At 41.1% G+C, this 72089-nt stretch overlaps 2 protein-coding genes across 6 annotated transcripts in view; both read left to right on the forward strand.

The window, feature by feature from the left end:
- Nucleotides 1-7821: 7821 nt before the first annotated feature.
- On the forward strand, nt 7822-50366 carry LOC114665711 (uncharacterized). 3 transcript variants are annotated; one of them, XM_051919224.1, is made up of 4 exons: nt 7822-8030; nt 12146-12766; nt 16348-16420; nt 50257-50366. In XM_051919224.1, the coding sequence occupies exons 1-4, from the start codon at nt 7877-7879 to the stop codon at nt 50324-50326; spliced, it is 918 nt and encodes a 305-aa protein (XP_051775184.1). In that variant the 5' UTR covers nt 7822-7876; the 3' UTR covers nt 50327-50366. The 3 variants fall into 3 exon arrangements, with proteins under 3 accessions (XP_051775184.1, XP_051775183.1, XP_028676167.2); XM_051919223.1 differs by lacking the exon at nt 16348-16420 and adding an exon at nt 48059-48131; XM_028820334.2 differs by lacking the exon at nt 50257-50366 and adding an exon at nt 21911-22122.
- A 13822-nt stretch (nt 50367-64188) lies between these two features.
- soul4 (heme-binding protein soul4) overlaps nt 64189-72089 on the forward strand; it is a 26483-nt gene continuing 18582 nt past the window's right edge. Inside the window, exons 1-2 of one of the 3 annotated variants that reach the window (XM_028820246.2) lie at nt 64189-64343; nt 72040-72089. The exon at nt 72040-72089 is cut by the window's right edge and continues 137 nt beyond it. In XM_028820246.2, the coding sequence (XP_028676079.1) occupies nt 72076-72089 (14 nt within the window). In that variant the 5' untranslated portion in view covers nt 64189-64343; nt 72040-72075. The remainder of the gene's footprint in view (nt 64344-72039) is intronic. The other 2 variants (XM_028820245.2, XM_028820247.2) reach the window with 2 other exon arrangements.

Raw genomic sequence — 72089 nt, forward strand, 5'->3', positions numbered from 1 at the left:
TCGAAGTCAAACTCGGCGAAGTCGGGCTCTCACAACCACACAGACAGTAGGCATTGCTTTGAGGTTTCTTGCAAGCGGCACTTTTTTATATACTGTAGGCGATGCGGAACATCTACCGAAAAGTGCAGTTTGCCAGGCAATTCGTAAAGTCTGTTTGGCTCTGAAACATTTCCTTCAGGTTTTCATTGTGTTTCCTGGACACCTGCATGTGCAGACAATAAAAGAGGCGTTTCATGCCATTGCAGGTAGGTAATACACAGGCTAAAACACCCACAGTTCCATAAAGAATCCCGCAATCAGCCTAACATTCTCATTACCAGGATTTCCAAATGTGATTGGGGCACATGGGACTGATCAGAGTGGAGTTTGATCAAACATTATTTGGAAAATGTACCTCTCCTCCTGATGAATAATCAGACACAGTGTCTTCATCAAATATTTGACCTTCGTTAATATCTCGTTGGTCAGACACAGGTTCAAGGGATATGACATTCCCTGCAACTGACCCAACAAAAAAGAGGGCTATATGGAACATACCTATAGCACACATGGAGGACAAATATGCAATGACCATCCTTTGCCTGAAATGAAGTGACCACTGCTTCCTGCCACTGGTTCTGAGGAGGAGCTTCCCCCTGGAATGCCCTCAGAAACAGGGCGATGGGCATTTTGCTGGAGAGCCAACTCTTCTGCAGGGGTTAGGTCTGGACCGCGTGGACCTCCACCTGTTTTTTGCTTGTCTACCTCCTTATTAGCTTTAAAATTAATGTTTTTTATATTATATATGAATCTTTATGTCAACAATTCTTTAAATAGTTATATACCAATATTTACCAGTTTGAAGTATATTCTTGTACTTCACTTTAACCTGTTCCCATGTTCTCCTTGTGCTCACGTTTGATCTGGAATTATGACATATTAAATAATAATTAATCTGACACATAGGAAATGAAACGCTGCATTCACTAAGTACAATGTACACTTTTTAGCGTTTAATTTTTTCGGCCACTTTTTGCCAGCCGTCTTTTCTGGTCTGGGCTGCTTTTGCAGTGTTACCCCTTGTGTATATTAAATCTTGAAATTCTTCGTGTCCTTCGAATAAAAGGTCTTGCGCCGCGTGTGTGAAAAAAAATGCGCCCGTTCTTTCGTCATTTTGTTGCAGCCTATCAAAGACTTGCTGATCATGTTTTCTAGACTCAATACATATGGGCTTTTCACTCAGCGCGGGCGCGCGCATTCATCTCGTATGATTAGATCCAGCTCGACTAATCTAATACACAGCTGCGTTTGAAAAACCGACTTATCTGGATGAGTTTCACTGGCATTAACTCATTCAGGATGAGGCACCTGATCTCGGATGGTTTAAGCGACGTACGAAAAATACCCCCCTGGTTAAGCTTCAGCAGGAGTTTAGCAGTAAACAGGAGCCCCGCATGACTAAGAAGTCTCTCACGGGCGGCAGTGTGTGGTCATGTGACTGCATGGCTACGTCTGATTGGTGAAACGGAGTCGTGTGATTACTGTTGCTATGTCTGATTGGTGAAACAGTCATGCAGTAGATCCACTGGCGGCTTCACTCTGGCAAAAAATATAGCGTATCTGTAATCAGAATATACGTTTAATGTCACTGTGCTCTGTACAAAAATTATTTTATAAATCCACACAAATTTACAGGCCAGGCCAAAGTTAGCACACAGGGGCTCTCAGAATTTAGAACTGCTAGGCAAGCATTTGAAGAGAGAAAGGTACAACTACGAAAATGGGCATTGTACTATTTCTGTATGTTAGAGATGAAATGGAATCCTCTCCTTCCCTTGTTTGGAACCTAAGTGAGGGCCTGCATGTGGAGAAACCAGTAAAAGACTTGGACAGCAGCCAAACACCTCGAAGCCAACAGACGGACAGACAGGTGATAATGTCATCCGTCCTGGAAATCCTTCCATCGCAGCGATGAAAAATGGCAGACTGTATACACTGAGATCCCACCTGGGTCATAGTCTTGCTATGGCTTCCTTCGTTTGTAATGCCACGTAAATCGTCATTAAAGAAAGCTGTTATTTTCTCTCATCTGATTCCTTACCACCATATCATTATGGGAGAGGTATCGTCTTTTAACATCATATCTGTATAGTTTTGGGTTACTTAAAATGCCATAATTAAAAAGAACTTATTCCAACTAGGGAGCTAGCAACCCCTACTGGAAACCAAATCTAATGTGTAAATGGGGAAAAAAAAGTAACGATTTGAGTGTTGCCCAATGTAGCGGAGTAAGAGTAGCGTTTCTTCTTCACAAGTGTGCTCAAGTAAAAGTAAAAAGTATGCTGCAGTAAAACTACTTTTAGAAGTACAATTTTTTTAAAAAGCTACTCGAGTAAATGTAACTCGTTACTACCCACCTCCACCTACCAGTGCCATTATTTAACGACATCTGCCATAAGCAGTGGGGTGGCTCACTTACGCAAACACCAGCCTGCCACTTCACCATCTTGTAGCTAAGTGCCAGTCACACTACCTGACGTTTCCAGTGATTTTGTAGTCGTAACGCACGCCCGTGACGCCGGTCGTGTAGTCTGACATCCCCTGTGGCTCACCTGGACACCAGCGGTGGGCTTATCTATGTGTACGAGCGTTGACATTTAATGAGCACTCAGCTGGAAGTACAAATCATATAATGTGTCTACGAGGAATTAGAAATGTGAACAGAAGAGAGGCTCGACTGTCTGATATCTCGTGTTTTGTGTACCACGACAGAATGAAAAGCAGAGATTGCAGCTGAACTCACCTCACCTGTAAAGCCTTCATAATGGAGTTGACTCCGCCACACAGTACGTTATTGGCTCTCACAAAAAGCAGGGAGCTTACGATGCTTTGGAAATATGAAACTGTGCTGGAAAGTCATTGCAGAGCCTTACAATTTGACATTCCCTGCTCTTCTCGTCGTGTAATCTGACATGAGATCAGCAGCTGCCATCATCAGGTTTGACATCCCCTTGGACTGTGACTTCAGCTTTACGGTGATATTGGCACTCAATAAGACTGCAGTCTCGGTGGTCTGCCATCTAAAGGCTGAGTGTCCTGAGGTGTACGATATTCCATGAATTTAAATGCGGGCTGGTGGAGTTTACTGGGGTGGCCTCCCTGGGTATCAAATGCTGTGCAACATGGCACTCTGCCCCCTAGTGGTAATCCAGATATATCAGTTACTGTCATCCCGTCCCATCCAGCATAGCCTCCTGCTTTAATGTCCTCTTTACCACATCTGGGAAAAGTGTTTTTTAGTGTGGAAGGACGAGTGGCTCATAACATCTTGGGGTTAACGCCAGGAATCTTAACTATTAAAGAAGTTAGCGAGCAGCAGCTGATCAAAGAGACTGTTAAAAAACAAGGACAGTTGAAGGAAGATAAAGTTAAGGTGAGTACAATAGGAGTGTGTGTGTGTGATCAGGGACAAGAAAGTGGCCTGCTTGTCCTGCCCGTCACACAGCTACACCCACCAAACAGCCAGCTGCTGTAAAAAAAATATGGGGGTCTGACAATGTTTAACACTCCCAACATAGCATGGGGATTCTGTAACTCTACTAAAGTGCTGTCCCTGGTGCTGATCAGGCTTGAATTAGAGCAGTGAGGGATTCAAAAATTGTAGAGGGAGAAGTGCTGCTCAGGTTAAATAGGCTGAAATCCAACAAATCTCCAGGACCAGATAATATTGACCCTCAAGTTCTTCAGGAGGTTAGCGAATACAGATATAAACCTTTGACACACATTTTTAGAAAGTCACTGCGCACTGGGGACATTTTGAGGGACTGGAAAATGGCAAACATCATCCCATTATATAAAGAGGGTGGCCAGGCAGATCCGAGCAACTGTTGGTCAGAAAGCTTGACGTGTATCAGAGGAAAATTAATGGGAGGAATTATTAAGAAAAAGATTGAGCAGCACATGGCGAGAACAGTCAGCATGGGTTCAGAAGAGGGAATACGTATATATATATATAGAGGCACCCTCCAAACCCCACCTTAGTAATGCACCCTTCTTACACCCACCTACCCCGCTTCCTTATTTGCTATATATTGTCTTTGAATCCCATTTGTCTTTATCATTTTTCTCTGATGATAATACCTCACAGAGGAGGACAGCTGCTGTACGGGCTTTTAAATGATCGACACGCAGTGCGATATGCAGAACACACAGCTCATTAGCAGCCAGCAGACAGACAGCAGCTGATCCATCCTTAGCATGCGTTCAGCACCCGCCCCCCCCCCCCCCCCCCACCTTCACAACGCAAGCGGCAGAGACGTGAAGTGGCTAGCGTGAAGCACGCCCCTGTGGGTGGGGATTGTGGGGTGGGCGAGCGAAGCGAGTAGGGGGCACAGCCCCCTAGTATATATGTATATATATATATATATATATATATATACTGTATATATACGGGCAGGCGCTGCACGCTAGCCACTTCACGGCTCTGCCCCTCACGTATGGGTAATCGGATGTACAATTTAAACAGATTGTTATTTTCATGGGAATTGTTACATATGCATAACAAAACTATTTTACATTAGAGCAATTAATTAACCATAGTAAAAAAATAGTAAAACATAATAAATTGAAAAAAAATTATGTTTCATATTGCGTTAGAGGTATTCGTTGCGTTATACGTTTTCGTTCTGTTTGGCATTGAAATTAACACACAAACTTTTTAAACTTACACTTTTACTGTAAAACTTCAGTAGAAACAATTTTTTGAATTAACTGTTCGTCAGTATGGCATTGAATTTTCATTCCATGTTTGGACTTACATCGTGACAACACAACGTATAACTGCCAGTGAGTGGATTTTGTTTCTTTCTCTCTAATAAATAAACCAACTTTTTAGAATGTTTGTCCCTGTGATTTGTTAATTGTCATAGCAAAAGCTATTGTAACAGGAAACTGTACAAGTTTTAATATGAATTACATATCAAGATCTGGCGGCACGGTGGCGCAGTGGTAGCGCTGCTGCCTCACAGTTAGGAGACCTGGGTTCGCTTCCCGGGTCCTCCCTGCGTGGAGTTTGCATGTTCTCCCCGTGTCTGCGTGGGTTTCCTCCGGGCGCTCCGGTTTCCTCCCACAGTCCAAAGACATGCAGGTTAGGTGGATTGGCGATTCTAAATTGGCCCTAGTGTGTGCTTGGTGTGTGGGTGTGTTTGTGTGTGTCCTGCGGTGGGTTGGCACCCTGCCCGGGATTGGTTCCTGCCTTGTGCCCTGTGTTGGCTGGGATTGGCTCCAGCAGACTCCCGTGACCCTGTGTTCGGATTCAGCGGATTGGACAATGGATGGATGGATATCAAGATCTCCATTGATGTCTAATGTTATCCCCTGAAGATGTACTACATGACCTTTCTTGTCACCTGTTAAAATTTTACACGTCAGAATTGTTTGACCAATTTTGAATACAACTAATCTTATCCTATTGCATAGCCCAGGGGTAGGCAATGTCGGTCCTGGTGAGCCGCAGTGGCTACAGGTTTTCATTCCAACCCAATTGCTTAATTAGAAACCAATCATTGCCAATCTCAGACCTTATTTAATTTTGTGGCTTGTTAGTCTGTGCAATGTAAGGCTCTTATATCGTAGATTTTTTTCCTTTCCAAAGATATCATCCAAATGATTTGAAGCCTAAAACAGATCATTTTCAGTCTGTCACATTTTTCTATTAAGTGTTTTATTAAATCAAACAGTGCATGATGAACACACACAGATGTAATTGGAAAAAAGCTAGCTGGAGAACTGCTGGCTGCTTTGTCTTTTACATCTTATTGCTAATAAGGAGCAATTAAAACACTGAATGCAGCAGTTTAAGATTGAAATAAGCAATTAAGGTTGGAGAACCTTAACAAGCGAGACCACTAAAATGAAGCATCAAAATGTCACTTAAGCAATATGTGCTTCATCAGCAATAATTGAGTTCTCGTTAAGGAACTGGGTTGGAACAAAAACCTGCACATACTGCGGCTCTCCAGGACCGACATTGCCCACCCCTGGCATAGCCCATCACTCAGACATAAATTACGCAATAACATTACGATACGTCCTTCTTTCAACAGTAATTCAGCCAGTGGAAGACTGGACGTTGTTAACGGTTGTAGATATTCCACAGGATATTGTAAGTTGATGTTTTCATCTTCCGCACCATCACCACCAACTGTTTCAGCTGTCTATAGATACGCATTTAACCAATTTGCCGTGTAACCGATCGACAATTTTCAAATTAATCCGTTTGACTTCATTGTTTCTAGGTGCTAGGATGAAGACAACACCTGTGCCGTATAGCTTAATTATAAAAATACAATAATATACCATAGGACAAAAGGCTTCTATAGATAGACAGAACTTTATTCTTTGAGTCTGATTATGCAGGAGCTTAGTGCAAAAAGTCTTTTACAAGGATAAAGAGAAAAAGAAAATGAGAATTGGCCGATCTAGTAACATGAAATCGATGATCAGTATCGGCCTTTAAAAACCTGACTGGAGGATCCTCAGAGGGCAGATACTTTTTGCAGTTTATTTCTTGCCAGTTTCCCTCACTTTCTATTCCTTCACAGTCAATTATGAACTACAACATACCCAGGTTTTAATCCAAGCTGTAGTTCATATGCATAGGGAACCACAGACAGATTGATCAGTTTGCATACTTTGGTAACGACCTGAGTACAAACCCTCAACAATGCTTCATCTTCTGATCCCTTTCATAAAATCTTCAATGTCTCAGTCATAGTCAATACAAAATCTAGTTTGTAAAACAGAAACCCCAGGGAATACATAAATTCCACAGATTTTAGCTCCTGAATCAAAACTTTCACTGAATTTTAGATGATGTTTGAGTTCAGACGGACATCCACTTTAAATTATACATTTTAAAGATTAAGAAAAATGGGGCACAAGCCGTGTATACAGAACTAGTCCTATACATAGCAAGCATAGAAAGACAACAGCTTTAAGTCGTACGCCATTAACAATCAGCAGAATCTTGATGGTGCTCCATATGAGCAGGTCTTAATCCTTCTCTGAAAGACTTGTCTAGCTCTGGCCCTGGACGATGACCTCTCTGAAACTTACACCTAAGAGGACCCTAGTAAAACCAACATGGCCTCAGGAGTGCAAGATGTAGCACATTTCAGGGTATGCGTTTCAGATTGTTTCTTACCGTGAATGAACAAAAGCTGAAACACATGCGTCAAACCATGAGAAGGTGATACAGCATATAAGTCCAAAGTAAAAATCTCAGTAAAGGCCAGTGGTCCAGAGAAGAATGGGCATTGATAATTAGCAAGTTCATTTTTCAGAGAAGTGAATGGCACTGCAAAAATGTTTTATGTTCAAAATAACAGCGTGAGGTGAGGCCATTGAAACTCGGCCCCTGCAATTATAGAAGTGCACCACCTCCGAGGCTATTAATAGCAAGGTCGATACTTCCATCATTACAAAAAAGATCATTTTACTTGTGAGAAATGCTGTTTGACACGCTTGCTTTTTTATTGCTTCAAAGAAAAAATAAATTGTGATATTAGATTTCTTATTGTTCTTGAGTTTTAGCCCTATGTCCGCGTTATTGTTTGAGTTTTAACCACATATGTTTGTTCTGCTGATAGAACATACTCTTTTATTGGTAAATGAAAGAGTGCAGGCTTTCTTTTTTATAAAAGAATCAAAAACCCCCAGTGGTAATCATTGAGCAGGAGAAATTCACAAGACTCAGCATGTGCGTCAAAGACCAGCAGATAAAGAGGCCCAGAGAAATAATGGAAATGAAAGGAACAGTCATTGTTCTTTGGGTTATAAATAAACGACTGCCGAGCCTGAGATCCTCAGACTTGCCGACGAGCCTTCAGACTCCACAATGAAGACTTACCTTTCTGCTGCACTGCTCCTGGCGGCCATGTTCCTGCTTGACACGGCTGACAGCCGAGTCCTGTCCAAGTGCGACATGGCATCCCAGCTGAATGCTGCACTCAAGGACCTCCCGCAGTTCACTCCGCAGATCCTGGCTAAGAGTAAGTGAGTGCGCCGTTTAGTTTCTGTTTCCTCAGGGCCTTGAAGGGATAAACTGGACCACAGTTAGACACTTCAACACAATAAGAACATAAGAAGTTTGACAAATGAGAGGAGACCACTCACTCCATCAGGCTCCTTTGTTTATCTAATAGCTAATGCTTACCAATACCTCATCCAGATTCTTCTGAAAGGTTGCCCGAGTTTCTGCTTCGACTCCACGTCTCTGTAGATTGTTCCAGATTCCAATGACTCTTTGAGTTATCAAGTGCTTCCTGGCTTCAGTCCTAAATGCACTTCTGTTATAATATGTTTTATTATTAAGTTTAGTGTCACTGTTCTCTGTGCCCACTGTTATGGACTCATCCATACAGGCAGACCAAGTATGGCACACAGGGGCACAGCATCTTCATTTAGAATTGCCAAGCCAAGCACAGGACTAGAGAGCCAAAGACAACTGGAGAATTGAATAGTCAGCCTAAAGACAGGCTAGTATATTTCTGTCTTCTGTCAGCACACTTTCCTTGTTGGGAGAATGAGAACTGTAAGTAGGCATTGTGCTATTCCTGTATGTTTGAAGGTGGGGTTTGAGTCCTGTCCTGACCTTGTTTGGATCTAGAGAAGGATCCTGCACATGGAGCAACCAGAATATAAGGATGGACCTACGGCCAACACTTTGAAGCTGCCGGGCGGAAGATTCTGTCTTCCATCCGGCGAAAATCCTTTCAGCGTGGCAAACAATAGATGGCACACTGCGTTGATCAAGACACCCACATGCTTGAGAGTCTGTCATAAGCTTCCCGTTTGTGATATCCGCGTGAAACCGTCAGTAAAGAGCTAGATTATCCTTTATGCTTCTCGTGTAATCTTGTAACCGTCATATTGCATGAGGGATGGGGATAATACCTTTTTTATTTATAATTATTTAAATTCAGGTTAATTAAAATGCCGCAATTCAAAAGAACACATTTCCAGAGAGCTAATGCCTCTTAAGGAAACAACTTCCCCTTATTTTTTCACTTTGTCCTCAGGTATGTGATTTACTATTTAGGTAAAAGAATTGAACTAGCTCGTTTATATTGATGCCTTTGAGGATTTTGAAGGTCTGGATTAGGTCCCCATGCAGTCTGCTCTTCGAGACTAAACACATTTAATTCTCAGAGTCTGTCACAGTGCCACATGTCCTTCAGTCCTGGGGTGAACTGGATTGCTCTCCTCTGCACAGCTTCAAGTGCTGCTATGTCTTTCTTGCACTGTGGTAACCAGAACTGCTTGCATACAATACTCCAGATGTGGTCTGACAAGCGTGACGTGTAGACTGAGCACAGTGTCCTTTAATTTTTAATTAACCATTTTAACAATATAACCTAACATTTTATTTGTCTTTTAATCATTTCTATGCATTGCTTTGATGATGAAACGCTGTGTCAATGTAAACCCCTAAATCCTCTTAAAAGTTTGCTATCTCTATAACAGTGTCACATAGGGTACAAACAGCGAGTAGAATTGTGTATTTAATGCCCACCTAGGGCACAGGATAAGGTAAGACCGTAGTTTCTGTCGTTTGTATGTGGTGACCCCTGTGGGGGGGCAGGATCCACACTAACAACACAAGGCCTTTCAGAACGGGCAAGTGCCACTCCCATATTAATAGCACAAGACTCCCCATGATTGAACATCAGGACTGAATACAGGCTGGTTTACTGATTTTCTTTCTTTTTTCCAGCTTAGCTAAAAACAGTTTTGGTTTCCTTAGTAACTATTGATATCACCATTCTATTATGCTGCTGTATTTTTAAATGTATTATGCAAGCTTTTATGTCACCTGTCTCTAATACCATAGTAAATTCTTCTACTGCCCGTTCTGATTTTGGTTTTGTGGCCTTATTACCTCAACTGCTATATGCTAATATAGATTTACCTGAATCAATTGTTTAAGGTAAATGTTTATTGATAATTGTTGTTCTAAAGGACATAAAGGGAGAATTGTTAAATATGATCTTTACTGTCAAATTGTCCGAAGGCACAAAAATCCCAAAATAATACTCAAAATCCTTATTAGAGAGGAAAATACTGTCAAAAATCCCAATTAGTCCCACAAAGGCCAACACTGAATCTTTATAAATAAAAGATTTTTTTTGAAAAGGCTCTGTTACACAATGAAGCTCCAAAACACACAAAAAGGCACAGCAGGGAATGCCTGAAAATGCAAAAGCAATTCATGGCAAACGAGTCCCAATCACAAATTCAGCATTGAAGTTAGAAAAACAGAGCACAGAGGTTAATCCAGAAATTCACAAAATAATCAAATAGAAAATACACAGAAGAAGTCACCACCACGACGAGCACATTCAGTGAAGCACAAGGGACTCTGGGTTGTCACTGCCTTTATAGGACTGAGGTTTGTCCCTTGGTGGTGATGGGCGGATGGTCCCACCTCCTGGAGGACCACCCACAAAACACATGCCACATGACAAAAAGATACTTAGTCTTAAAAAAACTAAATAATCAATAATGGTAACATTAAAAAAATGAACAAAATAGAAATAAAAATGACATTTGGCTAGCTGAAATATAAGACATATATGACTTTTACTATTTGATTATTGTAACATTGTAGTTACCCTTAGCACTCCTAGGAAGCCTTTTGGTCTGTGACCCATCTGTCAGCTGGGTGTTCAGGGTTAAGCATTGATAAGCGTTGATAAAAGTAGGAGTACAAGACATCCTGACTCCAGAGGTCTGTTTATCAGTAACTTGTAAGGACATGAGAAATGCCCACTAATCATGTACTCCCCTAAAGAACTGTTGTGTTTAAGAAGTGTAATCAACAGCTGTAATTCAGTCCTTGCTTCGCTGTACTGCAGATGACTCCACGTGTGCTAACAAAGGCATTCTCTCGAGTCCTGAAATCGGATCCATGGCTTTGACTTTGACAACAGAGTCTCTCATCTTGTATTTATAATTTATTATTGACGTTCCTTTTGCCCACATATAACACTTTGTAATTTTCTATGTTATTTTGCATTTTCCACGTGTTTGCCCGGTTCTGAAGTTTGTCCAGGTCTCCAATTATTTTTGCTGCCTCATCAGTATCTGCTATCCCTCCAATACTAACTAAACAGGAATCAATGTGATTAACATAAATCAGAAAAAGTAACGATCTGAGGACAGACCCCTGATGGACTCCACTGATGACCTCACTCCATTCTCCTCTTATATCTACTCTTTATCACATGACGGTCACCAAGTTCAAATCCAATTTTTAAAGTACCTTAGATGCCAACAGCTTCCAGTTTCAAAATTATTCTTCGGTGTGAGATTGTATCAAAGGCATTTTCAACTCCAAGTAAATAGGGTCACATACATTGCTTTTGTCAGCTTTTTCCGTAGCCTACTGAAAAACGACTAAAAACTTGGTTTGGCAGGATCTTCCACCTTAGTAAAAAGACAAGTACCTGTGTGTCCATCCAGTTGTGGAACCTGTCTAAGACGTTTTAAGATCTAAATAATCAGCATATGCCCAAGTGTTAACATTTTCAGTGCACCATCTATTGGAATATATTTTGCAATGTAGTGATATAATGTATTGCATTTTTCATTCCAACAGACGGTGCATCACAAACATTTGTAGTAATTAAAGGTAGCACAACTAGTAACATTATATTAGTTTCTGTTTTAACATTTGTATATCTCCTACTATCCATCAACCTATTTGCATACATCCCATCAACCTATTCCTCTTGAAAATCATTTATTCAGTCCTATCAGCTCATCCTTCTTACAACTCACTGATCAAACCTTCTGTCCTAAAAAACACCTGCCTAATAAACATCTGTTTACATACACACAACCAAAAAATAATGTGATGCACCATCTGTTGTTCTCAAGGGTTTATCTCCAGGTAATTCAGTTTCCTCTGACACCCTAAGGATGTGCAGATTACGTTAACTGTTCCGGTATTCAGTTTTTCAGATGTGTCTTCTTACAGTAGTTTGACTGTTGCATAGTAAATGTTACAAAGTAATGGAGCTATTCTGTGCTGCTCTGACAAATGAAATCACTCAAAGCACATATCTAACTATATGTCACATGTTTGTTCTTTCTGTGTCCTCAGTAATTTGTCACATCAATGCAACAGGTGGCTTCAGCACCAGTGCTGTCAGTGTTTGTCCTCCTAACATGCCTGGTCAAGGAACGGGAAGTAATCCACCAAACACCGGTTTTAATGGAGTGCAACAACACCGGCAAAAAAGATCCCAAAATGATCATGGTATGATGGGTGAACAGCACAAAAACGGAAATGACCAAGGCATGGGAAAGGGTGAACAGCACAAAAACGGAAATGACCAAGGCAAGGGAAAGGGTGAACAGCACAAAAATGGCCACAACTTCGGTAACCGCCAGAGGAGAGCCGCAAAAGACAATGCAGGCCCAATGGTGCCAGACAAATCCCAAACAAACCACAAAAACGGTGAAGGTCATCCGCTGAAACCAACTATGCAGCCTGGACAGCCGACTCCTCCTCGGCGCCAGCAAAGAGCCGCAAAAGACAATGCAGGCCACATGATGCCAGGCATGTCCCAACCACACCAGATGCCAGGGATGAAGCCAGGAGGCTCTAACTCACCATCAATGAACTCCATGCAACTGTTAGGAGCCCTGCAGATACCCAGCCATTTAGCCTGCAATGATGGCATCACAAAATCAGATGATCAGTGCAAGATGAGCTGTAACTGTGAGTATATTTTTACAGTTTTACATTAGCTAGACTGTTTATTTAAATAAATAAAAGCAAATATAAGAGTTCACTCAAACAAGATGAGTGACTACCAGTAATCCCTGTAGGCAAGATCATAAAACCAGGCTTAGTGAGGCCTTAATGTTTAAAAAGACAGCTTCCTTAATGGTGCAGAACTGGTCATTATAACCTGAAGAGAGACTGAGAAACATGACGTCCAACCTCATGAGTACAAGCGTGTGACTCGTTAAAAATATATGAGTCTTCAGCGTTCTGCCATGTTTACCTTCTACGCTGTCATGTTATCCTTTTTAATGCCCTTTCTTGTGTTAACAACATAAAGGCAGGGTGACTGTCAGTGGAGATTGTGGCCTGAAAATTGTGGCAGGGCGCAGAGGATCTGGTACAGAGCTGCTGTGAGGAGAGACGTGACCATCTTGAGGAGCCTTGTGAGTCTGTATGTATTTGTATGTGAGTGAGAGGGTGAGAGAGACAACTCAGCACTTGAAAAGCAGAACTTACGAGACCCTCTCTCTGCTCTCACTGGCTGCCGGTGATCTTGGGAAGGATCCTGGCTTGGATCAGTTGATGGAGTTGGAGTAAATTAGTGCAAATGGTGTTCCTTCTGGCCCCGAGTGAGTGGAGTGTTGTGTTATAGCCAGGTGTGTTTTCATGGTAGGGTCCTACAGTGAACCTTTTTCTCTTTATACTTTTTATTATGTAGACCCTAACAGAATGTCAGACTTCCCATACACTCACCACACTGTCAGAGTTTTAACTACTACTGTACTGTAGATCAATACCTCTCCCTTTCCTTTGCATTCTACCATCCCAGGTTTTAAGACAGAGCATCAGAACAGGCAGGAGAAACAATTACAAATGTATTCATGTATGAAATATACTGTAGATAATGTGTCCAAAATACAAGAAAACTTCAAATGTGAGTGTTGGAGAAATAATATTAACACAAACTGGATAAGGATCAGTTCATCTTTCTTAGACCACCAGGTGGTTTTCAGTTCTAGTCTCTGGTCCATCTTGGTCCGGCATGGCCATTGGATTGAGTGGCATAAATGGACAGCAGAGTCTGTCTGAATGTGGCAGCCGAGAGAAAGAGAGGCTGAGCTTTTCTATTCCCCTGTTCTTTATTTTACTTCACTTTCCTTGACGTATCCCCGGGGCCAATGGGATATCATAGTGGGCAAGGCAACTTCCTACTTCATGTCCATCCTGCTTCAGCACAACTCAGTCCCGTTCCATCCCCAGCCAGATTGTCCTTTTATCTCAGCCACCTGTATCCCCTCAGGCTAACTGGCCAGCCAGTTACAAACTAATCAATCCAAAGCCTTAATTTCCCAGTCCAGCACTTAACAGAGGTCCTGTCTGTCTGATTCAGTAAGTCCTAATTGATCCAGAGTAAGGACATTTTAAAGTTAGATATTAACTTTCCTACCTGTGTACACTTTTATATTAGTTGGTATTAATAATAAAAAAAATATGATCAACTTGGGTGGCACGGTCGCACAGTGGGTAGCGCTGCTGCCTTGCAGTGAGGAGACGTGGGTTCGCTTCCCGGGTCCTCCCTGCGTGGAATTTGCATGTTCTCCCCATGGTCTGCGTGGGTTTCCTCCCACAGTCCAAAGACGTGCAGGTTAGGTGCATTGGCGATCCTAAATTGTCCCTAGTGTGTGTGCTTGGTGTGTGTGTGTGTGTGGGTGTGTGTCCTGCGGTGGGCTGGTACCCTGCCCAACGTTTGTTTCCTGCCTTGCACCCTGTGTTGGCTGGGACTGGCTCCAGCAGACCCCCGTGACCCTGTAGTTAGGATATAGCGGGTTGGACAATGGATGGATGGATGGATATAATCAACTTATAAGGTAGTTATATTTCTCCATTACACAATTGTTGATTAGGCTTTTTATATAATCATTATATTTTATACAATCATTGTTATACTTATTTTTGTTTGTTATTCATATACTGCGTCTTTAAATGTTCCGTCATTCCTTGTATTTTTGGGCGGAACTCAGTAGAGGCAGGTCCACCATGACAACACTGCTGCTACTGACTGGATTTATGTTAAGGTTGGAGAGAAAGTGCCAGCAGTGGTTCATTGAGTTTGTTGGAAATTTTGTAAGTATAAGACTTTCCATCCATCCATCGATCCATTTTCTGCCTCTTATTCAAGTCCAGGTTGCAGAGGCAGCAGTCTGAGCAAAGATGCCCAGATATTCCTTTTCCATGCCACTTCCTCCAACTCCTCCAGGGTGATACAGAGGTGTTCCCAGCCCAGCCAAGAGATATAATCTGTCCAGCGTACCTTGGGTTTCCCCTGAGGCCTCCTCCTGTTTGGACATGTCACACACATCCCAAGGGAGGCGTCCATGAGCCATCCTAATCAGATGCCCAAATTAGAAAATAGGTTTTTAGAAGCACAGAAACGATTGACAAAAGTGTGTTTTGAATCTGCAAACTTGGCTGAAGAAACTCCCAAAACGGTAACCATTTAACTCATTGCATCGCTACCAGCGGCTCACAGCCTCTGAGGAAACACTCCCTCATAACACAGAGCTGTCCTAATGATGGGCCACATTGTAAATACCTAAAATATCAGCAAATAAGTGTCCCAAATAAATGAACAACACCAAAAATCAGACTCCAATCAGAAAAATGATGTCTGAATCAGAATCTGGCTCAAAAAAATAAAACCAAAATGAGCCCACAGACTTGCAAAAAGACAAAGAGACGCACAGAGAAAAACTAAATAAAGACCCTGTTCAGAACACATCCAGTACCAGCACCAAAGGACAGTATTAAATGATATCTCAGTGATAAATTGTGAGCACTGAAAGTGGAGATGCAAGTGAATATTTATACTGTAAATGCCCAGGATTTGTTCAATGAACAAAGTGCTAAGTCATATTGTACATAAGTAATCAACCTTATTAATGATAATGATGACAACTACTCCAAAATAACAAAATGCGCAAGTTGACGCACCCTTTGAATTACATAACAAAAAATCAACCTGTGGGTCACTTAGAGGGACTCGAACTTTCGAGCCCCATGGCACAGGCTGTTCTGCCCAGTCTAAGCAACCTTGGAATGGCACCAGGCATAAAGAAAAAGTCTCAAACTCCAAAAAGAAGTAATTTTCTAGATGAGAAATTACATTGGGCATATCCTAGAAAATTACTGGAAAAAAGTTTTGTGTGAAGAATTGGATGAGTTTGCTATAAACGATTTAACTATTAAATTATTGGGGTGGGTTTACTGCTTGTTTAATTTTTTACACATCTGCTGGGAAATGTGAGGCAGTGCTCCACTTCCCCTTAATGTGGGGACACCACTAGCGACTGTGCATCTGCTCTGTAATCATAATGTGATATGTTACTCCTGTAGTGCTTATTCTGTGTTTTAATAACCTAATTGAGTCCAAGGAAACATGGTTTTGGACAAGGAGATGATCCAAGGTGGAGAAACAGATTTGTCTTGAGGAACATGAGAGAAATAGCCTGGATGCAGAATCACAAGAATTGTAGCATCTTTTGTAAGATCTTTCTTTTTTGTTACCTTCATAGTGTTAACTGATGAAGACATTGCTAATGACATTGCCTGCCTGAAGACGATTATACAAACCATAGACCAATCAAAGTGAGTACACAATAATCTTTACAATACAGTGATAATATTAACTCTGTGTTATTGGAGAAGGACAAGGAAGGTTTTTGGTGGTTACATTGAAGATGTGAATCAGGGTGGTTGTATTGACTGTTAGGAGCAGTTCAATGTATCACTTGAGGTTGTGGGGAACAGCCCGGACACAGACAGGTAGACATGTTGTTATCACCACACACACATTTATTATACATAATTACAGTACACAGACCCAGTGCCTCAGCACCAATCACCCCTTTTGTCCTGGCCACAACACAATGCCTTTCACAGTCTCTGGTCCGCCTCCACTCCTCTCCACCAAGCTTCGTCCTCTTCCACCCGACTCTTGCCCCTGACTGGAGGGAGGCGGCCCCTTTTATACACCCCGGATGGGTTCCAGGTGCATCCTAAGGGCTTCTGTAGCCACACCCCTGTGTGGCGGAAGCTCTGTCGGTGTATCCGGAAGTCCACCAGGTGTCCCCAATACTCTTCCCCCAGCACTTCCAGGTGTGGCGGAAGTACTGAGGTCCAGAGCTCCCAAGGCATCGGGGCGCCCCCTGGCGGTGACCATGGGCCCCTACAGGGTTGAGCTTCCATGCTCTGAACCCGTGGCCCCCAAAGCAACCAGGGCGGACGCCCCCTCGTGTCCTGGATGAGGCACAAGCCCTCCTCCGCTCCTCCTGGGTGTCCCGGCCGGGCGACAAACCCAGCCGGGTGCCACAAGGTAAAGGATGAATGGGCTGAAAAATTACACAATTACAGGTGGAGCAAGTCGATGTGGGTTAGTCAGACAATAGACAGCAATGAATGTTTTGCACATTTAAGGAAAAGTCCTCTTCCCACTATATGGCTCTCAGACCATTTTAATGGGAATTTTTGAGACATGACTCCCCCTCCTGCATCTGTAACTAATCATTATAAATTGAATGTCTTCTTTGAACATCCAGTATTGAAAGGGGCAATGTGAATACTGTACTTACCATGAATTCTGACCATCCATAGTTTAATTATAAAACTGTATCATTTTAAACGTGGGTTATACTTTATTAGGAGAATACAATCATCATGCTTCACCAAAATCTAAATTATTCCAAGGCGATTTAGATGAGCTTTGCAATGGACTGGTGCCCTGTCCAGGGGTGTCTTCCTGCCTTGCGCCATATGCTGGCTGGTATAGGCTCCCCCACTACCCTGTTCAGGACTAATCAGGTTAGAAAATGACTCATTGACTGATTTAGGTGAGTCCACAAAGTGCTAAAATAAGTCACCTCTGGAGTCAGGGTAACAGACTCTAGCTGTAGAGACAGCAGGCTTAAACTTCGATAATGAATTGCAGTGTCCTTGAGCCTGTGAATAGCATGCAGCCCAAAGAATCAGCTCACTTAGGGAGTGTTCAGGATTCCTGCCTTTAAAGAACAACACAACCCTAACTTTGTTTCCTGGTAACAGGAAGGAACTTTCTGACTTCTAACCAGCCTTCTTCAGCTCTGTCCACAGAAAGGCATTAACATCTTTCACATCCTGGCTAGGTTCCATGTACTGCCCCCTAGTGACTTGGAGGATGTCTGGTCTCTTGCAAAGCCATCACTGAATCATGCCTCATTCTCTGTCACGCTTTCTCGTAAACACCTTTCCGGACACCAAGTACACCTTTTATCTGTCTTTTAGAGCCTTTTTTCCATCCTATTATGGTCCCCTGACCAGGTTTTGACTCTTTAAGTGTATTAATGACCCACTAGCAGCAATTGCAAACCTGAGTAGGGATGTCTCTGTTTTTCATGAAGGGGGAATTTAAACCAATCTCAGTCAGTTAGTAATGGGGAAACATACAGTGTGGCCCATACTTTTTTGAACATTGATGCAAGTTTTGTAATTTTCTCTTTGTATTCCACCACAATGGATTTGAAATCAAGCAATCAAGATGTGACAGATGTATAGAGTGTCATCTTTAATGTATGGGGTTTAACAAAGGCATTGCATTAAGCTTTCAGAGTCCCAACATTTTCAGAGGCACAAAAGGAATTGGACAAAGTAATATATTATAACATACAGTACTGTATATGTATTGTTTTAATACTTGGATGAAAATCCTTTGCAGTCATTGACTGCCTGAAGTCTGGAACCCATGGACATCACCAAATGCCGAGTTTCCTCCCTTCAGAAGCTTTTCCAGGCTTTACCGCCTTCGGTTGCTGCTTGTCTGTTGGTCTTTCTGCCTTCGGTTTTGTCTTCAGTAACTGATAATCATGCTCTAATGGATTGAGATCAGGTGATTGACTTGGCCATTTGAAGACTATCCGATTTCTTTACCTTGTGAAACTTTTGGGTTGATTTTGTAGTATGTTTTGGGTCATTATCCAATAGCACTGTAAAACACTTTCTAATCAGTTCTGCAGAACTTGGCTGAATCTGACCAGACATCTTAGCCCTAAACACTTCAGAATTCATCCTGTTACTTCTGACAGCAGTCACATCATCAATAAACACCGGTGACCCCCTTCCATTGGCAGCCATACACGCCTCTGCCATAACACTGCCTCCACCATGTTTGACAGATGATGTGCTATGCTTCGGATCATAAGCTGTACCTTTCTTTCTCCATACTTTTCTCTTCCCATCATTCTGGTAGAAGATGATCTTGGATTCCTCTGTTCAAAGAACCTTGTTCCCAAACTCTGCAAGTTTTTAAGTTGTTTTCTGGCAAAGTCAAATCTGGCCTTCTTGTTCTTCAGTGTTACAGGTGGTTTGCATCTAGAGGTAAACCTTCTGTATTTTCATTCATGAAGGCATCTCTTTGATTGTAGACTTTGACAGTGACATGGCTACCTCCTCACGAGGGCTCTTGACCTGGCTAGATGTTGTCAAAGGATTTTTTCACCAAGGAAAGAACTGTGCAATCATCCACTTTAGTTGTCTTCCGTAGTCTCCCAGGCCCTTTTGGTGTTGCTGAGCTCACCAGTACATCCCTTCTTTTTAGGAGTGAACCAAATTGTTGACTTGGGAAGTTTTAGCTATCTCTTTGGTAGATTTATTTTGTTTTTTCAGCCTAATGATGGCCTCCTTCACTTGTTGAGTTCCAGTGAACTGCTACCAAATGCACATTCAGTGCTTTGAATCGCCTCCAGGCCTAATTAATTTGTCATGGAATAACGAGGGAACGGGCCATACCTGGCCATGAAACTGCTTGTCAGTCACATATCTGATTACTTTTGAGTGTCTGAAAATGGAGGGACTCTGTGAAAATGGGCTGTAATATCTGAAAGCTTAAGGCAATACCTTTGTTAAACCCCATAAATTAAAGCTGAAAGTGTACAGTGCATCCGGAAAGTATTCAGAGCGCATCAGTTTTTCCACATTTTGTTATGTTACAGCCTTATTCCAAAATGGATTAAATTCATTTTTTTCCTCAGAATTCTACACACAACACCCCATAACGACAACGTGAAAAAAGTTTACTTGAGGTTTTTGCAAATTTATTAAAAATAAAAAAACTGAGAAATCCCATGTACATAAGTATTCACAGCCTTTGCTCAATACTTTGTCGATGCACCTTTGGCAGCAGTTACAGCCTCAAGTCTTTTTGAATATGATGCCACAAGCTTGGCACACCTATCCTTGGCCAGTTTCGCCCATTCCTCTTTGCAGCACCTCTCAAGCTCCATCAGGTTGGATGGGAAGCGTCAGTGCACAGCCATTTTAAGATCTCTCCAGAGATGATCAATCGGTTTCAAGTCTGGGCTCTGGCTGGGCCACTCAAGGACATTCACAGAGTTGTCCTGAAGCCACTCCTTTGATTTCTTGGCTGTGTGCTTAGGGTCGCTGTCCTGCTGAAAGATGAACCGTCGCCCCAGTCTGAGGTCAAGAGTGCTCTGGAGCAGGTTTTCATCCAGGATGTCTCTGTACATTGCTGCAGTCATCTTTCCCTTTATCCTGACTAGTCTCCCAGTTCCTGCCGCTGAAAAACATCCCCACAGCATGATGCTGCCACCACCATGCTTCACTGTAGGGATGGTATTGGCCTGGTGATGAACTGTGCCTGGTTTCCTCCAAACGTGACGCCTGGCATTCACACCAAAGAGTTCAATCTTTGTCTCATCAGACCAGAGAATTTTCTTTCTCATGGTCTGAGAGTCCTTCAGGTGCCTTTTGGCAAACTCCAGGCGGGCTGCCATGTGCCTTTTACTAAGGAGTGGCTTCCGTCTGGCCACTCTACCATACAGGCCTGATTGGTGGATTGCTGCACAGATGGTTGTCCTTCTGGAAGGTTCTCCTCTCTCCACAGAGGACCTCTGGAGCTCTGACAGAGTGACCATCGGGTTCTTGGTCACCTCCCTGACTAAGGCCCTTCTCCCCTGATCGCTCAGTTTAGATGGCCGGCCAGCTCTAGGAAGAGTCCTGGTGGTTTCGAACTTCTTCCACTTACGGATGATGGAGGCCACTGTGCTCATTGGGACCTTCAAAGCAGCAGACATTTTTCTGTAACCTTCCCCAGATATATGCCTCGAGACAATCCTGTCTCGGAGGTCTACAGACAATTCCTTTGACTTCATGCTTGGTTTGTGCTCTGACATGAACTGTCAACTGTGGGACCTTATATAGACAGGTGTGTGCCTTTCCAAATCATGCCCAGTCAACTGAATTTACCACAGGTGGACTCCAATTAAGCTGCAGAAACATCTCAAGGATGATCAGGGGAAACAGGATGGACCTGAGCTCAATTGTGAGCTTCATGGCAAAGGCTGTGAATACTTATGTACATGTGCTTTCTCAGTTTTTTTATTTTTAATGAATTTGCAAAAATCTCAAGTAAATATTTTTCACATTGTCATTATGGGGTGTTGTGTGTAGAATTCTGAGGAAAAAAATGAATTTAATCCATTTTGGAAGAAGGCTGTAACATAACAAAATGTGGAAAAAGTGATGCGCTGTGAATACTTTCCGGAGGCACTGTATACTTCTGTGGCATCTTGATTTCTAAATTTCAAATCCATCGTGGTGGTATAGAGAGAGAAAATTACAAAAATTGCAACAATGTCAAAATACTTATGGACCTAACTGTTCCGTACTTAGGAGATCCAACACCAGCCTCTCAAGAACCAACAATGTCAACTCAAAACACATTGGCAGCATGCCACAACCCAACCCAGTGGTTGAGAAACACTACTTTAGGGCACCGATATTAAACCAACATTCTAGAGAGGTGCCTTTCTTATCTTTCCCACAGCACCTACAAAGAGTATTCACCACCTTAGTGTATTCGCTGGGTAAGTAAGATGGAATTAGAAGATGGATTATACAGGTAACACCTAACCAAGGCCATGGCTGGGACTACAGAATTTAAATAAATAAAGATCAGGACGTGCAACAATAGCAGTGATTGAGAAAGATAGTGATGGGTTCAGTAACTGGAGTATTTCATACAGCCAATAATTTGGCATTACTGTCCCAAGTTACATGGCTGCTTAATGCTTTTATTGTCCTTTTCAGGTGTGACCGTTTCACTACGGCCTGCAGTAACATGGATCTGTCCACCTACCTGTCTGACTGCTCTCTGTAAATGGCCATCCAGAGGAATCGTCAGATTTCTATTACTTTATCTTCTTCTACTATAACCAAATGTAGCCAAATTCAAGTATAGTGAGGACAGCTCCAGATAAAGTCTGCCATTATTCAATTTCAATAAAGCATTGAGAAATTTACGAACACTGCATTCTGATTTTTTATTTTTATTTGACTGTACTTTAACATGGTGGTTACCACTGCTGCCTCTCAGCTTCTGGAAACTGGCTTCAAATCCCACCTTCTCGGCATGTTCTCCCTGTGTCTGCATGGATTTTCTTTGGGTGTTTGGGTTTTCCTTGCACATCTTAAAGATATGGATTTTAGGATTGTGAAATTGGCCTGGGTTGAGTGCTTGTGCCCGGGGATGAAACAGGATGCCTGTTCAGGGTTGATTTCTGCCCTGCGCCAGATGCTGCTGGGAATGGATTTCATTATCCCATTGTGACGAGTCATATCATGGAGTCGCTTGATGTTGGCAGTTTTTTGTATTTTTAACTATTTATGGATGACGACATACAGTAGTTACAAGTATATGCGCTTACCTAGAGAGCAGCGGTGCAGAGTGTTGTGTCGTTCTGGGAGTGGCACAGTAGCGTACATGGGCTTGAGGTTCTCTTGTGGTGTGTGTGGGGTGTGTTAGACCAGCATAAAACCAGATGGAGGATGGGAGCTGTCAGTCTGACATTCTTTGGCCACTCAGTGGAAGTGCCTTAGAGTAGATTGCCAGCAAATTGGGGCACGTGGGAGAAAAATGAATGAAAGGTTATAGTAGTGCTGTGACAGTGAGAACTGCCTGCAGTGTAATTTTCTCCTAATTACGAGACAGCTGAATTGATTGGAGACGTCATTGGGAGAGGATTTAATGCCTGAGTTGTAGTGCAACACTAGATGGTGCTATAGCAGCACTTAACCCAGCACACAGACACTGACGACATGTTTTTAAAACACCAAGAAGTATTTGAATTTCTTTTGCCTTCTTGTATTTTGCCTTCAAAGCACCAAAGCCACAATAAATACAATTAAACCAAAACAAAAACACAATTCTTCTCTCCACTACTCCCTCCAACTCCGGCTCTCTTGCTGGGTCTCCATCAGTCCTTTATATAGTCCTCAACACGGAAGTGCTTCTTTCCTTCTGTCCACGTGACTCGTCGGCACTTCTGGGTGTAGCAGATAGGCTTTTGATCCACCTCTTGAACCCTCAGGTACCACTCCAAACACGGGGTAAAAGCACAAGACTTCTTTATTTTGTTGTCACGTGCACAAAGCACCCTCCACTCCACACTACTCATATACTTAATCAAACACTAATCACAAACCAATCCTCCTCGCCCAGAGACTTCGCCACCTTACCTCCCAGCTCAGCTCAATGTCTGGGCTTTCCCTGGAGTCCTTTATACCCCCTGACCCGGAAGTGGTTCCTGTTCAAACCCCACAAGTCCTTATTCCTTCCGGGTCAGGGTAATCAGTCCTTTTCTTCACCCTGGGAGCACATTGTTTCTTCCCGTCATGTGACCATGACGTACTCCCAGATTATAGGGCACATACGAGCCTCCGAGTCCCCCTACAGCGACTCCTGGTGGCCCCCAAGGTATCCAGCAGGGCTGCGTATAAAAACTACATAGTCCATGAGGCCCTGCTGGAACTCGGGGCACGTCCACGCTGATGGGAGAGTTCCTCCTGGCGGCCTGGGGGTGATGGCTAGAATATGTAGCCGGCCATTCATCACATGGGTCAGATGGAGAATTATATTTTTCTTCAGCCCGGAAGTACTTCGGGATTCCCGTCCTCGTGACTTGGAAGTACTTCCGGGCTATAAATCTGGTATGAGTCCTTGTGTCCTTTTGCAGCTCCCCCTGGCGGCACCCACGGCACCCAACAGGGCTGTGCAACCGAAGTCCAAGATTCAGAATGCCCTGCAGGAATCCGGGGCACCGCCAGATCCCAGGGAAGCTGCCATCTAGCATTTTGGGGGAGGCAGTGGCCAGGAAAAGCTGCCTTCCCCCATCCTTCCATTACAGGGGCGTCCCGGCCGGGATGGGCTGCCGGCCGTCCGCCACAGTAGGTAGAGTACGTAGGATAAAAGGTATGTGGCTGGCGGTGGTTGGGGGTATCTGTTCTTGTTCTTTCCAGATCTGTAGCAGACCTGTTAAGCAGACTGAGAGACAGCAGGACAGAGAAATGATTCCAGAGTGGAATGGCAGTACTTGTATGATCTGTGAACAGTGAGAATGCAGTAAATGCTTAAACAGACAAGACAAGTGTGAACTTGAACCCCAGACACAGACAGACACGGACTCAGAATGTCCCACAAACACACACATTTTACTTCCGAACTGCACAACACAATGAACATAACCAAGTAAGCTCAGTCACCTCCACTCCTCACTCTCTCTCCGATTCCACCCGACTCCGGCTCCCTGAATGGAGTGAGGTGGCCTCCTTTATACTGCACCCGGAAGTGTTCCAGGTGTCTCCCGATTGACATCCGGCAGCACTTTCGGGTGTGGCGGAAGTGCTGCATGCCCAGGCTCCGGAGCTGTCCAGGTACTCCCTGGTGGTAGCAAGGACCCCCGCCGGGTTGAGCTTCTAAGATCCAGTTCCATGGCCCCGATGTAAACCAAGGGGGCTGCCCTCTTGTGTCCCAGGGGAGGTACTGCTGGTAATATGTCCATTCCCCCAGTCTTCTCTTCAAAATAACGTCCCAGCTGGGTCCATCACACAAGGAAATGCTCTGATCAGGCTGCTGAGTACAATGAGAGAGTGAAGGTGTGCACCTGATCAAGGGAACGGGCTGATGTGGATTTCTTAACGTTTTCCAGCAAGATAGATAGATAGATAGATAGATAGATAGATAGATAGATAGATAGATAGATAGATAGATAGATAGATAGATAGATAGATAGATAGATAGATTATTAATCCCAAGGGGAAATTCACAAAGAAGAGACAGTTGAGATTTTTTTTTTTGCGTGAGAGGCAACGCCCACAAAATCACACTGATGATTATAATGAAGGACCACGCTTATTTTAATAAAGAACAGTTTTGTTTTGCCACTATTATTGGAGTCTCCTGTGTACCTGTGTATTATCTCACTAGTGCTCTGTCATGAACTACAAGATGCCCAGGGTTCAAAGTAATGCTGGGGTCCTGTAGGCACAGAGTATCACATATATGATCATGATTTGAATAATAAGAACTAGAATCGTGGAATATCCAGTTAGCACCTGCAGAATTCTGGAAAATTCTGTTGCAACCATAACTCTCAGAAGGAAACACAGAGGGAGAGCAAGAAGTACACATGTGGGTGTCATGATTTGCTATGACTTTGTCTCCTCAAAGGCTGCCAGGGTTTTTTCCTAGGCCTCTGAGGTTGGGACCTTTGTGTAATTGACATAATGGGATAAAGGACGGCTATGAGTGCAAATCCTTATCGAATCTGTGGAAACCAACTCACTGAAATAAACAAAGATTATTTTGTGCTCTTTTCTTGTGTGTACTTTCAGTACTGACCCTCTTGCTGCCTTGACTACAATTATTGTCTCACATATTGGCCTTCGGTTTTCTTTCACTTTATATATTTCTGTTTTGTTTTTTACGTGCATCTTTAGGTTTTCGCTCAGGTTCATCTGTCAGTTCGTTAACAGAGCAAAGGTATTTTTTTACCTTTTCTGAGCCACTGGGGACCACCCCATTTTTAACAGACAGATTTGAAATGGGTCATATAGAGAAGTAAACTGTCTAGTGATAGGCCTGGATGGATACCCAACTTATCCATCTCTATTTCTCATGGTTAAGGGGTAAGAGTTAAGGAGGCAACATTATTTACAGGGTACTGTCTCAGAAAGAGGGACAGCAACATTTTAAGTGAAAAGCGGGACCGATATAAAGGCTGAGGGAGAACCCAGCAACAGTGATGTCAGGGTGGCCCTGCCTCCTCAGGTTCCATCCATAAAACACAAGAAAATGACTGAACATTAAAAGACAGAGGACACAAATAATAAGCACAACTAACAGAAATTTTGCACAGACCCAAACACAATAAAATACAAAATAAATACCAGGAGAAAAAAAAATCCTTGGTTGCAACACAACAGGAGAATTTTCTGGGTGGCAGTAGTCTCGGGATGATCTTAAAAGATAAGCCTGGGTGGAGGCGTCACTCTGCTTTTAACATTCTTATACCATGCTGTTTTCTTTTTCTTTCTGAGACTCTGTGAAGTGGCTTGAGCATGGGAAAGGAACTATATAAATAAAATGTATTATTATTATTATTATTATTGCCTTTATAATATCCACTTCCTAGTGTCCCCCTTGATTTAGTGTTCTTGTTGTTGCTCTTATTCTTTTACCTTTGCTGTGTTCTTTTCCACTTTTCACGTATCGTTGGTCATTTTTGCCTGCACCTCAGTTTCTGCTTTTGATCCTTTTGTCTTTTAGATTCTGCTTTAGTTTTGTGTTTTTGGAAACGTTTGCTTGTGTCTTTTTTTTTACCTGAATTTTGGCATTTGTTTCTGGATTTCAGACTTGTTTAAATAAATAAGGTTATCTTATTTCATCACAGCTGTTTTACCAAGGGCTTGCTGCTATCTGCATTCTTCTTTGGGTGTACACGGTCGGCTTCACTTTCCAGATCAGTGCTTTGAACAGCGTCCCACTGATCAGTTCACACCTGTGGAGGAGTTGTGAGCTGTGCTATGCGCTCTTCTGCTTCTGTAAACACACTGACTCAACATGTAGCTTACAATATGAAAGGCACCTTATTATACAGACAGCCTGACAGATATAAAAGAGCTACGCTACCAGTGAAAAATTTGTACACACCCAGTAATGTTGCGGTGGGCTGGCGCCCTGCCTGGGGATTTGTTCCTGCCTTGCGTCCTGTGTTGGCTGGGATTGGCTCCAGCAGACCCCCATGACCCTGTGTTAGGATATAACGGGTTGGATAATGACTGACTGACTGACTGACCCAGTAATGTTCATATTTTTAGCAGTGCCTGAAAAGCTTCATATTCATCAGCCACTCCTTCAATGTGTTAATGGCCAACTCCCTTAGCTTACCCTTAATTAGTGACGTGTTAATGCTAATTGGTTATTAGAGAAACCTTTGTAATTGCATTAGCACCACTGAAACCTGCTATTTTGCTCACTTGTGTTGCAAACTACTGACATTCCTAAAAATCAGTTCTGGGTTCAACAATGGGTTGCCAACAAGGTTGTCCTATTCGATGAGCAGGCAAAGTAGACAAAAGAAACACTTGTTTGGCATTGATGCCCTTGGGGTCAGTTTGCTTGGGAGCTCCGTCTGGTGGTTCCTGCCAAAATGATGCCTCCTTCCAGGAAGCTGGGGTTCTTATGAACGGAGTACCAGAAGGGGCAGAGTCAGGTACCCTCACTGGGTGGTTTCTCTGAGCTGTGGGGAAAAAAGGAGATGACAACGTTAGCAATAGGGCTTCCTCTCATTCCAGCATGTTATTACATACCTCAACAGAGCACACAAGCAAGAATAGGAAGGCCCAGATATGCCACTAAATAAAAGGATAAGGATGTCACAGTGTATGGTGTGAGAAACAAATGCCTTACAGGTCCTTAGTTGGCTTCTTCATTAAAAACATGCCGAATACCAGTGTTGTGTCATGGCTTCAAAACATATCACATGAAGAACACGCCCTAACTCTGCATCAATAAAGCGTTGGACACTAGACAGAACTTTTCTACTGTATTTATGGTGACATTTTGGCATTTACATGTTTCTGGGATTAATAAAGTATCTATCTATCTATCTATCTATCTATCTATCTATCTATCTATCTATTACAGGAAATAACATTTCTGTTTTGATGAAAAAACATCATTTTTTTGGCTCATAATACAATACAATACAAAACAGTTTATTTGTGTATAGCCCAAAATCACACAGGAAGTGCCGCAATGGGCTTTAACAGGCTCTGCCTCTTGACAGCCCCCCAGCCTCGATTCTCTAAGAAGACAAGGAAAAACTCCCAAAAAAAAACCTAGTAGGGAAAAAATGGAAGAAACCTTGGGAAAGGCAGTTCAAAGAGAGACCCCTTTCCAGGTAGGTTGGGCGTGCAGTGGGTGTCAAAGAAAAGGGGGTCAATACAATACAATACAATACACAGAACAGAACAAATCCCCAATAAAAAATTTAAAATTTTTTAGAAGTATGGATGCTAAGGAGGTTAAGTTAATGTTCAGGCTACAGAAAAGGAACGCTCTGCTATGGCCCCACTAGAATTTTCCTACCAAAAAATCCACTGCATAAAAATTTCAGAGCTTGTTTTTGAGTTATTTGGGACCGGACTACAGGTTACATAACATAGTTAATGATTGATGAGTCCACTCCACCTATTTATTCTCCAAAAAACAATTATTAACAATTAGATGTCAAACCTATCATATTCTATGCAAATCTCATTACGTGTTGTTAGAATACTCGAGTTACATTAAAAGGATAAACTGGATCAAGCAGTGCTGACTCTGAAAGACCGGGCTTGTTTTTCCACAACACCCTGAATTTAATTCTAAGATAAACAAATTACCAGTTTTTTTTTTTTTTTAATCCTTTTGTGCTTTGTGTTTCTTGTCAAACTGCTTATACTGGGTGGATAAAAGACGGTTGGTGGAGTTCATGACAACAAAGACACCAGCTGCTCAAAAAGACTTCTTCTTCTTCTTCTTAAGGCAGCTAGCAATTTGGATGGTGGCAGGCAGCTTGTTCTACCAGCTAGGAGGAACACATGAAAATAGTCTGAATTGAGATTTGATAACATGTAGACATGGCATCACCAGATGTAAGTAATTGAGAAGGAGCATGGATCCACACAATTATCTCCATATATATATATATATATATATATATATATATATATATATATATAGGTGCTGATCCATTGATTACTCTGCAGGTAAGCTTCAAGGATTTGAATTTAATACATGCCTCTAATAGGGACCCAATGTCGTGATCTGAAGAGAGGAGTGACAGGAGACCATCTTCCCTGATGTGCTGCTGCATTTTGAATCATCTTCAGCAACTTGGTGACACATCCTGATACTCCTGCCAAAAGCGAGTTGCAGAAGTCCAGACGTAACCAAAGACCAAAGCCTGGACCAGGAGCTATGCTGCATATCGCAATTCCTGCTGTGGGTTGTTTGCAGTAACAGCCTGAACTTAATCAACTACACCTCTGAGAATATCTGTAGCACTTCTCAGGGAATTCCCCCGTCAGGTCATCAAAGAGAAATAAATTTTGCTACATCCTGAGGTACCCAGTAGGAAGCCTCGCTAGATGTCCAAACAACTTCTGTTAGTCTCTCTTGAGCCAGTGACGCACACTCTACGCCAGACTGGCATCCAGTCCAGAACAGGATCCAAATTTTGTGCCGGAATTTGGTTTCCATAGAAAACACAGTAAACGAATGTGCTTTGCAAGAGAACTTGTTATTTTACTTATGTTCAAGCAGTTTTGAAATTGAATGTGTTGGATAGTGTTTCTGCCCTAATTTTAGTCAAACTTCAAGCTATTTCATTGAATACTTAAATACACCATATTCCAGTAACTATAATAACTAATGACACATTGGGTATGGCTTGGATTCCAGTTCCCAGCTCTGGTGTTGTTTGTCTAGAGCTATCATGATTTTCTCCATGCTGGTGTGGACCTTCTCCCACAGTCCACCATTGGGGTGTCACATTGTTTAGTAGATATAGATTAATGAACTATTGATACGTGCCTGATGATTGACTGGAGCTCCTGGGTGCACTCAGTATGGCTAGTGGAAAGCTACAGTTGTTGAGATGAAAAAATGTAATCAATAAAAACTTATTTAATTAATTAAAATTTATTTCAAGAATAAAAAATGGTTGCTAAATGTTTACAGACTTTGACAATTCAAAAAAGAAAGGTAAACAAAGGAGAAGACACAAAGGGAATGCACACAATACAGTAGCAAGTGCAGCCCGGATGACCCACGTCACGTGACGCACGCGATCACCCCCGCTGTTGCGTCGCAGTCGTCTGTCAGTCACGCTCACCTGTCAGTGTGAGGAGACGACAGCTTTAGCTACTGCTTTCTGGTTCTTCTTCTTTGAGTAATCGAGAGCAGTATTAAGAAAACAGATATGGGAGGTGGACAGAAGTTTGTGTTCTTAATTGGATACAGACTCGGTGAGAGAGTGGGGCGGCGCGCGCAGACAAATAAATAATAATAGTAAGCAAAAAGAAAGTGTTTGCAGGCGATCGTGTTGAGTTTATTGGCTTTTCACGGAGGCAACAGGCATGCATTATCGGTTTGCGTGCAAACTTAATTGGTTTGCGTGTATGCAGTACTGATTTCATTAATATGAACTTAATTGATTCGTGTCCGTATATTATCGGTTTGTGTGTGAACTATATCCGTTTGTGTATGCATACCACTGGTTTGCATATGAACTATAATTATTTGCGTGTGTATATCACTGGTTTCAGTACGTTTGTTATTAGTTTGTGAGTGAACTGCATCGGTTTACGCTCGTATGTTACCTGTTGTGTATGAACTTTATTGGCTTGCGTTCTGTGCCAGTCTATCAATGGATTTGTGTATGCACTATATTGATTTCAAGCATATCTTATACTGGTTTCTTGTGGGTAACATGTCGGTTTTGCGCTTGCACTCTGTTGGTTGTATGTGTGTGATATATCGGTTTCGCGTACGAAACATAGTAGTTAAGCGTACGCACCCTATCGCAGCTTTGTGTATGAACTCTATAGGTTCTGCGTGCGAACTATACTGGTTGTTCACATGATCTTCGGCAGCAACGGGAGGGGCAAGAAACAGGAACTCAAGGGCCGGTAGAGCCAGGGAGCGTGAAAGAAGCGGACAGGAGATGGATCTGAGTTAAAACAGTGTGGTATTTTCTTTTTCGCACAATATCTTTGTGAAAGGACTTGGTGGTAATTATTGATATTTAACAGAACCTACCCTTGAGTCTGAAATGAACACAACGGTGAAATTAGGTACGTATTTGTCCGTCTTCTTGTTCGCAATCAGGTCCATGCTTGCTCGCAACCAGCCACTGTACCTTTTCACACAACCTTTGAAAACAATTATTTATTCAGAAGGCAAAATATTCTACATTTACGACTGACGACTTTATCCAACATACATTTAGATACTACAGCTTGCATTTCTTTTGCCCAGTGTCCACTGCACTGCAGACAGGTGAAGTGACCTGCTCGTGGTCACACAGTGTCAGTATCGGGACTTGAACCCACGAACTCAGGGTTTAAAAGTGAAAAGTCTTAACCACCACGTCACAATGCTTTTGCATCTACGACGTGTATATTAATTGGCATCATATAAACTTGTCCAGGACAGATTCCTTTGTTAAAACTTAGGTTGAGTTTAACATTTTCGACCCCTGCAATTCCAAAATCTGAAATATTTATTTTTTTCAAATAATGGATCAGTTTGCCGATTAATGTACACGCTGCCATGTTGTTAACATAGAGAAAGAAGCTGGTTTGTGAATAAGTAGCTGACTGCAAGCATATATGCATCTAGCAGTGAATAAAAAGCCAGCCTAACTTAAGTCCCGTCATATGTTAAAAATAATCGCCGCCAAGCCCTTTCACAAACATACAGTGGCATGCAAAAGTTTTCAATCCCCTTGAAAGTCTTTGTAATTTTCTACAAGACAAAAGATTTGTACACATATTTATTCATCCAGTATTTTTTTCTTATGCTGTAACAAAACATTTCCAAAGTCACAATAAACCATTTTCTGTAGATAATTAACTGAAGAAGAAAAGCTCCAAAGTTAGTGTCCACATAAGTATTTAAACCACTGTGCTTAGGAAGCTCCAGGTTTACACCAATGACAAATTAATTACAAAGGTGACAGTCATAATTAAACATAATGAGGCGCTACTTGTGAGTCCTTTCTATCTCTATGGATATAAAAAGCCCCCTTTGTAAGGGCCGTAGTCTTTGTTGGACAGTCGCTGCAAAAATGAAGACAAAGAAGCATTCTGCTGATGTGAGAAACAAAGTTATTGAAATGCACAAGGTAGCAGGAAATGACTATAAATGATCAAAGAGTTTAAATGTCGCATTGCACTCTGTTGGATCCATCATCAGAAAGTGGAAGGTTCATCACAGTATCCAGACTCTTACTAGAACAGGCCGACCCTCAAACTTAAACATCAGAGTGAGACATCGACTGGTGAGAGAGGTGACTAGAAATCCAACGGTCACTCTCAGACATCTGCAGTGCTCTTTGGCTGAAACTGGAGTGAAGGTGCAGGGGTCCACAATTTCAAGAGCTCTCCATTAAACAGGTCTCTACAGGAGGGTAGCAAGAAAGAAGCCATTCCTTAAGAAAGTCCACATAAAAGCATGTATGGCATTTGCCACAAAGCATGAGAAAGACCCAGTTAAGGTGTGGGAGAAAGTTTTATGGTCAGATGAGACTTCAAAGAGGTATGTGTGGCATAAATCAAACAATTCCTGTGCCTCAAGAAACACCAGACCTACTGTGAAATACGGAGGTGGCAGCGTCATGCTATGGGGATGCTTTTCATGTGCTGGGACTGAGAACTTTGTCAGAATTGTAGGGACAACGGATGGGCTCAAATACCACACAATATTGCAGGAGAACTTGTTCCAGTCTTCTATGAATCTAAAGCTCAGGAGAAGATTCATTTTTCAACATGACAATAACCCTAAGCATTAGGAAAAAGTGACAGTGGGATGGCTCAAAAAATGAAAGGTGAATGTTTTGAAATGGCCAAGTCAAAGCCCTGATCTTAACCCTGTTGAGAATCTGTGGCACTGTTTAAAAACTGCTGTTCTGAGGTGCCATCCCACCAACAAAGGGGGTCTGTGGAAATTCTGTCAAGAAGAATAAGGAAGAATCACTCCTGAAGAATGTGCAGAACTGGGGCATACTTACATACCCCAAAAGAACAGAGGCTGTTACTGAAAGTATACTGTTATAGTGCATACTGTTATGGCAAAGTATGACTGTGTTGGGCTTGAATACTTAATGCTTTTGAGTTTTTCTCCTTCAGTTAAATATCTACAGAAAAGGGTTTATTTGGACTTTGGAAATGTATTGTTACAGCACAAGAGTTCACATTAAAAAGACTGAATGGATGAATATGTGGAGAAATCTTTTGTCATGCAGAAAATCAAGATGACTTTTAAAGGGACTGAATACTTTTGCACGTCACTGTATGTTTGTGAAAGGGCTTGGTGGTAATTATTTTTAGCAGTATTAAATGATCACCGGGCTGAAGTTAGGTATGCATTCGGCTGGCTTTTTATTCACTCCTAGCTACATCCATTATGCTAGCAGTCAGCAACTTTTGCAAACCAACTTCTTATTCTACGTTAACAGCAAAGCAAAATATTCTACAGCGTGTACATTAATCAGCATCATTACAAACTTATCCAGTGGTAGTGCTGCTGCTTTGCAGTAAGGAGACTGTGGAAGATTGTGGGTTCGCTTCCCGGTTCCTACCTGTGTGGATAGCGCTTTGAGTACTGAGAAAAGCTCTATATAAATGTAATGAATTATTATTGTTCATTATTTGAAAAAACAAATATTTCGTATTTTGGTACTGCACGGGTCAAAATGTTAAACTGAACTTTAATTTCACAAATTAATCTGTCTTGTCACAACGCTGTGAAAATGAAGGTGGTCCAATGTGATTTATCCCTTTACAGTGCCCATTAAATGTCACAGTAAATCCCATTTATCAGATATCGGAGTGTCAATTTCACCCAGGTACCCACAGTAGGCAGGGCAAAACACATCTGCGTTGTCACAAAACTGTGAAAGGTAAAGTGGCCCAATATGATGCAACTCACCCAGGCAGATCCTAAATGTGGAATATTTAGCTTTTCAAACAATGGACACGTTTATATTACATCATATAATATGCACGTTGTAGATGTGCAAGCATTGAGACCTTATGATTAGGTCTTTTCACTTTCAACCCTGCGTTTGTGGGTTCAAGTCCTGATACCGACACTGTGTGACTATGAGCAGGTCACTTCACCTGTCTAAAAAAAAAAAATCTTGGAAGGAGACGAGACATGATTGTCTCAGAGACACTTTCACGTCCCGCAAGACGAGTCTTCGTGCCAAGATATGTAACCACACCCGGGGCCAGAAGCCCCACAAGACAAGAGCTTATGCAAAGAGATTTGGAAAAGTCCTGCCCACATAACCACGCACACAGTTCAATCATTTCTCATTTGTGTAAATGCTATTGTCAGACCCATTTCTTATAGAGAGAAAGAAAGGATATTCACTCACGGGCAGTTATACGTTGTGTTGTCACGATGTAATTCCAAACATGGAACCAAAATTCAATGTGATATTGATGAAAAGGTAAAAGCGAAAAGGGATTGAATATATGGACATAGGTGACATGACGGAAGTGTGCCGTGCAAAATGCAGATCACGCGGCACGGCAGCAGCAGCAAGCCAGCAGCTGATCAAGCAAAGAGGAGGTAAAAAAAAAAACTGTGTTTGTTTCCCATTGTATCACCGTTTAAGAGGGGGTGTCAGAGGAGCGATCACGTCTCCTTGGGGTGCGTTCAGCCCCCCTCTTCACAATATGAGCGGCAGAGATGTGAAGTGACTGGCACGTAGCGCAAGCTTTGGGTCAGGGAGTTGGTGAGCAAAGCGAGCAGGGGACAAAGCCCCCTAGTCTTTAAAAAAAAAAAAATAGGGTGGTGAGCATCACAATATAAATACACAAGCAGCTAATATGATTTAAAAACGGTCCAAATGCAGCAGAGGCTTTTACTCATATCAGAAGGCTCTGCATACTTTAAAACCACAAGTCTGCAACCCTGACAATTTATTTATGTTTTTCATATGTTTATATTATCTGACAGTCTCTAGCAACAGCAAATTTCCAAAACCGAGGTCATTTATATGTGACATCCAGGACAGATGGTACACTGTGGAATGAGATTAGCAGGATTCACATGCAGATTATAGGATGACAAGCTTCTGGTCTTTAGATGACCCGACTTTTTTAATCTGTATATGTATGTGATTCCCTATATTTCTTTTTTAGTTTTGTTTTTAATTCAAAATGTTCGTCTTTGTTTTATCATGGGAGCAGGAGAGAAGAGATTCAAATTGAACACATATTTTGATTAAAACATAGGATAACTTTTATTACTTATTACAATATTTCAATTTTCCTATGAAAAAAGTTATATTTCAGGTTCTTGTTCTTTCTTTGTGCTTGTTTCAGTGAAGGTGGTCAAATCACATATATTGTCAATATTACTTAAATGCTAACATAGCAATGAATTATTTAGGAGTGCACTTTTGAGTTCTTTCCCATAATATTGACCAATGTAGGCAATTGCAGCATAAAAGAATGTACAATGAATTTGTTGTTAATTACACAAAACCCACATTCACAAAAATAATAGTCGTCTTGATCATAAAAAACGAAAAGAAATTTTGAACAAATGAAACAATTATGCAGTTATTTTTACAAATTTTGTTTAACTAGTCGAGTCTCCTGTCATTGCCTAAGTCAGAAAGCTGAAAGTTAAAAGTAATTGCAAATATTTATGTTACCAAAAGTTATAACTCTTGTAGCCTTTAGCATTTTAATTGGTGGAGCAGTGATAAGCAGGACTGTCAGGATTTTGTGCAGAGCTTTGTCATTATCTACATGGAAGAGCCAATCCAAAGTGGAGCGCTGCACAGAGAGCCGTACACACATTCAGCGGTGGATGTATGTGATTCTTTCAAATTAACTTTACTAGCTTAAACTATCTGTAAAGTATCATCGAGTCACATTCATATCTTTCTTTTTATAGTTAACATTCATTCTTCATTTATAGTCAAAAGGTATTTTTAATATATTCCAGTGGAAAATTCTATTATTAAAGAATCCCAAGAGGAAGACATTTCCTTTTTATTGCAGTTTCATATTTTCGGGGAATAAAAGTTGTACAGCAAGACATTGTCAAAAATAATCAGTGCACTAGATGAGAATCAGCATATAGTAGGGTGTCTTATACCAAGGACCACCTCAGAGGCAGCTTGCAGATCAGTATATTGCTATCTGTAATCTCTATTCAATGTACACATTCAGTAGAGCTTTGTGTCGAAATAGAGTATGGCGTCTTTAAGGGTGCATTTTAAGTAAATGGCATCTGTGAGTATCCATTATGACTGATACTTTAATGAGAAACTAATTCCTGTTGAACTAAACTGTTCACATTTTACTATTTCAGCTACCAAGGACAGAGTCCATCAGCTGAATTTCCAGATACATTTCTTATTCTAAACTACAGCTGCACATTTTTAACATTTTGTAAAGATCTGCAACATTTAGTTTAAAGGAAATCTGCCTTGTGTTTTCATTTTTAGATAGATAGATAGATAGATAGATAGATAGATAGATAGATAGATAGATAGATAGATAGATAGATAGATAGATACTTTATTAATCCCAAGGGGAAATTCACATACTCCAGCAGCACCTTACTGATACAAAAAACAATATTAAATTAAAGATTGATAATAATGTAGGTAAAAAAAACAGACAATAACTTTGTATAATGTTAACGTTTACCTCCCCGGGTGGAATTGAAGAATCGCATAGTTTGGGGGAGGAACGATTTTCTCAGTCTGTCAGTAGAGCAGTGACAGCAGTCTGTCGCTGAAGCTGCTCCTCTGTCTGGAGATGACACCGTTTAGTGAATGCAGTGGATTTTTCATAATTGACAGGAGCCTGCTGAGTGCCCGTCGCTCTGCCACAGATGTCAAACTGTCCAGCTCCATGCCAACAATAGAGCCTTCCTTCCTCACCAGTTTGTCCAGGCGTGAGGCGTCTTTCTTCTTAATGCTGCCTCCCCAGCATACCACTGCGTAGAAGAGGGCGCTCGCCACAACTGTCCGATAGAACATCTGCAGCATCTTATTGCAGATGTTGAAGGACGCCAGCCTTCTAAGGAAGTATAGCCGGCTCTGTCCTTTCTTACACAGAGCATCAGTATTGGCAGTCCAGTCTAATTTATCATCCAGCTGCACTCCCAGGTATTTATAGGTCTGCACCATCTGCACACAGTCACCTTTGATGATCACGGGGTCCATGAGGGGTCTGGGCCTCCTAAAATCCACCACCAGCTCCTTGGTTTTGCTGGTGTTCAGGTGTAGGTGGTTTGAGTTGCACCATTTAACAAAGTCCTTGATTAGGTCCCTATACTCCTCCTCCTGCCCACTCCTGATGCAGCCCACGATAGCAGTGTCATCAGCGAACTTTTGCACATGGCAGGACTCTGAGTTGTGTTGGAAGTCCGATGTATATAGGCTGAACAGGATCAGAGAAAGTACAGTCCCTAGTGGCGCTCCTGTGTTGCTGACCACAATGTCAGACGTGCAGTTCCCAAGACGCACATACTGAGGTCTGTCTGTAAGATAGTGCATGATCCATGCCACCAGGTATGAATCTACTCCCATCTCTGTCAGCTTGTCCCTAAGGAGCAGAGGTTGGATTGTGTTGAAGGCGCTAGCAAAGTCTAGAAACATAATTCTTACAGCACCACTGCCTCTGTCCAAGTGAGAGAGGGATCGATGTAGCATATAGATGATGGCATCCTCCGCTCCCACCTTCTCCTGATATGCAAACTGCAGAGGGTCGAGGGCGTGTTGAACCTGTGGCCTCAGGTGGTGAAGCAGCAGCCTCTCCATGGTCTCCATCACATGTGATGTTAGAGCAATAGGCCGGAAGTCATTCAGCTCACTAGGACGTGATACCTTTGGGACTGGGGTGATACAAGATGTTTTCCAAAGCCTCGGGACTCTCCCCTGTTCCAGGCTCAGGTTGAAGATGCGCTGTAGAGGACCCCCCAGCTCCGATGCATAGACCTTCAGCAGTCGTGGCGATACTCCATCTGGACCCGCTGCTTTGCTGGCACGAAGTCTCCTCAGCTCTCTGCTCACTTGCTCTGTTGTAATTATGGGTGGGGATGTCTCTCCTATGCTGGTATCAGCAGAAGGATGTGTGGAGGGTGCAGTACTCCGAGGTGAGAGTGAGAGTGGGTTAGGGTGGTCAAACCTGTTAAAGAAGTTGTTCATTTGGTTTGCTCTCTTCACGTCTCTCTCGATGGTGGTACCCCGCTTTGTGCTGCAGCCAGTCATGATCTTCATCCCATCCCACACTTCCTTCTTGCTGTTATTCTGCAACTTCTGCTCCAGCTTTTTTTAGGGAATTTAATAGCTAACATTTAGCCTGTTTGTGGCTAAAATGCAAAGGAAAATCTGTAAGACATAACTGCACCAAAATGCACTAATTCATATTATAAAATTTTAATATTGAAACCCTTACTTATAGGCTTTCCCAAGTGGTCAAATGAAAAAAATAATCTTTTAGGCTAGTGTTGAGATTTCTAAAAACACTCTTTATCAAAACCAGTGCCATTATATTCATAGTGCAGACTAGGGGGCTTCACGCTTTGCTCGCCAAACTCCCCCGCCTGTGCTTCGCGCCAACAAATTCGCGTCTCTGCCGCTCACGTATGTGGATTTCACTTTCATCAAACAACAAAACTTTTAATTCTCGAAGATACGCATCTTCATTGGGAAGAAACACTACTTTTCCCTGATGGTGATACGAATTAGACGATCTACAAGTCTCCGACTTAAAGTTTAAATCCGAACAATATATTCGACCTCTTTTCGCTGTTCCGTTATTTCACTGAGTAATAATTTCCGTTTGTTTGTGCTAATGTGATCTTTACTATCCATTTTTTGAGACTTTCAAATTTTTGTACTTCCATTATCTCTAATCTGCTCTGCATGTGTACTGTGCCAAGTGTTTTTGAATTCTTTACAACGTTCTACTCTTTCATCCACTCTTTGTCTTTTATTTCCAGCCCCGGCGTGGTTAAATCTCTTGGCACAAAGACTCGTCTCATGGGATATGTAAGTGTCTCTCTGAGAAAATCACGTCTCGTCTCCTTCCAAGATTTTTTTTTATAATAGAGAGATACATTAAGACTGGTAACATTATACTGCTATAGGGATAGATGGGGTGTTTTTTTTCTTGAAGATTGATCACAGTGTAGAATTTCATTGTTCTGATCCTGAGCTACTCCTGTCATTTTGTGGATGAATATCTGCCTTAGTATGAGAAGCAGTGGATTAATAGGCAGGCAGTGTGGCATAGTGGTTAAGGCTTAGGACTTGAAACTCAGATCCCACTACTGACACTCTGTCACCACAAGCAAGTCACATCATCAGCGTGTGCACCAAATGGAGAAAAAACAAAAAAAGGAAAGATATTCAATTGTATGTCAAATGTTGTAAGTCACCTTGGACAGAAGTGACAGTTAAATAATAAGTAATCATAATAAGTACCTGTGAGCCAAACTTTCAACTCTGTGGCTTGAAGAACAAAACTATGCATAAAGAACAGACAAAACCTTGAATTGAACTGAACCCAGAACTGTAAATATTGGTTGATTTTAAATGTAAAAGTAAGTAGTAAACTTTCAAACAAATTTGGGATCCAGATGAAAATTTAAATTCTTCTACTGCTGATTTTAAGAAAACTATTTGCATTAATGAATCTGAGCAATACAAAAAATATCTAAGTAGATTGCGTGTGTGTATGTTACTAAGTGCTCAACTAAAATTGTTCAAAATAGTTTTGTCTTTTTGTTTTCAACAAATGAATCAGTTCTACTTAATTATTAGCTAGTCGTCCACTTTGCTCATTCACAGCAGTATGAACCATACTGTAAAATGTGTTTTTGTCCCCTCTCAGTGCTGCTCAAGAGTGAGTTTTTGTGAGTACAGTGCAGACTTACAGTATAATCACAGCTCTATCCAACCTTTTTGATGAACAAAGTGAAAAAATATTTTTGTAGTCAAACTATGTACATTTTATGAAATAAACATCATAAGCCGTGCATGGCTATAGTGAAATAAAAAGTTTTGCCAGAAACTCCACACATGGTTAGAATGTTTTTTTCTACCATACTAGACAACAGAGCTCTGTTTTTATTTGTATCTTACAATGTTTATAGATTATATAGAGATTCTGTGTTTCAGTTAACTAACAGATGGAAAACAGTCCACATATGCAGTAAGTACAATGTAAAGCCTCTATATTGGGATACTTTGATATTAAGAAAACATGCAACCTTATACTTTGCACATAATGTTCAATAATTTTTTTTTTTTTTTTAGCAGACTTATGCATTGCATTCTTTTGTGTCATTGTATATCAGAAATGGCAGGACCTATTCAGCAAATGGCTAGGCAAAGCAATGCAAGGGAGCCAGTTCCATTTGTTACATTATCTCATCATGAAAATGTAAGTAATTGACTCTACTTTTCAGTTATTACTGGGCCATGATTTAGGAAACCATCTTTGTTTTGTTTTAACTTAAAACTACTTCAAATTGGAGGTCTCAGGTTCAAGAATAAAAAAGGAACAGGATCAGGAGCAAAATGATACTTTTAGGGTACTGGTGAAGTGTTTAAAATCAGTTAGTACACCAGTTATCCAAAATGCAGAGTAATACAGTACACAAGCTGTCCATTTTCTAAATGACAATACAAGCTAAGATACAAGTCAGCCACTGTGCCACATACCAAGGCAGATATTAGCAAGGTTGATACTTAGATTATTGCGAAAAAGATAATCTTGCTTGTGATAAAGGACGACTGACATGCTTGGTTTTTTAATTGATTCCATGGAAAAAAAACAGTTGTGCTGAGATATAGGATGTCTTATTGTTTTCAGTTGTAGCCCTATGTCCTTGTTATTGTTTGAGTTTTAACCTCATATATGTTCCTTCTGCTATTAGAACGTACTCTTTTATTGGTAGACGCAGAATAAGAGGCCTAAGGATATAATGGAAATGAAAGACAAACATAATTAGTGGCCTAAGGATATAATAGAAATGAAAGACAAACAGAATTAGAGGTCTAGGGATATAATGGAAATGAAAGGAACAGTCATTGTTCTTTGGGTTATAAATACACGACTGCAGAGCCAGAGATCCTCAGACTTGCCGACGAGCCTTCAGACTCCACAATGAAGACTTACCTTTCTGCTGCACTGCTCCTGGCGGCCATGTTCCTGCTTGACACGGCTGACACCCGAGTCCTGTCCAAGTGCGACATGGCATCCCAGCTGAATGCTGCACTCAAGGATCTCCCGCAGTTCACTCCACAGATCCTGGCTAAGAGTAAGTGAGTGCGCCGTTTAGTTTCTGTTTCCTCAGGGCCTTGAAGGAATAAACTGGACCACAGTTAGGCACTTCAACACAATAAGAACATAAGAAATTTGACAAATGATAGGAGTCCACACACTCCATCAGGCTCCTTTGTTTATCTAAAAGCTAAGCTTTACAAGTACCTCATCCAGATTCTTCTGAAAGGTTGTCAGAGTTTCTGCTTCGACTCCATGTCTCTGTAGATTATTCCAGATTCCAACTACTCTTTGAGTAAAGAGGTGCTTCCTGGCTTCAGTCCTAAATGCACTTCCCCTTATTTTTTCACTTTGTCCTCGAGTATATGATTTACTATTTAGGTAAAAGAATTTAAGTGGCTCTTTTATATTGATGCCTTTGAGGATTTTGAAGACCTGGTGGCACAAGCGTGACGTGTAGTCCGAGCACAGTGTCCTTTGATTTTTATCCAACTGTTTTAACAATATAACCTAACATTTTATTTGTCTTTTAATCATTTCTATGCATTGCTTTGATGATGAAACGCTGTGTCAATGTAAACCCCTAAATCCTCTTAAAAGCTTGCTATCTCTATAACAGTGTCACATAGGGTACAAACAGCGAGTAGAATTGCGTATTTAATGCCCACCTATGGCACAGTGTAAGGTAAGACCGTAGTTTCTGTCGTTTGTATGTGGTGACCCCTGTAGTGGGGCAGGATCCACACTAATAACACAAGGCCTTTCAGAACGGGCAAGTGCCACTCCCATATTAATAGCACAAGACCCTCCATAATTGAACATCAGGACTGAATACAGGCTGGTTTACTGATTTTCTTTCTTTTTACCAGCTTAGCTAAAAACAGTTTTGGTTTCCTTAATGACTATTGATATCACCATTCTATTATGCTGCTGTATTTTTAAATGTATTATGCAAGCTTTTATGTCACCTGTCTCTAATACCATAGTAAATTCTTCTGCTGCCCATTCTGATTTTGGTTTTGTGACCTTATTACCTCAACTGCTATATGCTAATATAGATTTACCTGAATCAATTGTTTAAGGTAAATGTTTATTGATGATTGTTGTTCTAAAGGACATAAAGGGAGAATTGTCAGATTTGATCTTTACTGTTAAATTATTGTGAATGCAAGAGTCCGAAGGCACAAAAATCCCGCAATAATACTCAAAATCCCTATTAGAGAGGAAAACACTGTCAAAAACCCCAATTAGTCCCGCAAAGGCCAACATTAAATAATTGTAAGTAAAAGATTTATTTTCAAAAAGGCTCTGTTACACTGAAGCTCCAAAACATACAAAAAGACACAGCAGGGAATGCCTGAAAATGCAAAGCCAATCCATGGCAAATGAGTCCCAATCACAAATTCAGCATTTAAGTTAGAAAAACAGAGCACAGAGGTTAATCCAGAAATTCACAAAATAATCAAATAGAAAATACACAGAAGAAGTCACCACCACGACGAGCGCATTCAGTGAAGCACAAGGGACTCTGGGTTGTCACTACCTTTATAGGGCTGAGGTTAGTCCCTTGATGGTGATGGGCAGATGGTCCCACCTCCTGGAGGACCACAGACAAAACACATGCCACATGACAAAAGATATTTAGTCTTAAAGAAACTAAATAATCAATAATGGTAACATTAAAAAAAATGAACAAAATAGAAATAGCGGGTTAGCTGAAATACAACACATATATGACTTTTACTATTTGATTATTGTAACATTTTAGTTACTCTTACCACTCTTAGAAAGCATTTTAATTAAAGCCTTTTGGTCTGTGACCCATCTGTCAGCTGGGTGTTTAGGGTTAAGCATTGATAAGCATTGATAAAAGTAGGAGTACAAGACATCCTGACTCCAGAGGTCTGTTTATCAGTAACTTGTAAGGACATGAGAAATGCCCACTAATCATGTACTCCCCTAAAGAACTGTTGTATTTAAGAAGTGTAATCAACAGCTGTAATTCAGTCATTGCTTCGCTGTACTGCAGATGACTCCACGTGTGCTAACAAAGGCATTCTCTCGAGTCCTGAAATCGGATCCATGGCTTTGACTTTGACAACAGAGTCTCTCATCTTGTATTTATACTTAGTATTGACGTTCCTTTTGCCCACATGTAACACTTTGTAATTTTCTACGTTATTTTGAATTTTTCAAGTGTTTGCCCGGTTCTAAAGTTTCTCCAGTTCTCCTTCAATTATTTTTTCTGCTTCCTCAATATCTGCTATTCCTTCAATACTAACTAAACAGGAATCAATGTCATTCATAAAAATTGGAAAAGTAACAGTCCAAGGACAGACTCCTGAGGGACTCCAGTGATGACCTCACTCCGTTTTCCTCTCTACTCTTTGTCTCTTAAGGGATTATACTTAAACTTAAAATCCTTTTTTTATATTAGATGCCAACAGCTTCTAGTTTCAAAATTATTCTTCGTTGTGAGATTGTATCAAAAGCTTTTTGAAAGTAAATGATGCAACCTGTGAATATTGCAACTAGCTCCAGCCTCACTGGGCCACATGTTCTGGGCGTGCACCAAATGAACAACATTTTGAACAAAAATCTTTGTATGTCTATCAGACAGCCTTGGTGTCACAGTCACTCCTAACCCATCAACAGTTGTGTTTGGTGGACTCCCAGATGGCATTAAAGTGGAGAAGGAGAAACAAACTGTAATTTCCTTTACTGCACTACTAGCATGGAGACTTATCTGCTTAACTGGAAGAATCTCACCCCACCACTCTTAAGTCAGTGGGTAAATGAAGTTCTATACTACTTGAAATTGGAAAAAATCTAATTCTTACTTAGAGGTTCTGTTCAGAACCTTTCAAAAATATGGCAAGATCTAATCAATAACATTTTAGAATAAGCTTCCATTTCAGGGAAAAGGATTCCCTTCTTTTCTTGCTCCTTTTATAGAGTAGCTTCGGTTGTTGGCTCCTCTCTCTTTCTCTTGGATGGGTTTGAATTTTGCTTTGATTTGTTAAATTTGTTTCTGATTAAAATAAATAGAAATATATATAAAAAAAATAAAGTAAGTGATGTTGTATACGTTGCTTTTGTCAACTTTTGCGGTAGCCTAATCAAAAAGTCTGAAAGATTGGTTTGGTGGGACCTTCCTCCTTAATAAAAGGACCAGTTTCTGGGGGTCCATCCAGTTGTGTTACCTGTCTAAGATGAGTTGCGATCTAAGTAATCAATATAGACCTCAGCCTTTATGTATGAAGTGCACCATCTATTGAAATATATTTTCTAAGGCATGTAGTAATACATTGTTCCAACAGATGGTGCATCATAAACATTTGTAGCAATAAAGTGCATTGCATTTGTCCAATGCAATGACATTTTATTACTATATCCATCCATTCAGTGAACTGCAAATGTTAATGCTGCTTAGTTGATCACTTAGCTACAGCTAGTCCTGTTATAAATCCATGCTGATTAGTATGCTATTATCACTTACTGTAGGTAGAAGTTAGTGCTGCTGCCTCCTTTTGCCAAGAATTCAAATTCTATTCCTGCACAGGTTTTGTATGTTCTCCTTGTGTTTGCAAGGGTTTTTCTCCAGGTAATTCAGTTTCCTCTGACACCTCTAGGATGTGTAGATCAGGTTAACTGTTCCAATAATCAGTCTTTCAGATGTGTCTTCTTAAAATAGACTGTTATATAGTAAATGTTACAAAGTAATGGTGCTATGCTGATCTGACAAATGAAATCACTCAAAGCAAATATCTAATTATATGCCACATGATTTTTTTTTTTATTTATTTCTGTGTCATCAGTGATTTGTCACATCAATGCAACAGGTGGCTTCAACACCAGTGCTGTCAATGTTGTTTCTCCACCAAACATCAGTTTTAATGAAATGCAACAAAAGAAGCAAAAAATATCCCAAAATGAAAAAAATGGTGGAGATAATTCTCTGAGATCTACTATGCAGCCTGGACAACCGAATCGGAACAATCCTACCCACCACTGGCAATGGCAAAGAGCCACAAACAGCAATTTGGGCCAAATGATGCCAGGCAAGCCCCAAGCAACCAAGATGCCAGGGATGAAGCCAGGACACTCTTGGCCCATGTTCCCCACTAACGTGCTAAAAATTAAGTCCTTGGAACTCCTGGGAGCCCTGCAGATCCCCAGCCAAGTAGCCTGCAAAGATGGCACCACAACATCAGATTATCGGTGCCAGATGAACTGCAGCTGTGAGTATGATTTTTTACAGTTTTACATTAGCTAGACTGTTTATCCAAATAAATAAAAGCAAATATAAGGGTTCACTCAAACAAGACATGTGCCTACCAGTAATCCCTGTAGGCAAGCTCATGAAACCAGGCTTAGTGAGGTCTTTATATTTAAAGAGAGGGCTTCCTTAATTAATGGTGTAGAAGTTGCAGTTTCTGCTAGAAGACAAACTTGGAGACTGGAAACATGATATCCAAACTCATGAGTACAAGCATGTTACTCATTTAAAAACATTTGAGGCTTCAGCATTCTGGCATGTTTATCTTCTATGCTGTAATTTTATCTTTCTTAATGGCCCTTTTCTGGTTTAAAATCTTAAAGGCAGGGCGACTATTGCTGGAGAATTTAGGGTGAAAATTCTGGTAGAGCCTAGAATTTCTGGTACAGAGCTGCTATGAGAAGGGACAGGGCTATCCTGAGGAGGTTTGGAGTTGGAGTGTGAGAGTCTGTATGTACTTACCTGTGAGTGAGAGGCAGAGAGAGACACGACTCTGCACTTAAAGAGTAGAACTTACGAGACCCGCTCCTCTTCTTAAATCCACTGGCTTCCAGTGATCTTGGGAAGGATCCTGGTTAGGTTCAGCTGATGGAGTTGGAGAAAGTTACTGCAGATGATGATGATGTTTCTGACACTAGTGAGTAGTGTGAATCATGGTGTGCATAGTGTGCAAGGCAACTCCCTACTTTGTGTCCATCCTGCTTCAGCACCACTCAGCCCCGTTCCATCCCCAGCCAGATTGCCCTTTCATCTCAGCCACCTGTATCCCCTCAGGCTAACTGGCCAGTCAGTTACAAACAGATCAATCCAAAGCTTTAACTCCCCAGTCCAGCACTTAACAGAGGTCCTGTCTGATTTAGTAAGTCCTAAATGACCCAGAGCAAGGATATGTTAAAATTAGACATTATTTTACATGTTTAAACGTTTACATTGTTAGGCATTAATAATAAAAAAAAATTATCAACATATAAGGTAGTTATATTTCTCCATTACACAAGGGTATATTCCCTGGCTTGTGTTTGTTTTTCTTTTAATTGTTTCTTATTTTTGTTTTTTATTAATATACAATGTCTCTGAATGTTCTACCATTCCTTGTATTTTTTGGGTAGAACTCAGAGAGGCAGGCCCACCCTGACATCACTGCTGCTGCTGCATCATCCCTCTGCCTTTATATAAAGGTTGGAAAGAAAGTCCCAACAGTAATTCATTGAGTTTGTTGGAGATTTTGTAATCATAGTTTTCTTTAGATGTTCCATCTATCTATCCATTTTCTGCTCCTTATTCAAGTCCAGGTCTCAGAGGCAGCAGTCTCCAACTCCTCCAGGGGGACACCAAGGAGTACCAAGGATACAATCTCTCCAGCGTGTCCTGGGTTTCCCCTGTGCCCTCCTCCTGTTTGGACGTGTCTGAAACACATCCCAAGGCAGGCGTCCATGAGACATCCTAATCAGATACCCAAGTTAGAAAATTGGTTTCAGAAAAACAGAAACAATTGACAAAAGGGTGTTTTGAATCTCTAAACTTAGATGAAGAAATGCCCAAAACCGTGTCCATCTAACTTATTGCATTGTTATCACAGGCTCGTAGCCTCTGAGGAAACCCTCCCTCACTGCACAGAGCTGTCCTAATGATGGACCACAATGTATATAACTAAAATGTCAGCAAAAAATAGCCCAAATAAATTGACAACACCAAAAATAAAACTCTAATCACAAAACAGATGTCTGAATCAGAATCATGGCCTAAAAAACCCAACATGAGCCTTCAGACAGATATGATCACCAAAGGATAGTATTAAATGATATCTCAACATCAAATCGTCAACACTGAAAACAGAAATGCAAGTGAATATTTTTAAATGTCCATTTTTTTTTCAGTGAGCAAAGTGCTAAATCATATTATGCATAATCAACCTTATTTATGAAAATGATGACAACTACTTTAAAATAAGAAAATGTGCAAATTGACGCACCCTTTGAATTACATAACAAAAAATTAACCTGTGGGTCACTTCGAAGGATTGCAGCCATCAAGCCCCAAGGCGTAGGCGCACACCTGAGCAAAGTTCTGCTGAAGAGAGCACAGGCCAGTCCAAACAACCCTGAAATCCCACCAGGCACAAAGAAGAAGTATCAAACTCCAAAAAGAAACAATTTTCTAGATGAGAAATTGCATTGGGCATATCGTAGAAAATTGGAAAATGAATTAGTATGGAGAATAACATGAGTTTACTATTAATGATTTAACTATTAGTTTACTGGGTTAGGTTTACTGCTTGTTTAATCTTTACACAACAGCTCCCTCTGCTGGGAAATATGAGGCAGTGCTCCACTTCCCCTTAATGCTGGGACGCCACTAGCGTCTGTGCATCTGCTGTGTAATCATAATGTGATATGTTACTCCTGTAGCGCTTATTCTGTGTTTTAATAGCCTAATTGAGTCCAAGTAAACATGGTTTTGGACAAGGTGATGACTAGAGGTGGAAAACAGATTTGTCTTGAGGAACATGAGAGAAATAACCTGGATGCAGAATCACAAGAATTGTAGCATCTTTTGTAAGATCTTTCTTTTTGTTACCTTCATAGTGTTAACTGATGAAGACATTGCTGATGACCTTGCCTGCCTGAAGAAGATTATAAAGAATGTAGACCAATCAAAGTGAGTACACAGTAATATTTACAATACAGTGATAATTTAAACTCTATGTTTTTGGAGGAGTACAAGGATAGTGCTGGTTAAGCAATTCAGGCAGGTTGTGTTAACTGTGAGGAGCGGTTCATTGTATCACTTGAGGTAGAGGACAAAAGGGCAGAAAGCTCAGTCACACAATTTCATATAGAGTACATTGACAGCACTGAATGTTTGACACTACATACAGTATTTAAGGAAAAGTCCCCTTCCCACTGTACTGCTCCCAGACCATTTTAATGGGATTTGTTTGAGACATAACTCCCCCTTCTGTTTCTGTAACTAATCATTGTAAATTTCATGCCTTCTTTAGCCATCCAGTTTTGAAAGGTAAGTGTGAAGACTGCAATTTTATCATAAATTTTGACAATCCATACTGTAATTATAAAATGTTGTTACTTAAATTATAAATATAGACTAAAGTTTATTAGGAGAATACAATTTTCATGTCTCACCAACATCAAAGTTATTTCAGGGAAATTTAGGTGAGCCCTGTGATGGACTACAGTCCTGCCCAGGGTGTTTGTTCCTGCCTTGTGCCCTGTGCTGGCTGGGATAGGCTCTAGCCAACCTACCACACGCTTCACTGTTCAGGACTAAGCGGGTTAGAAAATGACTGAGTGATTGATTCAGGTGAGTCCACAAAGTTTCAAAAAAGTCGGGAACAACAATGAACGTGCCACCTAAGTAGGCCATCGTTAACAGGCTAATCTGTTGCCCACCAGAAGTACTCTCCATTCTTATTACTCCCCTCCTTCTAACATCCCTACCAATGAGAATGAATGATGTCACCTTTGGAGTCGGGTTAGTGGACTCCAGCTGTAGAGACAGCAGGCTCAAACTTCCCTAATGGATTCTAGTGTTCTTGTATGCGTCAATAACATGTAGCCCAAAGAATCAGCACACTAGGGAAGCGTTCAGGATTCCTGCCTTAAAAGAACAACATAATGCCATTCCTTCCATCCAGAGACTCTTTGCTTCCCAGTAACAGGATGGACCTTCCCGGCTTCTAACCACCCTTTCTTCAGCTCTGTCCACAGAACAACATAAACGTCTTTGACATCCTGGCTAGGCTCCATGTACTCCCTCCTAGTGACTTAGAGGATGTCTGGTCTCTTGTAAGGATACCACTGCATCATGACTCACTCTTAAACCACCTTCTCGACACCTAGTACATCTTTTATCTATTCTTTAGAGAAGTGTTTCTCACCTTTTATGGACCCAGACCCAGTATTGACTTTTTATTCTAAATCATATCGTACATAATCAACCTTATTCAATGATGACAACTACTCCAAAATAACAAAATGTGCAAGCTGACGCACCCTTTGAATTACATAACAAAAAATCAACCTGTGGGTCACTTTGAAGGATTCCACTCTTCAAGCCCCAAGGCTCGGGCGCACACCTGAGCAAAGTTCTGCCGAAGAAAGCAAAGGCCAGTCCAGACAACCCTGAAATCCCACCAGGCACAAAGAAAAAGTCTCAAACTCAAAAAAGAAACAATTTTCTAGATGAGAAATTGCATTGGACATATCGTAGAAAATTGGAAAATATATTGATGACCCACTAGCAGCAAATGCAAGTCTGGGTAGGGAGGTCCCTGGTTTAAATCCCCCCTTCATGAAAAACAATCTCAGAAATGGGAAAACATATCTTGCATAGGAGATCCAACACCAGCTACTCATGATCCACTCAAGAACCAAAGATGGCAGCCTACAACCGACTGGCAGCAAGCCACAACCCAACCTAGTGGTTGAGAAAAACTGCTTTAGAACAACATTCTGGAGAGTTGCCTTTCTTATTTTTCCCATCTTTCTTCTAAGATATATACAGCGTCTATAAAAAGTATTCCCTGCCTTGGTGTAGGGTGGAAGTAAGACTGAGTGAGAAGATGGATTGTACAGGTAGCACCTAACCAAGGCCATGGCTGGGACTACAGAATTTAAATAAACAAAGATCAGGACTTGCAACAATATCAATGATTGAGAAAGATAGTGATGGGTTCAGTAACTGGAGTATTTCATGCAGCCAATAATTTGGCTTTACTGTCCCAAGTTACATGGCTGCTTAATGCTTTTATTGTCCTTTTCAGGTATGACCGTTTCACTACGGCCTGCAGTAACATGGATCTGTCCACCTACCTGTCTGAATGCTCTCTGTAAATGGTCATCCAGATGAATCGTCAGATTTCTGTCGCTTTATCTTTTTGTGTTCTCTTGTTACTTTCCTTTTACCTGATTGAATCTTTGTTAAAATGAGAGCCATTCCTTCCCTTTTGTAATGAAGCAAGTAAACTAACTGTTGATGAGGTGTGACTTAAAGTAGGCACATTTCCAATACCAAATATCTTCTGAAATGAGGATAAAAATTAACAGTCAATTCCTAAATACTTATTTTTAAGAATAATTTTCCAGGTTTTAAGCAAGCACATCTGATAAATGGCTCAGTTACTGCAACTGAATGTAGCCAATTTCAAACATAATGAGGACAGCTCCAGATAAAGTCTGTTGTTATTCAATTTCAATAAAGCATTGAGAAATTGAAGAACTCTGCATTCAGATTTTTATTTTTATTTGACCGTACTTTCACATGGTGGTTTACCACTGCTGCCTCTCAGCTTCAGGAGGCTGGCTTCAAATCCTACCTTGGTCACTGTCTCTGCATGTTCACCCTGTGTCTGTATGGATTTTCTCTGGGCACATGTCAAAAATATGGATGTTAGGATTGCGAAATTGGACCAGGATGAGTTCTTGTACCCAGTGATGAAACAGGATCTTTTTCAGGATGGGTTTCTGCCCTGCGCCAGATACTGCTGGGAATAGATTTCATTATTCCATTGTGGCAAGTCGCAGGATGTCGGTGAGTTTTTGTATTTTTAACTATATATGGATGAGGACATAGTTACAAATACACGCACTTACCTAGAGGGTGGCAGTGCAAGGTGTTGTGCTCTTGTGGGACTGGCATGGGAGCATGCATGGGCTTGAGGCTCTTCTGTGGTGTGTGGGATGTGTTAGACGGTTGGGAGACAAAGTCAGAGAGGCGAGATTGCATTGGTTTGGACATGTGCAGAGGAGAGATGCTGAGTATATTGGGAGAAGGATGCTAAGGATAGAGCTGCCAGGGAAGTGGAAAAGAGGAAGGTCTAAGAGAAGGTTTATGGATGTGGTGAGAGAGGACATGCAAGTGATGGGTGTAACAGAGCAAGATGCAGAGGACTGAAAGATATAGAAGAAGATAATCTGCTGTGGCAACTCCTAACAGGAGCAACCGAAAGAAGAAGAAGAAGAGGAAGTGACATAGAATAGATTCCCCCAAAAATATGAACGCATGGAAGAAAAATGCATGAAGGATTGCAGTACTGCTGTGACAGTGAGAACTGCCTGCAGAGTAATTTGTTCCTAATTATGAGACAGCTGAATTGATTGGAGATGTCATTGGGTGAGGATTTCATGCCTGAGTAAGATACAGGAGGTGTGTAGGTAGAGTACGTAGGAACAAAAGTATGGGAGAGTGGAGGGTGGGGGTATCTGTTCTTGTTCTTTCCAGATCTGTAGCAGACCTGTTAAGCAGACTGAGAGCGAGCAGGGTGGCGAAATGATTCCAGAGTGGAATGGCGGTACTTGTATGATCTGTGAACAGTGAGAATGCAGTAAATGATTAAACAGACAAGACAAGTGTGAACTTGAACCCCAGACACAGACAGACACGGACTCAGAATGTCCCACAAACACACACATTTTATTTCCGAACTGCACAACACAATGAACATAACCAAGTAAGCTCAGTCACCTCCACTCCTCACTCTCTCTCCTATTCCACCCGACTCCGGCTCCCTGAATGGAATGAGGTGGCCTCCTTTATACTGCACCCGGAAGTGTTCCAGGTGTCTCCCGATTGACATCCGGCAGCACTTTCGGGTGTGGTGGAAGTGCTGCATGCCCAGGCTCCGGAGCTGTCCAGGCACTCCCTGGTGGTAGCCACGGACCCCCGCCGGGTTGAGCTTCTAAGATCCAGTTCTATGGCCCCAATGTAAACCAAGGGGGCTGCCCTCTTGTGTCCCAGGGGAGGTACTGCTCGTAATATGTCCATTCCCCCAGTCTTCTCTTCAAAATAACGTCCCAGCTGGGTCCATCACACAAGGAAATGCTCTGATCAGGAGAATGCAGTAAATACTTAAACAGACAAGAAAAGGAGATGCTTTGATCAGGCCGCTGAGTACAATATGAGGGAGTGAAGGTGTGCACCTGATCAAGGGAACGGGCTGATGTGGATTTCTTATGTTTTCAAGGAAGAAGAGTCATTATTATTATTATTATTTTGTCTGTGAGCCAACGCACACTCTGTTTGAAAATATAAAGAAATTCCACTGATGATTATAATGAAAGACTGTGCTTGTTTTGCCACTACTATTGGAGTCTCCTGTGTACCTCATCATGAACTACAAGATGTCCAGGGTTCAAGGTTGTTTTGGGGGTCCCATAGTCACAGAGCATCACACCTATGATCATGATTTGGATAAAAAGAACTAGAATCTGGGAATATCCAATTAGTATCTGGAGACTATTGCTAATATTTTGGTGTTCAAGTCTTTCTGGCAAATTCTGTTGCATCCACCACTCTCAGCAGGAAAAGCAGAGGGTCAGAGAAGTACAGATGTGTGTGTCATGATTTGCTATGATTTTGGCCCCTCAAAGGCCACCAGTGTTTTTTTCTGACGTTAGGTCTGCTTACAGCATTTCTAGACCTCTGAGGTCGAGCCCTGTGTGTAACTGACACAACAGGATAAAAGAACGGCTATGAGTGCAAATCCTTATCAAATCTGCAGAAAGCAACTTGCTGAAATATATAAAGATTATTTTTGTACTTTTGGTTTTGACCCACTTGTTCTCTTGACCCATTTATTTTTTTGTTTTGTTTGTTTATTTTTTTTTTTTGTGCATCTCATGGTTTTTGCTCAAAAGTTTAAGTGTCAGTTCACTTACAGAACAGGGGGATTTTTACCTTTTCTGTGCAACTGGGGGTCATCCCATTTTTAACGGACAGATGTGACAGATCACTATTATTTCTCTATATGACCTAAGTGAACTGTCTAGTGCCAAGCCTGGATGGATAATCAACATATCCATCTCTCTTTCTCAGGTTAAGGGGTAAGAATTACAGAGGCAATGGTATTAATAGAGTACTGTCTTAGAAACAAGGACAGCGATGTTTTATGTGAAAAGAGTAATCGATATAAAGACAGAAGGAGAACCCAGCAACTGTGGTGTCAGGGTGGCCTCGCCTCCTTGGGTTCCATCCACAAAACACAAGAATAGGCTGAACATTTAAGGACAAGTGTACACAACTACCTAACAAATTATGTACAGACATGAAAAACCATAAATCAAAACAACAATAAAATGGAAAAAAAAAACCTTGTTTGTAACACAACAGGAGTATTTCCTTCTTGACGACATTCAAAGATGAGCCTGGATAGAGGTGTCACTCTGCTTTTTACATTCTTGCCTTTACAATAGCCACTTCCTAGTGTCCCCCTTGACATAGTGTTCTTGTTGCTCTTATTCTTTGCTGTGTTCTTTTCCATTTTTTCAGGTATTGTTTAGTCGTTTTTGCCTGCACTTCAGTTTCTGCTTTTGACCCTTTTTTCTTTTAGATTCTGCTTTGGTCTTGTGTTTTTGGAAATGTTTGCTTGTCTTTTTTAACCTTCTTCATGTAAGACTTCCTGTCTGAATTTTGGCATTTGTTTCTGGATATCAGATGTGTTTAAATATCTTTATCTTACTTCATCACATCTGTTTTATCATGTGCTTGCTCCTATCAGCATTCTTCTTTGGATGTACACGGTCGGCTTCACTTTCCAGATCAGCGCTTTGTAATGCATCCCATTGATCAATTCATGCCTGTGGAGGACTCAACACATAGCTTACAGTATGAAAGGCACCTTATTATACAAACGGCCTGACAGATATAACACTACTAGTGAAACATTTGTACACACCCGGTAATGTTTATATTTTTAGTGCTGACTACAATGCTTTATTTTCAGCAGCCTCTCCTTCAGTGTCCTAATGGTCAACTCCCTTAACTTATCCTTAATTAGTCAGTTTAAATGCTGATTGGTTATAAGAAAAACATTTGTATCTGCAGTAGCACCACTGAAGCCTTTTGTTCTGTTCACTTGGGTTGCGAGGTACTGACATTCCTAAATATCAGTTCTGGGTTCAAAAATAGTCCAAATGAAACAGCTTTTTAAGAAACATGTCAGTTTGATATTTTATTTGCAGAATGAAAGTTATTCCTAGCCACATATTGCCAAGAAACTGAAGATGTCATACAAAGGTGTCTACTACTGTCTTGAGAGAAGAGGGTCAAGTGAATTTCATCAGGAATGTGTGACTGGGTGCAGGAACGACAGACTGCTGGAAGAAAATTTGAGGCACCAACCGGGTCGTTCCGTTTAACGAGCAGGCAAAATTGACAAAAGAAACGCTTGTTTGCCATTGTTGCTCTTATCTTTGGCCTGAAATTTCCAAAAGTAAACTTGGCTTCTTAGCAGTGGGGTCAGTTTGCTTGGGAGCTCCATCTGGAAGTTCTTGACAAAATAATGTATCCTTTCGGGATGGGGTACCAGAAGGGGCAGAGTTGGGTACCCTCACTGGGCAGTTTCCCTGTGCTGTGGAGAGAAAAGGAGAAGACAGTGTTGGTGATAGTGCTCCCTCTTGTCCTGGTGGGTTATTACATACCTCGACAGAACCCATAAGGAGATCCTCCGATGTGCATGTGTGACAATAGAAAAATAATAGGAAGGCCCAGATATACAACTGCATAAGAGGATAAGGACGTCGGAATGTATGGTGGGAGAAACAAACACCTTACACATCCTCAGTTGGCTTCTTCATTAAAAACACGCCAAATACCAGCATCGAGTGATGGCCTCAAAACATATCATGTGAAGGACGTGCACTAACTTTTCATCAGTACAGCACTGGACGCTCGACAGACCTTTCCCACTGTATTTATGTTGATGTTTTGGCATTTACATGTTTCAGTTGCAAGTAATAACATTTTTTCTTGTTGAATAAAAAAATCAATATTTTCGGCTCATAATGCTAAGGAGGTTAAATTAATGTTCAGGCTACGGAAAACAAAAGTTCTGCTATGGCCCCACTAGAAATTTTATACCAAAACTCCCACTTCATAAACATTTCAAATCTTTTTTTTGTATAATTTGGGACCTGAGTACAGGTTACAGAACATAGTTAGTAACTGATGAGTCCACTTCACCTATTTATTCTCCAAAAATTCAGCAACTAGATGTCAGACCTTTCATATTCTGTGCAACTCACATTACGTGTTGTTAGAATCTTGACTTACATAAAAAGGATAAACTGGATCAAGCAGCGCTGACCCTGAAAGACGGGGCTTGTTTTTCCACAACACCCTGAATTTAATTCTAGGAAAAATAAATGACCAGTTTTTGTTTTAATACATCTGTGCTTTGTCTTTCTTCTCAAACTGCTTTTACTGGGTGGATAAAACACAGTTGGGTGGTGGAGTTCATGACATCAAAGACACCTGCTACTCAAAAAGAGGGGAAGAGGCTGGGCGTCCATTAAAACACACAGTTGGCAGGTGTGACTGTAAGCCTTATTGACAAAGCGCACTTAAGATTACTCCCACACAAATGGAACTCATTTTAAAGTAACAGCCTGCAACCACTGTAGTAATTCCCTTCATACTTTTAAACACTTCAATCATAACATTTCTTAATCTCATTTTGCTAAAAGTGAAAAGATTTGGCTCCTTCAGTCTCTACTCACAGCTCATACCTCTCAGTCCTGGAATCATCCTAGTCACTCTTCTCTGGACTCTCTCTAGTGCTTCTTAACATCAGGAAAGCCAAGAAACTGCTTATTGACTTTTGCCACACCAAAGAGTCTCTATGTCCAGTCACTATTCAAGGAGTGGAAGTGGAAGTGATCCACTCCTATAAGAACTTGGGGGGTCCACATCAATGGCTGGACTCAAAACACAGAGGAAATATAGAAGAAAAAATAGAGAATACTTTTCTTTCAGGTGACTCTGCTCCTTAAATGTGGGTACTAACATCCTTTACATCTCCTAGTGGATGGCCAGTGTGATTTTCTGCAGTGTGATGTTGTGGGATGGGTAGCATCACTTCAAGAGAGGCCTACCGAATCAACAAGTTATTTGAAAGGGCAGGCTCATTTATGGGATGCACTCTAAACACCTGAGGTAGTAGCAAAGGAGAGAATTAAAACAATACCGAGCACCATTATGAACAATGCTGCACATCCTCTTCATGACACACTAGCACTGAAGGCTTTCAGCCAATGAATTATTCAGCAGAAGTGTGCCAGGAAGCACTATGGGGGTCTCCCATATACCAACAGCAATATATCTGCATAATGCTTCACTGGAACTGCCAAGTCAGATGTTTTTCTTTCTTTTTATCTTTACTCTCTTTTCAGTCATTCCGGTGTGTGTTCAAACCATATTGTGTATATATATCTATATATATATATAGATATATATACAGTATCTCACAAAAGTGAGTATACCCCTAAGTGAAAAATGTCCAAATTGTGCCCAAAGTATCAATATTTTGTGTGGCCACCATTATTTTCCAGCACTTCCTTAACTCTCTTGGGCATGGAGTTCACTAGAGCTTCACATGTTGCCACTGGAATCCTCTTCCACTCCTCCATGACGACATCACAGAGCTGGTGGATGTTAGAGACCTTGCGCTCCTCCACCTTCCGTTTGAGGATGCCCCACAGATGCTCAATAGGGTTTAGGTCTGGAGACATGCTTGGCCAGTCCATCACCTTTACCCTCAGTTTCTTTAGCAAGGCAGTGGTCATCTTGGAGGTGTGTTTGGGGTTGTTATCATGTTGGAATACTGCCCTGTGGCCCAGTTTCCGAAGGGAGGGGATCATGCTCTGCTTCAGTATGTCACAGTACATGTTGGCATTCATGGTTCCCTCAATGAACTGTAGCTCCCCAGTGCCGGCAGCACTCATGCAGCCCCAAACCATGACACTCCCACCACCATGCTTGACTGTGGGCAAGACACACTTGTCTTTGTACTCCTCACCTGGTTGCCGCCACACGTGCTTGACAACATCTGAACCAAATAAGTTTATCTTGGAATCATCAAACCACAGGACATGGTTCCAGTAATCCATGTCCTTAGTCTCCTTGTCTTCAGCAAACTGTTTGCGGGCTTTCTTGTGCATCATTTAGAAGAGGCTTCCTTCTGGGACGACAGCCATGCAGACCAATTTGATGCAGTGTGCGGCATATGGTCTGAGCACTGACAGGCTGACCCCCCACCCCTTCAACCTCTGCAGCAATGCTGGCAGCACTCATATGTCTTTTTTCAAGAGACAACCTCTGGATATGATGCTGAGCACGTGCACTCAACTTCTTTGGTCTACCATGGTGAGGCCTGTTCTGAGTGGAACCTGTCCAGTTAAACCGCTGTATGGTCTTGGCCACCGTGCTGCAGCTCAGTTTCAGAGTGTCGGCAATCTTCTTATAGCCGAGGCCATCTTTAAGTAGAGCAACAATTCTTTTTTTCAGATCCTCAGAGAGTACTTTGCCATGAGGTGTCATGTTGAACTTCCAGTGACCAGTATGAGAGAGTGTGAGAGCGATAAAATAAAATTAACACACCTGCTCCCCATTCACACCTGAGAACTTGTAACACTAACGAGTCACATGACACCGGGGAGGGAAAATGGCTTGGGCACAGTTGGAAACTGGGCACAGTTTGGACATTTTTCACTTAGGGGTGTACTCACTTTTGATGACAGCGGTTTAGACATTAATGGCTGTGTGTTGAGTTATTTTGAGGGGACAGCAAATTTACACTGTTATACCAGCTGTACACTGAATACTTTACATTGTATCAAAGTGTCATATCTTCAGTGTTGTCCCATGAAAGATATAATAAAATATTTACAAAAATATGAGGGGTGTACTCACTTTTGTGAGATATATATATATATATATATATATATATATATATTGTCACACACATGCGCATGGGTGGCAGCTAAAAGGCTTGACTAAGGGCAATTCCGAATCAGACTGGGATATGGCAGAGTGCACTGATTCTTTTTCTCGCTTTCCTACAGACCATTCATGGGAAATTCCACCTGGCCCTGTTGATGTCACTTCCGGGTCCGAACCTATAGACGAAGACTTTGCTGGCTCTGGCCCCCTTGATGTCATGTCTGGGCTCGAGCCTATGGCTGAAGACCCGTCCAATCCCGGCCCCTTTGACATCACTTCCTGTCCTGACCTTTAACAGCCTCCATTTTTCCCCTATTCCCTCAGTTCTGTTTTGGATTCCTGTTTGTGAACATCAGTGCTGTCATTTTTTTGCAACTTTGCAGCCAGGAAATTAATATACGGGCGACTGCCCCAAACCTTGCTATGGCTCTGTGTGGAGTTTGTGACTATATATATATATATATATATATATATATATATATATATATATATATATATATATATATATATGTATATATATATGTATATGTATATGTATATGTACACTGTATACCAGGGGTCCTCAATCATGGTCCTGGAGGGCTGCAGTGGCTACAGGTTTTCATTCCAGCCAGTGTTCTAATTAAAACTCGGTCCTTGCTGATAAAGATAGTTGGTGTTTAACTCTATGCCATGTTAGCGCTTTTATTCATCAAAGACAAATTTTAGTTACTTGGTAGATCAGAGGTCCTCAACTACAGTCCTGGAGGTCTGCTATGGCTGCAGGTTTTCACTTTAACCAATTTCTTAATTAGAACCCTTTTATTTACTACTAAAGCAATAGTTTTTTGGGCTTAATTTTAGTTTTCTTGCCTATTACCATTCAGAACCCTTAAATGCCTATTTTAGATTCTAGCAGCTGCATATAAGTTGTAATTGTTGCCTGTTTTCTTAATCAGACATTGGTTAATCATGAGATGCAGATTACCAATAAACCAGCAGCTCCCAGCTAAAGTGTTTAAGATGAAGTATCAGTGCTAAAAAATGATTAGAATTGAATGAGAGGGGAATTGGAAGGACCATTAAGTTTAAATCTATTCTGGTCCACAAAACACACAGCTAATGTTCTCACAGAAGGAAACTTTACAGTGCAATTCAAATTGCTCTTGGATGAATGCAAGCATTAATAAGCCAAACAGTTCAATACCAAGTTTCATTATCAGCATGGACTGCTTTCTAATTAGGAAACTAGTTGGAATAAAAAGCTGTAGCCACTGCGGCCCTCCAGGACTGTGATTGAGGACCCCTGCTGTATAATGTACTGAGTGTGTGTGTATTTATTTATTTAATAAGCGTCTGTAAAAACCATATTTCCTCCTTGGGACAAATTAAGTTCTATCTATCTATCTATCTATCTATCTATCTATCTATCTATCTATCTATCTATCTATCTATCTATCTATCTATCTATCTATCTATCTATCTATCTATCTATCATATACTGCCTTTTGAGTCTGTCTATGTGTCTATCTTTTTACTCCATGTTGAGTGTCATTGAATGTGTGTGAGTGGTCCCTGTTATAAATTGACACCATGTCCCAGGCTGTTTCCTGGTTCTGCCTTGATTGGCTCAGCCTATCTCATGACCCTTTGTCTATTTATGGGGTCTGCAAATGGTATTAGATCATAAAATAAAAGACGGAATGTATTTACCTCACCTGCTTCTACTTTAGGGTTACAGCTCTGGTGCTGCCATCTAGTGGATGAAACTGCAACATGACATTTAGATCTTTATAAAAGGTCCTATTTTAAAACAGTAAAATTATGTGGTACCACAAATCAATTATTTTGAAATTTTCTATTACTTCTCCTGCAATACACCTTTTATAGGCATACAGTTTCATCATTGTATTTGTTTTGTAAAGTGCCTCATAATAATATTTGATGTGAAAAAGTGTAGCAGAGTGGTTAAGGCTTTGGGCTTCAAACCCTGGTTGTTTTTCTTGATTATTGTTTTCTTTCCGATGTCTGATCCAAGGTGACTTGAGATGCGGTTGATTATGTTTTGTTTTTCCTATTGGAGCACAGGCAGGTAAGTGACCTGCTCACAATCATACAGTGTCAGTAGTGGGATTTAAATCCACACAGATACAGGGCTTGAAATCCAAAGCTTTAACCACTATGCTACACTGCTCGCCAAGTAGTGCGTTCAGATCCCATCACTGACACAGCACTAAAACAGTGCTGGCTAGAATGCCTTCTATGTTGAACTTAAATGTTATTGTGTTTTGCATGTTTTTTTTTTTTTGGCACTTTATCTCTAGCTGTTTCCCGCCATTCAACCATTTAATACAAAATGAGTTGTTCTCATCTTTTTTCTTTTTTATATTTACATTTATTTGCTTAGCTGAGGCTTTTATCCAAAGTGATTTACAAAACAGGTCAACATAATCAAGTACACATCAGTCTGGGGGACTGTTTAGGAACAGGCCTTACAGGACAAGGTGGCAAAATTGAAGAGCTTACAATCAAATACAAGTGGGTTACAATTCCTAGGTTACCAGACCTAACAGATAATTTCAATTACACAGAAATTCACCGAACAAGGGGGGGTCTTCAAATGCTTCTTAAACACATTGCACTGTGCATTCCCCTGTGATGTTTGAATGAAAGCAGATACATCAACTTTCCACAAAAGCCATTGTGTCGAATCCTCTAAGATGAAACCTAAAAAACAATAAGGAATGACTTAAGGACATTTATGTTAGACAGAATGCTCAGTGGGGGCTGGCTGGTCTTTTGGCCATGATCCCCTGCAGGTTTTGTTTTAATCCGCGGCTAATCTGGAGTTTTACATTTTTTTCTGTCCTCCATAGCCATCTGACCTTATCATCAGACTCATGTTTAGAAACTTTAAAATTGATTCTATACATAAGGACTCTACTTTTCTATTAATTATATATGCATTTTATGTGTGTATTATTTATTATTATTATTAATTATTTATTCATTATTATTATCTAATTTTCATTTGTTTTTCTTTGCTTGTAACTATTTATTTGACATCTTGTTCAGCACTTTGAGCACATCCTGTACTGTATATGAAAATGTGCTATAGAAATAATTGTTGTTGTTGTTGTTCTTGGGGTAGCTAGCAGTTTGGATGGAGGCAGGCAGCTTGTTCCACCATCTAGGAGCTACACATGAAAACAGTCCAGACTCAGATTTGATACCATGCAGACGTGGTGTAACCAGATGCTATCCATCAGCAGATGAGGGAGCATAGGACCTCCCAATTGTCTCCCTATATAGGTGCTGATCCATTGATTACTCTGTAGGCAAGCGTCAAGGATTTGAACTTAATACATGCCTCTAGCAGGGAAACAATGTCGTGATCTGAAGAGAGGAGTGACCTGAGTCCACCTCGGCTGGTTGAACACCAAATGTGCAGCTGCATTTTGAATTGTCTTCAGCAGTTTGGTGACACATCCCGGTACTTCTGCCACTGGTAAGCTGCGGAAGTCCAGGCCTGACAAGACCAAAGCCTGGACCAGGAGCTGTGCTGCACTTCATATGTTCTACTTTCTTTTTTGTGGTAATGGGCTGAACCTAATCGATTTAACCTCCAAGAACATTTTGTAGCACTTCTCAGGGGATTTCCTATGTTGGATCATCTGAGAGAAATAAACTTCATCACATCCTTAGGTACCCAGTCGGAAGCCACGCTAGATCTCCAGACAACTTCTGTTAGTCCCGCTTGATCCAGTGAAGCACACTCTGCACCACACTGGCATTCAGTCCAGAATGGGCTCCAAATTTTGCATCAGTGGCTGGGATGTGGTTTCCATAGAAACCCCAATAAGATGAATGAATGCGCTCTGCAAGAGTATACACATAATCATCATCCTGAATGTGCATGTCTCCATTATGAGTCATTATTTTTTATGTTCAAGAAGTTTTGAAAATGGCACGGTGGCGCAGTGGGTAGCGCTGCCTCGCAGTAAGGAGACCTGTGTTCGCTTCCCGGGTCCTCCCTGCGTGGAGTTTGCATGTTCTCCCCGTGTCTGTGTGGGTTTCCTCTGGGTGCTTTGGTTTCCTCCCACAGTCCAAAGACATGCAGGTTAGGTGCATTGGCGATCCTAACAAAAATTGTCCCTAGTGTGTGCTTGGTGTGTGGGTGTGTGTGTGCCCTGCAGTGGGCTGGCGCCATGCCCAGGATTTGTTCCTGCTGTGTCCCTGTGCTGGGAGTGATTGGCTCCAGCAGACCCTTGTGGGTTAGAATATAGCAGGTTGGAAAATGACTGACTGACTGATTGACTGTGTTGAGTAATGTTTCTACCCTAATTTTAGTCAAAGTTTGAGCTAGTTCATTCAATACTGAAACTGATGATGCATTTGGTATGGTTTGGATTCCAGTTCCCAGCTTCAAAATTGTTTGTCTAGAGCTGTCATGATTTTCTCCATGCTGATGTGGGTCTTCTCCCACAGCCCACCATCAGGGTGTCACTTTGGCTGGTAGATATAAATTAATGGGCTGTTGATGCGTGCCCAATGATCCAAGTATATATCTCTGCAGCCAGGAGCCGAATGTTGAGTAGGAGGGGAAGGATCAAGTGGGATAGTACATACTTGACAGGTGGGATGAAGTTTTCAAACTTCAAAATAAAAGTTTGTCATGAATACTCTGAGGTTTTCACAGCTTATGCTATATATACAGTAATAGGGAAAATATACAATTTAAACAGAATATACAGGATACACAGCAAGAAGAGTTAAACCATGTTGCCAAAACACAGACCTAGACCAAGAACGGCCAGCCCAAGATCCACACCAAGATCTTTAATTCCAATTTGGATATTTCCAATTAAATTGGACAATTAAGTTAAGCCTAGCAGATTGGATTGAGAGGTGCAAGTTAGTGCAAACCTTATCTTGTGAAAGCATAAATCCCTTCTCTCTGGTTTGGGAACTGCAGTGTCTCTGACCGCAAGGGAACTGCAGTGTCTCTGACAGCAAGGTCCTACAACAGATACAAAGGAATTGTCCTACAACAGATACAAAGGAATTGTCTTACTTCCATCTGGCAGAAGGCATTATAGCATTCAGACCTCTTCTGCCAGGTTCTGAAACAGCTTCTACCCCTTGGCTGTCTGGAATCTGAACTCTTTGCTGTCCACCTCCCTTAAGATCTGCTTCTAATAGTTCATCTGAATGATTTGCCATTTGTTGTTATCATTAAACTATAGCTAATTATCTCAAATTATTCGATCTATTCATTATTTATTCAGATAATCAATAAGTGTAGTATAGTGGGGCGGCACGGTGGCGCAGTGGTAGCGCTGCTGCCTCGCAGTTAGCAGACCCGGGCTCACTTCCCGGGTCGTCCATGCGTGGAGTTTGCATGTTCTCCCCGTGTCTGCGTGGGTTTCCTCCGGGCACTCCGGTTTCCTCCCGCAGTCCAAAGACATGAAGGTTAGGTGGATTGGCGATTCAAGTGTGTGCTTGGTGTGTGGGTGTGTTTGTGTGTGTCCTGCGGTGGGTTGGCACCCTGCCCGGGATTGGTTCCTGCCTTGTGCCCTGTGTTGGCTGAGATTGGCTCCAGCAGACCCCTGTGTCCCTGTGTTCGGATTCAGCGGGTTGGAAAATGGATGGATGGATGGATTAATAAAGTATCTATCTATCTATCAATCTAGTGTGGTATAACTTTAGTATAGTACAGTTTCTTACTTGCCCTGCTGTTATCTTGTTTATCTATGTTATACTGCATGTGTTCTATTTCATTGGGTATATGTTGCACCGAGGTCCTGGGGAACGTCATTTCGTGCCCCTGTATGCTGTAATACTGTGAATGAATTGTTATGACAATCAAGTCCCTCCTACTCGACACTGTAGTCCCTCCTACTCAACATACAGCTTCTGGATGAAGCTTCACTCTGTTGGGTGCATCCCCCTGCGAGATCATGTCACGTGACGCACGCGATAACCCCGCCTTCTCACTTGTCCCAGCTGGACGGTGCGGTGCTTCTTTGGTCCGCCATTGACTCGCAGTCGTCTGTCAATCCGAATCGCCTGTCAGTGTGAGGAGACGACAGCATTAGCGAGTGGTTACTGGTTCTTCTTCCTTGTGTGTAATTGAGAGCAGTATCACGAAAACAGGTAAGGAAGGTGGAGAGAACCGTGTGTTCTTAATTGCATGCAGCCTCGGCGAGAGAGTGGGGTGGCGCAGCACAGACAAATAAACAATAATAGTAAGCAAAAAAAATAATAATAGTAATAAACTTGGACAGTGTTTGCTGGCGAGCGCGTTGAGTCTATTGGCTTTTCAAGGAGGCGACGGGCATGCATTTTACTTCAGACACTCGGTGTTCTTAGATTGCTTGTATCGATAACGTGCAGCGTTGTAAACATTAGAGTTCAGAGTCGAGCTTTGGCAGGTTCTGCACACCCTCAATTATTGTTCGTATGTAGGCACCTATAAAAATGTGACTTATAGATTTAGAAGCCTCCTTGCTTAGCTGTTTGTCCCCTAAGCTGGAAATCGTGCCTGTCTCCTCTCGTTAGTCTCCGGTGCTCATTGACCTACTTTCTCGTGCTGTGCAAACAAGACGGCTTTGCGGAATGCAACTTGCACTGGCGCAGTGGGAGCCATCCAGCTTTCAGCCTTGTCAGTTTTCATCCGATGCCCCAACTGTTATTAGACTTACCTTTCATGATGTCAAACTGAATCACACATTCATTATTTTATACAGCATGCACCATCTCACGAGATTTACTGTGCTAATAAGATTACAATGGAGTATCAGTGCTTACATTTTGCAGTAAAAGACACAAGAAGTGCACCACAGACAGAGAGCAGAACAACCTTGTATATATTTGACAGATTATAAACAGTCACTGTCAAACAGGGGAATATAAATCTATGACACCAATAAATTGGGTACATCACAATAGTGGTACAGAAAGTAACAGTAGGTAATAGAGATATGTATTAAGACCAAACACGACCAGAATGGAATACAACCATCAGGGCTGTAATGTAACAAAACAGGATAAATTCATCATTTATTTGTAGCATTTTGACAAGCTAACATTCCCAAACTTGCTTAAAGGAATGCTCTACCCAAAAAAGGTACTTAATGTAAGAAATTTGACAAATGAGAGCAGACCATTCCATCCATCATGTTTGTTTGTTTAGTTAATAGTTAAGCTGGCCAAAATATCTCATCCAGATAATTCTTGAAGGTTGTCAAGGTTTCTTCTTTAACTGTATGAGTTGGTAGTTTGTTCCAATTTCCCCGCATCTCTTTGTGTAAACAAGTGTTTCCTGGCTTCAGTCGTAACGCCCTTACCCTTAATGTCCACTGGTGTCCGTGAGTTTGTAATTCACCAAGAGAAAACCCTACACAGATACAGGGGGAATGACAAACTTCACACCGACAGCTGCTGCTCAGGGGATTCAAACCCAGGATGCAGGATCTGTAGGTAGCGCCACTGTGCCAAAAGGTTAAAGACAAACTAGTATGCACTGAGATGTAGTGACAGCATAGTCCCATTAACTATCAGGAACAGAAATTTAAAAAGCCAGAGAAAATGTAGATCTTCAGAGGGAGAGATGCAGCCTCAAGAAGAAGTCTGTTTAGAGAATTTAAACTTAACCTATATACATTTGATTTACTTAGATGATGCTTTTTATCCAGAGGGGTTTTACGAATCACAAATACATGAGGTGGTTGTTTTCATATTTTATTAGCTGGAGCACAGATATACTGAGTGGATTGCTTATGGCAAATATTGAACTGTGTGTTTGGATTCAGCTAATGAGCTTGTCTTTTGCAGATTGTGCATTGTTTTAGTAATTAGGTCACATAAGATTTTTTTCCTGCCATAGATTGCAACAGGTTGCCGAAACATGGTTGTAGAAATCTGGATATTTTCATTTCATTTGGTTTTGTACAAGCCAACTCTTGAAATTAATGAAACGTGTTATTTGATTAGCTTGGAACATGACACTTAATATACCTCCATATCAAAATTTTCTGTTAATAGAAAAGGTTATCCTAAAGGTAGGTAAACATGGCTGAATGAAAACACATAGCAGGTGTACTTTTTAGCATATTTCAGGATATGGCCCCATAGGCCATGTCTGGCCTAACAGAATTGGGATAAAGGCAGGAATCAGTTCTAGGCATAGAATTTATAATATAAATATAACCTTGACTCAAATGAACTGTATTGTCCAAAATCAAAATTTGCACCATACATAGCAATCAAATGCCCTTCTAATTTATGCATATTTTAATTATTCGACTGTTTTTAAAACAAACCTTGAATGTTTATGTCTGAAATATCCATATTACTAACCGAGAATGGTAAACCGGATGGCACTGACGCAGGGACACGGCGATGGGACCATGAGACGTACTGCACAGGCGCGTACAGCGCGCGTCTCATAAACCGCACGCGAAGTCTTATCCACCACACACGAAGGAGTCACGGCCCAAAAACGAAAGAGCTCAACTGACGTGAATGAGTAATGAAGCAACAACGCGCCCATGGCTAACGACTACCGACACAGCCACACAAATAAGAGGACTCTGCGCTGCAGCCCAGATTCAAACGGAAGAGGCTACAGAGGCCCCACAGGTCCATAAAGTACGGAAGGCGCAGGCTTCACCGCCATATTGTGAGTGGCACTACTGCGGAGTGAAGGCACAGGCGTCACCACCATATTGTGAGTGGCACCACTGCGGAGTGAAGTAAACGCGAGTCTGAAACTAAGGAAGCAAAGCAGGCACGGGTTCAAAACGAACGAGCTTGACTGACGTGAATGAGTAATGAAGCAACAACGCGCCCATGGCTAACGACTACCGACACAGCCACACAAATAAGAGGACTCTGCGCTGCAGCCCAGATTCAAACGGAAGAGGCTACGGAGGCCCCACGGGTCCATAAAGTACGGAAGGCGCAGGCGTCAGTGCCATATTGTGAGTGGCACCACTGCGGAGTGAAGTAAACACAAGTCTGAAACTAAGGAAGCAAAGCAGGCACGGGCTCAAAACGAACGAGCTTGACTGACGGATATACAAAAAATGTATATCAGGATACCCAACGCCGGGGGTAGGCGAGCGAAGCGAGCAGGGGGCAGAGCCCCCTTGTTATAGAAGAAACACATTTGTTGAAATTTCAGTCTTAAAAGACTGCTGGCCTGTTCATTTCATTTTCTCAGAGTTATAAACACACGACTGACCTGATAACCAGTGAGATCCAAGTTCCTTTGACCTTCTAGCTGGTATCATTGACTCTGCTGTGCAGTTGTTAGGCAGACATCTACTGTACCTGACAGACAAACATCATGAGCATCTCGGCTCAGCAAACAAAAAAAACATGTAGCTTTTAAAAAAAATAGAGTGGCAGGCATCACAATATAAATACACAAGCAGCTAAAATGATTTAAATATGTCCCAAATACAGCAGAGGCCTTTATTCATGTCAGAAGGCTCTGCATACTATAAAACCACAAATTTGCAACCGTGACAATTTATATTTTTCATATGTTTATATTATCTGACAGTCTCTTGCAACAGCAAATTTCCAAAACCGAGGTCATTTATATGTGACATCCAGGACAGATGGTGCACTGGGGAATGAGATTAGCAGGATTCACATGCAGATTATAGGATGACAAGCTTTTGAAAGCATGGTCTTTAGATGACCTGACTTTTTTAATCAGTATATGTATGTGATTACCTTTATTTCTTTTTTTTTATTTCAAAATTTTCATCCTTGTTTTCTCATGGGAGCAGGAGAGGAGAGATTCAAATTGAGCAAACATTTGGATTCCACCATAGGATAACTTTTATTATTCTGTAAAACATTTCAACTCAAGTCATTTTCATGTGTGAGGTGAAAACTTGTGAAAAAAGTTACACTTCAGGCACTTGTTATATTGTGCCTGTTGTAGTGACGGTGGACAAATCAATCATCATAATGGTGGCCACACAAAATATTGACACTTTGGGCACAATTTGGACATTTATCACTTAGGGGTGTACTCACTTTTGTTGCCAGCGGTTTAGACATTAATGGCTGTGTGTTGAGTTATTTTGAGGGGACAGCAAATTTACACTGTTATACAAGTTGTACACTGACTACTTTACATTGTATCAAAGTGACATATCTGCAGTGTTGTCCCATGAAAAGATATAATAAAATATTTACAAAAATATGAGGGGTGTACTCACTTTTGTGAGATACTGTACATATATTGTCAATATAACATAGCAATAATTTATTTAGGAGTGCACTTTTGAGTTCTTTCCCATAATATTGTCCATTGTAGGCAACTGCATCATAAAAGAATGTACAGTGAATTGAATATGGTGTCTTTAAGGCATATGTCACATGAGTGCATTTTAAGCAAATGGCATCCGTGAGTATCCATTATGATTGATACTTTAACCAGAAACTAATTCCTCTTTAAGTAAACTTTTCACATTTTACTATTTCGTTTACCAAGGACAGAGTCCACCGGCTGAATTTCCAGAAGCATTTCTTATATTTAAATACTATAATCACAGCTGTACATATCTAAGACATTGTAAAGATCTCCGATATTTTGTTTAAATGCCTCTTATTCTGATCCTGAGTTGCTCTCGCTGTTCCCCCAGCAGCAAAGATGAAATTATATGCCAAAAATCTTACTTCGTATAAGAAGTCAGATAGGCAGGCAGTGTGGCATAGTGGTTCAGATCTCACTACTGACACTCTGTCACCACGAGCAAGTCACATCACCCGCCTGGGCACCAACTGGAGGAAAAAAAAACAACAAGAAAAAGGAAATGTTTTCAATTGTATCTCAAATGTTCACCATGGATAGAAGTGACAGTCAAATAATAATGTGGCTTGAAGAACAAAACTGGGCATTAAGAAGAGACAGAACCTTGAATTAACCAGAATTGTAAATATCAGTTGATTTCAAATTTAAAGTAAGTAATAGTAATCTTCCGAACAAACTTGGAATCCAGATACAAATTTAAATTCTTTTAATGTTGATTTTAACAAAACTAATTAAATTAATGAACCTGAGTAATACAAAAGAAAAAAATAACTAAGTTGATTGTGTGTTACTTAAGTGCTTAACTAAAATTGTTTGCAATAGTTTTGTTTTTCTGTTTTCAATAAATAAATCAGTTCTACTTAATTATTGGCTAGTCATACTCATTTCTCATTCACAATAGTATGAACCATGCTGTAAAATGTGTTTTTTTTTTTTTTTTTTTTTTGCCCTCTCTTTGTTGCAGGACACATCTCATCCAAGGGTTTTTATGATTGTGTGAAAATGAGCAGGGCAATTAAACTGTGCTGATGAGAGTGGGCTTAACTGCAGCCATCTCTGAGAAAAACAAGTCCATGTGTATTGATTATCCAATGTAATGAATCAGGATTGACCTTTTACAAAACCTTGCTTGTTGTTTTTTTTTTCTTTTTTTCAAACCAATGTTTTTCACCCATTGAATCTTTTGAGCATAATGTATCTTTATTAACTAGTGGAGCCTTGCTTATGTAGCCTGAATGACTCCTGCCACGAGATGAGGTGATCTTCAGCTGATTGGATGTTTGCAGATTAGCTAGCTCTATCTTTACATGCTATGGTGACGGTAAAAAATAAAGGGGATTGTGGGTTTGGAAAGGAGAGCTGATTGCACTGCACAGCTTGCAGAATGTAACAATGCAGGCATTTATAACACATTGCAGCTCTAAACACAATTTATTTATTTATTTTTTCTTTCTTTATCTGAAAGCAGAAAAGCAGGCTACCAGTTTTTTCTTGTACTGAATCTTTTTTTAAAGTTAGCATCATGTTTCAGCCATTCTGCTTGCATAATGAAACATTTGTTTTTATTTTTTTAAAAAGGCACTGCTTTTGCATTTCAGCTTAAGGGGCATTTAACATGCTGTTTCTCACTTTGCGTCCAATAGAAAGGTAGCCTTCCATTCAATTTGCATAGTTCTGAACCCATTTCTGTTAGTTATAAGCATTCATTTTTATGTTTTCTTCTATAACTTGCACCATTATGAAGCACAGTATCTCATAATGTGGTTTTTACTTTTTAGGATTAGTCTGAATTTTGATAGGTTAAAAAAAATAGTAGTACAGTAATCCCTCGCTATATCGCGCTTCGACTTTCGCGGCTTCACTCTATCGCGGATTTTATATGCAAGAATATTTAAATATATATCGCGGATTTTTTGCTGGTTCGCGGATTTCTGCGGACAATGGGTCTTGTAATTTCTGGTACACGCTTCCTCAGTTGGTTTGCCCAGTTGATTTCATACAAGGGACGCTATTGGCAGATGGCTGAGAAGCTACCCAATCAGAGCATGTATTACATATTAAATAAAACTCCTCAAATATATTGTGAGCACAGGGGCTGTTCACACCCCTAGAAGATACGGCCACTCCTCAAAAAACACTGAAAGATTACCTTCACATTGCTCTCTTCCTTGCTGGGCTTAAATGTGGCTGTTTTGTCAAGCGATATGCTTCCTGCATGGTGCTTCGCATAGCCTACTTAAAAACTCGAACGGCACGTATTGATTTTTAATTGTTTGTTTTTCTCTGTCTCTCTCTCTCACTCTCTCTGACATTATGTGCTCCTGACGGAGGGGGTGTGAGCAGGGGGGGCTGTTCGCACCACTAGACGATACGGACGCTCCTCTAAAAAAATGCTGAAAGGCTACCTTTACATTGCTCCCTTCCTAGCAGCTGCGTTGTCCGGCGGTGCTTCGCATACTTAAAAGCCAAACAGCCCTATTGATTTCTGATTGTTTGCTTTTTTCTCTCTATCTCTCTGACATTATCTCCTCCTGACGCGCACTCCTTTGAAGAGGAAGATATGTTTGCATTCTTTTAATTGTGAGACGGAACTGTCATCTCTGTCTTGTCTTGGAGCACAGTTTAAACTTTTGAAAAAGAGACAAATGTTTGTTTGCAGTGTTTGAATAACGTTCCTGTCTCTCTACAACCTCCTGTGTTTCTGTGCAAATCTGTGACCCAAGCATGACAATATAAAAATAACCATATAAACATATGGTTTCTACTTTGTGGATTTTCACCTTTTGCAGGGGGGGGGGGGGGGGGGGGGGGGGGGGGGGGGGTCTGGAACACAACCCCCGCGATAGAGGAGGGATTACTGTAACCTTAAATTATTCAGTGTATAAATAAAATTATGTAGCTTTTCAAAAATAAATTAAACTTACCATACAGTGGGAAACCAGAAGTAAGGAAGCACATAGATTGACTTATGTGTATTCTTAATTTATTTCTTAAATTTCAGAAAGTAATGTCATTTCTGACTTATTTAGCAAATCTGAAAATGATTGCATAAATCAAAAAATGTGGTTAAACTTTTTTTTGATTTTTATGTAGGATTTGACTCTGCATTAGTTAACTTAAAAACTACAGAGAGACAGACAATAGGAAGCTTTTCATGGAAAATTTGAAATGGCAAGCATTTTTTTTGAAGTGTATCATATAGTAAATGGTTAGTATGGTATTTATGTAACAGGTTTGGCTTTGTCTTCCAAGAAAAATCTTTTTTATGTAGCACCTTTCATAACACACAACATCAGAAGACATTTCACAAAGCTGACTGTTGAAATTAAACCAAAACAATGATAGTTCAATCCACATTTTTAATTTGCTGTGCATTACTGAACAGCTGCTAAGTTTGATTATGCTCCCCAGTTGTGCTTAGAAAATGCAATTGATGCTGTTCATTATGAAAATGTGCTTTATAAAGTAGTATAAAGCACATCAAATTTTATTTTATTTTGTTTTGTTTTTTTGCAGTATCCAATTTTACAAGTTTCTTTTTAGGAGCAGAAAATGTCTCGCATTAC

Source organism: Erpetoichthys calabaricus, chromosome 15 (genome assembly GCF_900747795.2).
Source record: "Erpetoichthys calabaricus chromosome 15, fErpCal1.3, whole genome shotgun sequence".
In the NCBI taxonomy this organism is placed as follows: Eukaryota; Metazoa; Chordata; class Cladistia; order Polypteriformes; family Polypteridae; genus Erpetoichthys; species Erpetoichthys calabaricus.

What these genes read in the sequence shown, in the direction of transcription:
- LOC114665711 (XM_051919224.1), top strand. Translation starts at nt 7,877, where the DNA reads ATGAAGACTTACCTTTCTGCTGCACTGCTCCTGGCGGCCATGTTCCTG. An exon ending in TCCGCAGATCCTGGCTAAGA is followed by an intron (nt 8,031 to 12,145) that starts GTAAGTGAGTGC and finishes CTGTGTCCTCAG; the next exon opens with TAATTTGTCACATCAATGCA. An exon ending in CAAACCATAGACCAATCAAA is followed by an intron (nt 16,421 to 50,256) that starts GTGAGTACACAA and finishes TGTCCTTTTCAG; the next exon opens with GTATGACCGTTTCACTACGG.